At 46.2% G+C, this 72,089-nt stretch overlaps 1 long non-coding RNA gene across 1 annotated transcript; it reads left to right on the forward strand.

Annotated features, from left to right (window-relative positions):
- Positions 1-23,594: 23,594 nt before the first annotated feature.
- On the forward strand, positions 23,595-34,731 carry LOC109749335 (uncharacterized). The gene is made up of 2 exons (XR_012182302.1): positions 23,595-24,063; positions 34,391-34,731. It is a non-coding gene; the product is annotated as an uncharacterized lncRNA (long non-coding RNA).
- The last annotated feature ends 37,358 nt before the right edge of the window (positions 34,732-72,089 follow it).

Consider the following 72,089-nt stretch of genomic DNA (forward strand, 5'->3'; position numbering starts at 1 on the left):
GATTAAGGAATTTTAGGTATGTTTTTGCTATTTTTTGTACACGCCAACTAGTGTCAAAAGACGTCTTACATTATGTGACGGAGGAGTACGTACTCGTACTGTAGCAGTACTAGTACTACTTTCTCAACTAGTAGTGCGAGGGTACTACTAGTGCTATGTACTGTACTTCTAGTATAGTGCACCAGTTTTGAACTCTTGAATCTCAGGGCCAAGGAGCTATAGTTGGAAGTGGAGGGTACTACTGTTCTCTAGAACCATCGTTGTACTATCAATGCAGGGAAAGTACACCTGCGTAGTGGCCTAGTGGGTACTCTCGGTGCTCTATTCAGCCGCTCCTCTCACGTAGCTGGCCTACTCAGCCGCTCCTCTCACGCACACACTAGCAGCCTATTTATCAGCGACGGTTACTGCGGGGGCAGAACATTTGAGTTATTTGATATAGCCAGACTAGGCTTTTCGCTTCCATTTGTGGAGGTGTAATGGATCTTGTCGAACTTTGTTAGTAGTTCCTTCTTTATGAATGAGATGAAGCAAAGCTTTTGCCTCTGTTTCAAAAAAAACACGCCAAGAGGAATTTCTTTTATAGTAGAGCCGATAATGGAGTGAAGTCCATGCGTGCAAGGCCACAAGCTACAGAGTAGTAGTAGAGCACTTTACGTACAGAGCCATGTTGCACAGTTCCCAATGCCCCACCAGGCTTTTCCGGCTCCTTGGGCTTAATTGGGAGGCGCTAGTTTAAATATGCTACTAGCTGATGAGGAAGCTGCAAGCGAGGTGCGGCTAGGGCAAGCACGCGAGCCACGAGATGCTGGGAAGGAAAACCCGTTCATGTGGCTAGGCTGTCCAGTGCACCTAGATTGTGGTGCCGCACGTCCGTTTGACTTCAAAAGTCAAACTACCCGTGTAAAATATTGGCTCGCAGGGAAGTTACTATTTAAAAAAAAGGCCGTCGTGCGTTCGGCCGGGATCGAACCCACAAAACGAGGTATACACTCCCGCGACCACTAGTAGTACTCGTTGGAGTACAATGCAACCTAGGATGGCCTTTTGTCGCTAGTAGTACATTGTTCCTTACAAGAAACCCCTAATAATGCAAGAAACCACTAATAATGCCAAGAAACTACTACCACTTGCATACGTGGCAGACTTAAGATAAGACTACCTTATCAACCATTGTACATGCTCTTACCAACCAGCCCTACCAAGAAACGACTACTCTACAAAGTGCCGTTATAGGCACGTTTCAACCCATGGCCCTGTTTGGATACATTTGTTGTCAATCTAACCCTGCCATCCAAACACCACTTTGGTTAGAGTTAGTTCAGGCTTAGAATCTAACCTCTGACTTAGAGTATCCAAACAGGGCCCGTGTCGCCCATTAAGTCAATGCCTTCTATTCGACCGGGCGTTATGACTTGTGGGACCTACATGTCAGTCTGCACAAAGATCCCCGAGTGACCTCCTACCTCCGGCCCGTCCACCTAGTCATCCTCGGCCATGGGACACAGCTACCGCCGCCGGCAGAAGGCAAGGTCAAAACTGCCAGCGGTGCGGAGCCCATCTTGCGGCAGCCCGGATGCCTGCTCTGTCCGGCGCTCGCGGCCGCTAGCTAGCCAAGATAGCTCCGTCCAGCTGCTTGTCTGCAAGGTTTGCTAGCTAGATTGGCACGGTGGCGCGGCGGCTTGCTCGCGTGCACCGCGCTAAGGCCAGCCATCTGGCTCGAGCGAAGGCCAACGCGGCGGCTTGCTCGCTCATGAGTCACGCTCGGGCCAGCCTGTCAACCCGTGCGGAGGCCAGCGCGGCGTCCGGCCCGTCTGGCGGAGCGGCGGCCAACTCGCTCATCACCGGTGCCACCGACGAACACGCATCAGCACTGTTTGAAGTAATGTTCAGGAAAAATAATGATTTGAGGGGGAATAACATGATAGAAGGCCAGATGTGGGTCCCTCGTGTCAACGGTCAAACAAAATGTGTTGGTTTAAGCTGCCTCGTCAGCACGGACGTGTGGGCCAACCCTGTCATAAATGGGTTTAAACTAACCTAACCGGTAGGTAGTAGTTTTTGGGGTGGATTAAGAAATTTTGGGTATGTTTTTGCTATTTTTTATACAATAGATTCTTCCTAGGGCTGGTTGAAAGTGGTAGTTTTTTGTTAAATACTCTACATATTGTAAGTAGGAGTGAAAGTTAAGCTTTGGAACCCAATAAGCAAGGCTAGTTACATAGTGCATATGTGTACATGATTGAAAGTAAATATCAACCATGAGTGACTAATATCTTGATGGAAAACTCGAAACTATGGAATACTAGGGAAAAAATTGCATGGTTGGAAATACTAGCAATGTTCATGTGCGTTGCAACGAATCATAATTAGAATAATACTTATTCACAAACTTGATACAAAACACTCTAATTTTGATATACATATATCACTAGAGATATATTATGTTTCAATTAGAATATATTCCTTGGGCTGTTTTGGTGAGGTCAGGGAGGGATGTGGTTGGTTTTAAGATACTAATTATGGGTTTTTCTGCAAATTGGTAGACAAGTGGGATGTTTGTGAGAGAAGGCAACAACTTACCTCACAGTCGTTAGATGTAGATCTAATGGTCACAAACGACGGATGGCAGACACACCATCATCACCAACTTAGTCTTCTGTAGGAGTACTAGCAAGATCCGTGCATTGCACGGAACATCAAGATGCATTTTTTTAATAAAAACACTCGTTGTGATTGACCCATGCGGGAGTAATCCCATGTGTAAAAACTAATGATATCTCGAGAAATAGGAGATAAGGTGAAGAGAGTGGGGCGTGGTGGTGATCGGTGGTCGGCCTGAGCGGAGCCATGGGGATTGATGACGCCGGCAGCGGCCACCAGGCCAGTTTGTTCCAGAGGCTTCCTTTCTTAATTGCTCAACAATGAGGTTGTTGGAGATAAGGATGGATGAGGGAAGGCCTTGTCTGCAAATGTGGAGAGGGGTGTGGGTATCTTTTAGTTTAATTTCCATCGGTCAGATATAGATCGGACGGTCTATATTGCAAGATGGCACGCGTACCATCATCACCAACTCGGTTTTTTATAAGAGAAGAAATATAAGTACGGATATACAAACGTATTATCGATACTTGTCTTCGTAAACTAGCATCTACATTCTATTCAATGCCTCAGCATGTGAGGCCTTAGCACAATGACTTCTCGACTGTGTAAAACAAAGGTTTTCCCGTCGCCGATAAGGAGGGGGTGACGGCGACGCGCTTTTTGGCTTGCTCTAGTCCTAGTAGTCATACTAGATGGTCTAAGCACGTGTAGATTTATTCTTTTTCACGTCTCGTGTTCGCCGTACTGCCACGACTGTTGATGAATAGACGGTAAGTTATTCACGGGGAAACCCTTGTTGAGCGTGTTTGCGAGAGAGAGAGACAGTGTGCATGTGTGATATATCTAGAGACTGAGGCAATGATAACAGATTCTTTGTGTCTATGTGTGTGGAGGATAGAGAGAGACATGTACATGGGGCTTTGTGTTGACGTGGAGACACATATACATAATTAGAGAGTGAGTGTGCGAGATACACATGCGGACATGGGGAGAGATGAGGATCTAGATTAATGGGTGTTTGTGCGTGTCTGTGTGTGTTTGTGCGCGCGTTTGTGTGTGAGAGGGAGTGTGTGTATGTGGAGTAGAGAGACCACTAATGATGTAAACCTAGTATAAGGGAAGGGGGAATGGTGTGACATGTGTAGTAGCGGGATAGCATGGGTGCGGGCGGGGGAGCAGACTATTTGGAAGAGACGTCGATTGTGTGTGGGAGAGGGGTGTGAGAGCGAGAGAGAGAGAGAGAGAGAGAGAGAGAGAGAGAGAGAGAGAGAGAGAGAGAGAGAGAGAGAGAGCTAGCGACGGAGAGAGAGAGAGAGAGGAAGAGAGGGGGCGTTTGTGTCCATAAATGGTGTATAGATAGGGAGACAATCTTGATGTTGTTTGAAATTGGCCTATGTACGGAGACGCAAGGGAAGCGAGTCATCGTGTGTGTGATAGGGACTTCATGAGAGATCTAGAATAGATGGTGTAGAGAACAATGTGCGAGATCGAGAACGATGATACATTAGGGAGCTACGGAAAGAGTCACGACATATATGTATACAGGGAGGAGCTGGGGCGGGTCCGCATGTGGGAGAGATAGAAAGAGGAGAGTGGTGCACAAGGAGACAAAGTGTGCTTGTTTTGCAGTGGGGGTGGTGTGTGAGGTGAGTGTGCGAGAACCACATAACTAGGGAGATAGACGTTTGGGGCGACGTTTTGTGTGTATGGGAAATATACACTCTACATAGTGCGTGTTCTTGGGAAAGAGAGATGCCGGGAGACCTAGCTAGAGAGTGGGGGAAGAGATGTGTGCATGCCCAAGAGATAAAGTGATAGAGACCTATATTGGGGTCCGGACTTTAGAAGAGAGAGGGGTGTTAATGTGCTCATGTGTTGGTGTTTGGGGGAGAGAACGACTTCTGTGTGGGGGGCGACGAGGGGGGGGGAGTTTGCTTCAGATAAAGAGTGAGGTGTCTATATTTGAGGGACTTTAGCGTAATTGAGATATACATGGTCAATAGTGTGTGCACTCAAGGTTGATCAATTTGTTTCACAGTTTGGACTATGAGATAACGATACTTTTGAACATGCGTGATATACTTTGATGTACCAGAATTACAAACCTAAGATTGGAATTTTGGAATTCGACTCCATCATTAGCTTTTGTAATTCATTTAGACGGAGGTACATTTTTAAGCCGGGATTTCATGATTTCAAATTCATATATCAAACCTAGAGATATACACATACGGGCATGTTCAAACTTTATAATCATCCACTTTATTCATACACATACACATTTTTGCTTTTGTCATCATATTTAGGATAAACACATTTGGAATTTCATTTGAATTGGACCATATGATAGTATTTGCTTGTAGTAGCTCAATGATCCATATTTGAATTGAATGGACAATCTAAGTTTCGAGTTGGAGACATTGATTTTCAAAACTTGCACTTTTTTTGCATGCTAAACAAACAAATTCTCGGCCATGATATCATAGTCGGTCGTACAAGAGCAGAATATAATTTCAGGCGCCAAAAGCTTTCAAACTTCCCGCTCACATCGAAATATCTCGCGCCCAAAAGTTTAGCCCTGCGATATTCCTGTTTTACCCCTGCCACATGAACGAAAAAGGGCTGCTTTGGTAACTCCATTGTTTTCCCCTCTTTGCCCCCAACATTCTTCCCCAGAGCCCCTCCCCGACCCCCCTAACCACGGCAAGCCGCCGAATCTAGTCCTCCGCCGCAGCGGTGGACCTCACACCCCGACGGATCTACCTTCCGCACCTTGGAACCCCCAACTGCCAACTCACCACTTCACCGGAGCCGCTTCAGCGACTGGCTTGTACACCGCTCCAGATCTCCTTGACCGCCATCATGGTCCACCGCACCAGATCTGCTTAACCGGCGCCCTCGTCCACCACAGTGTAGGCCCTTCACTGACTCCCTCGTCCGTCCCTTCGCTGGCCCTTCATACAAGCCCTCGTCCGCCGCAACAGATCCGCCTCACCGAAAGCACTGTACAACGCGCCCGCCAAAACCTTCGTCCACTGCATCGGACCCGCTCCACGGACGCCATATTCAACTCCACCGGCCCTGCTTTATCGATGCCGCAGCCTCATCAGGTTATTTCGATCTGTACTCCTTCAGTTTTTCTCTTTATAGTGCAACTGTTCACTTACCACAGATGAGCTTTCTTGTACGTCAACAGGCGCCGCAACCGTAGCACCGGAGCCGCTTCAGCGATGGCGACAGTCGGCCCAAACTCAACCGCAACACGAGCACCATCAACGATCCTTAGCTATCAAGTATGCCAACGATACACATACGCCGCCGAGAATCAGGTACTATTATCCAACGGCTGGCGCCTACGTTCACTTTCTTAGCATAAGCACCGCACCTTTGAATTTCTTCAGGGCATCATTCGGTTTTTCATGAGACGCGTTATTCTGCTTGCACCTGTAGGGCCATACTTCTGGTAGTGAACATGTTACATGTGCTAAATTACATACCAGTGCACATATAGTTAATATGCTTTAGTTTTGTCCTAAGTATTACTGTACTTCCTAGATACCACTGCCTACTATTTTACTTCTTGCATGCTATATTTATGATAATGGTGTTGTTCTGATGCCACCTGTTGGTTCCATCAGACTGCTTCATGTTCTCTATGCTTAATTACACATCAGCAAACTAGCATGTGGTTCCGCTGGTTTTTGTTCGTTTTACCCTACATTTTCTGATGCTAGCTATTACATCACTGCTACGAGCCTCTGTTCATTAATTTTTTTTGTGTTCTTGATCTTCCCAAGTTGCATGACTAATTTGATGCTTCTATTAATTATGGAGTTGCCAACCCCATCAAGCAAAATATTTGTTCTTTTGGGGCTGGCACCTCGAACAAGCATAAAAATAGAGGGAAGCAGATATATTGTCGTGTATGCACACACCCTTCGTTCATTAGTTTAGATGAACCATTGATGATCAATTCGAACCAGTGCATGCGATTAAAATTAATTTTACCTAAATAGAGGGTGCAGAATAAACTATAACAAGTAGATTTGCAACCACGGGATGCTGACGATATCTTCAAAGAACATTGCAACAGCAGCGAGGCTTCACAGCAACATATGGTAAGCCAGTGTGTTTTAGTACATGTGAAATGTACTGCGTGTGGGCTGCTTTCTTGGCTTGTGCCCTCAACCTGTAATCCTACAGAATAACAAATAGTTCAGTTGTCTGCTTTGCTGTATTGCTTGATTCGAATGCTTGTTTGTTACTTGTTATGCTATACCTGAGTTGGCCAATATGTCAGCAGTACCTGCTGTACTATCGTAAAGAAATGCATGCCTAGTTCATTTGAGTCCTTAACTTTTCCTCTGAACTTCATCACAAGACTGTCTTCGTAGTTTATATGAGGCCACACTGTTAAGTGCTTTCTCAGATTATTTCAACTGCTTAGATGCCTTGGCAACTTAGCGGTGGTACACTCCCTTTCAACTAGGGATGTCAACTGGGTCCCGTTTAATCCCGATTAAAGTCCATTAGTGGTATGATAGTTCAAAAGAGTTTTTGTTTTTTGAGGAAAATGAACCAGGGAGCTAGCAAAAACTAACTAGATGGGACTGGCGGATGTCGTTTATTTGCCACTTACATCCCTAGTTTCATCTTACCATTTTAACTTCTTTTTGGCTGATGCTGCTTCGAACCATTTAAATATAGCTTGCCATGCTCGGCAATAATTCGTATGTCGTTTACCATGTAAGCTTACTGCCTGGATCATGCGATAACTATCTCTTACTTATGTCCAGCGGAAACCTTTTAGGATGCCGTTCACACTAGGACACAATGTACAACCCCAGAATCTATTTGTGGAAGCAGTGCGCCATCCATGTTACCAGATGGTAGCAGTTCAGAGGAAACACCGCCTGAGAGCAGTCTGAGCACAGATATTATAGTTCTTGAGGCTCTACTAGAGGCAGAAAGAGATGGTGTGGCTGCCATGAATGAGGTAATCTCGATCTTGAAGCTGGAAATTATGCAATTAGCTGCACGCATTATAAAAGCAACCCAAGAATTGGAGGAAGTAAGAATGTTGCATTTGAAGACGGAGGAGGTCCTGCTGCTTCTGCTATCTGAAGCCCAGGGTAATCCCAGTTCTTCTTTAGATAGCAGTTGAAATTGTCATTAGATTATTATACTTGCATGTTGTGTCATGTCTCTGAATGGATTATGTCGTAAGACCCCCTATGTTGTCCATGTGTTGTAATGATCAGAATTTTTTAGGCGAGGTAATCCTCAGGACTTGTATGATTGACATAAGGTGAACTATTTTTCATGTGAGCATATTGTATTGGATGAAATAACTGTTTGACTCAAAGTGTATCCAACCTACTGAATTCGAAGATCACGGCATTTCTAAATCATAATCATATATAAAGGTGGAATAAATCTTTGTTGTGGTTTTGAAGAAATAAATAACAAAACATAGAATTATCTGTGGATATTCATAATCGAATAAAAATTGGATTTGGATTTAGTTGCCAGGGCCCAGGGCAAACGTGAATGCTAATTCTCCCAAGTTTTGAACGAAGCGGCTAAACACCCACTATCATTTGTGGGCTGCCCGAAGCAAGTGTTTGCGAGATGGAAATTACTGTCTACCTTTGACACTTGACATCCTTATCGACCGGATTTACACTGCTGTCGATAGGGGTAGACTAGTAACTTCAATCAGACGTGACACGACGGCCTCTGAGCCCATTCAGACACGGTGGGCGCCAAACGTGGGCGGCAAAACACATTTGATTCAAGCTCGTCCGAAAGACATGTCTCTCTCCCTCCATTTCCCCATTCATCCACGGTGGGCGGCAAAACAAACTCTCCTCGTCCGAAATCGATGTAGGCTAATATTTTAAATAGGGGCAGATGTGTAACTTCCCTCAAATGTGACACAACCGCCCTACCTGTCAGCCCCGTTCATACACCGTGGGCGCCAACCGTGGGCGGCAAAACACCCTCTCCTTGCCCGAAATCGTTACCGGCAAATATTTGGGAGATGCGAGATTACCTTCCTATCCCCAACCGACGTGATGTCCGAAATTTTAAACGGGGGATAAGTTCGTAACTTTCCCACATTTCAGACAAGCGCGTCCCAAAGTTTGAGATCCCCCCTCCCCCTCCATTTCCCCATTCATACATCATCGGTGCCACGACAACCTCCCCACTGCGGCCAGCCTCCTCCGTCCGCCACCCCATCCTCCACCTTGCCGGAGCCGCTACCCCTACCCCGTCGTCCACTGCAAAAGATGGACGTCTCTCATCCACGACGCCGGACCAGGATCCTTTCATCATGTCGTCTCGCTTCATCGGCGCCGTCGTCCACTTTGCCGTTGCCGCTCCTACGACCGCCTCGTCCACGGCAACAGGATTTATCCCCCAACCCGGCCGTCTACCATCTAAAGTCTTCTTCCCCGCCGCTGATAGCCATCGCACCCGCAACACCCTCAACGTATCAGCAGGGGCCTACACGGCGTCGCAAGAGAGGTGGTACTCTTCCATATGTGCTTAAGTTATTGATCTCACCCGAAAAATAGATCTTAAATTGTTTACTGTACTTTTCTTGTCCGTACCAAATCGTAGTGGCTAGTTGAATGCAAACATTGGTTGTGAAGTAGCTTTGTCCGGTTTGCACCTTTAGATCCGCCATGTCACGGTCACTATACTCGTAAAGCTTATGGTTTCCCCCTTTATATTCACTACCATCATCGTAGGTGCTTCCCTGCTTCGTGTCGTGCTAGCACTGCTCCTCAAGACCTCAACTCATCAAGCGAAACAACATGCCACTCATAATTCCAAAGCTTACGTGTTGAAATACGAATCTGATATGATGCTCATATTACTAAAAAAGAGAACGTTTAATTGGTCACCTAATGTTCCTATATTCGTTTCGAAAAGCATGTGCACCACCCACTGGTCCAGCTAGTTCCACTTTCCTGATTTTACTCTTCATGCTTAGGGTTTTCCCCTTTTATCTACTCTACTATGATCTGCGTAGGTGCTTTCTTTCATACTAGCATTACTCCACCCTTCAAGCTAAACAACACAACACTCAAAATTCCAAAGCTTAGTTGTTCAAATATGATTGTGATATGATACTGATATTAGTTAACAGACACATTTAATTGGTTAGCTAAAGGTCCCACTTGAGTTTCCAAATGCATGTCGTGACATATAGAGAGACAACAGAATTGCATTTCTTTGTCACTTGTTGACTGTACTTTCTTGTTCATACCAAATCTTAGTTCTTATTTCAAAGCAAATATCGGTTGCTAACTACCCTTTGTGTGGTTTGCAGCTTCAGATCTGCCATCCCACTGCCACGGTCAACACTATACTCATCATGCTTATGGTTTCCCCATTTTATGATGACCACGATCAGCCTACGTGGTTCGTGTCGTAATAGCACTGCTCCACCCATCGAGCTAAACAAGCTTAGTTGTACAAATTCAAATCTGATATTAGTAAAACTGAGAGATGTTTAGTTGGTCAGCTAAATGTTCCTACTTTAGTTTTGAAATGCATGTGAGCCACATATGGAGAGACCGGAAGGAATAGTATTTCTCTGTGCGCTCTGGTTCATCATGGGTGGCCAACCGACATTGTATAGAAAGACTTGTAATACCTTCAATCTGCTTGCTCTTCTGCTCTTCTTTAAGATGATCCTCTTCTCTTGTGGTCGACTGGTCATGTCGAGTTATTCTACCTTAGTATATTTTGAATCTGTCAGGTCAGGTCGACTTGTTCTTCTTTACTATATGTTGAAGCTGTCATCTGCGAAGTATCATCACTTCTGGAGCTCTCATATTTTGAGTAGTAGGCCACATTATATTAATGCACACACCAAATTACAGCATGCATGGCACCTCTTAGAAGTTGCAGAGATAGCACAAAGGGGTTTACAGGGAGGAAGTATTGGATTAGAATCACTTCTGCATTACAAAGATAATCTCACTTGTTTTATGTTTTCATGCATGTCAGGTATTGAACATTATCAAAATGAATATGAGAATGGGCGCACGAGAGGAATATTGTGGAACGATCCACTGGCTGACAAACTTGTCATGCTGGAGGATGACCTACCTTATTCACCCATCAAGGTGCATGCTCTAACTTGGCAAGGTTGTATTGGTCGCACATATTTTGCATCTGACCTCTTACATTACTTCTACTTTGTTAGACCATCTGCTTAGTTTAAGCATCATATATGAGTATATGCCATACCTATCCATTTTCTGTACCTATTCCATGTGTCGTCATACTATGTTTTTCCAGTCAAATGTTGTTCTTTCGTAATAGATGTCCAAAAGGAAGAGGGTGATTGCAGATCCTCAAGGAGTACAAACTAGGTATTTGGAAAAGGTAGTGATACCTGTTAAATCAGATAGATCAGCAGCCACAGAAAACACAGGCTCAACTGTAACAGACTTTACCCCTACTCCAGTGGCCAAACCCCTATTAGAACTGCTGACAGCCCAGCGTCAGGTACTGTCTATGATATCAATTCAAAATTTGAACTCCTAAATTTCTGCATGTGCCTTACCTTCTCTCTTGTATGAAAACTAATTTCAGATGAATCTCCTTGCTCAAAGGATCATAGGATCTCACGACAATACTGGGCTCTGCATTGCTCTTGTCAGTACCTCTTGCCCTTTGTCAGCATACTTACACTCATTGCTGTTTGATTATGTAGCATCACTGTAAATGTTCGCTTCTTTATCCTTCCTTTGCTTGAAATTATAAGATCTATATTTACTCTTAGATAAATGTAGAATTAACACAATGGTTATGAAGTTTTGGATTGCTCATGTAAGTACCTGTTGTCATGTACTCCCTCTGTATCGAATTAATTGTTGATCAATTGGATGTATTTAAAACTTAATAGTGCTGGAGACATCCATTTGAGCAAAAACTAATAACGGACGGTGGTGGTATTACTGTACATGCATCGCGAGATAGTTGATTGTCTAGCATTAGTCTGCATCTTATATGCACTGCCCTCCACTTTCTCCAAATTATCATATCTACATTTACTCTTACCAAAATGTTGAATAAAGCCAATGCCACTGCACACGTTGATGTCTGCGTTCCTCTTGTCAGTACCTTTTGCCTTGTAACGCTGTACTTAATTAATTGCTATTTGATTATGTATCATCAGTCTGCACCTGAGCTTCATTATCCTGTATTTCTTCCAATATTATTTGATCTATATTTACTTTTTGCAAAATGTAGAATAATGGCAACGCTTATAAAGAATTTTCTTTGGGGAATTTATTGAATTATCTTTCCATCAACATGGAGAAGGGCTTTGTCTGGCCCGTGTTAAAATGTAATGTAAGTTCATCCTTCTCAAGCCTTCAAACTTTGTTCTAGTATAGATTTGGATAGGCATCATTTCCTCCACTGCTGTTTACATCTGATTGGATGTTTGCAACAACTACTAGTTAATTCTAGTTGTAAAAACATGTTCCTTATGCAGAACAGATCCATTTATTTGCTTATATAATTGTGAAACCTGTTACGTGTCTCCTTGTTTCTCTTTCAGAGTCGTATCTCTTATGCCAGGCAGAACTTTAGGAAAGATAGTGAGCCAAACCATCTTGAGGACAGTGAGATGACCCCAAGGTCCTGTCTTGATGAAGACAGTGAGTTGAAGCTACTCACCAGCAGGTGTGGGACAACCTCTGTGCAGTCGCTGCCTCAATCAGTTCCACTTCTTCAGTCTCAACTTAAAGCGAAAAGGCTTGCTTCATCTCAGCTCCGACTTGAAGTCAAAGATGTAATGAAGATGTCAGGGGACTGCCTTGCGCACTATGGTGCCATACAGCTAGGGATGAAGCATCTATCATTGACACAACTGAGGTCTCATCAGCTTGTTCGGCTGCTTGCGAGGGCCCGAGCTTGCCAGGTCTAGTGCCTTCTGAAGTGCTCTTGGTTTTGTATATTCTTTTGTCGGCGCGTTTATATGCACTGGTGGTGACCTTTGATGCCCAGTGTATGTAATCCGCGGTCATGTTGCGCTTTATTATCACCGGGTAGCGAACTTTGATTCCTAATATGCCGTAATTTCTTTGTTGTATAGTCTAGGTTTATTCTCTGGTCCGTATGCTGTAATTTAGGCCAGAAGGTTCAGTAGATCTCAGTGTTGTCGGTCTTCAGGCCGGCTCGTTACTCATATGGGCCAAAACGTGGGCCTATAATCAGCTTGGGCCATTAGCAGGTCTAAACCTATAGTAGTTTCCCGCCTTTAACAGGCCATGGGCTACATATTTACTGTAGTGACACTGGGCTTCCTACGGGCCATAGAAACAATGGGCCTTCTACGGGTCGTATCATCAATGGGCCTTAGACGGGCCATATGATCGATTGGCCAAACATGGGCCAAAAACAGACCGCATTATGGCCGTAAACGGGCTAGAGTTGGAGTCGTCCGTTCATGGGCCGACCATAACGGGCCGTCATTAATAGGCCGTATTTGATGACGCTATGAAAATGGTCCAACATGTTAACGGGCCACAAACGGGCCGACTGTAACCACGGGCTAAATTTGGCCCACAAGCAGAAAATGGCAGTAACGGGTCGTAAGTAACCAAATGCTGGAAATGAGCCCAAGAATAAACGGGCCCTGAGAAGGCCGAAAGATAACATGGGCTGCAAACGGCCTAATGGATTAATGGGCCATTAATGGGTATAAAGTGATACACTGTTCATTACGGGCCAGTTTCACCACGGGTCGTTAATGGGCCAAGAGTTACAAAGGGCCTCATCTGGGCCGAAAGACGTCATGGGCCATACATGGGCCGGAACTTAAAATGGGCTGGAATCATATTGGACGGCCCAAATGATGCAACTGGGCCTAATTCGGATAGGTTGTAACGGGCCCTGGGTTAGCGGGCTGTAAATGGGCTATATGCGAACAGGCCGTTAACAGGCTTTCCGTGGGCCGGCCCGCCACCTTTTGACCAAGTCAAACGGGCCGGCCTTTTCACAGGAATGGGCCTCTGTTGGGTCGTGCCACGTGTCGACGTATCATAGGCGCCTTCTGTCCAATGAGTGGATGACATCTGTCCCAACGGTGAGCCGACACGTGTTTCCTCCAGCCAATGATGATTTTACACGTGGAAAATCCCCATTGGTCGGGGCTGTTAGCGGGTTATCGGATCCAAAACCGAACCCGATAGCTTAACGGCGTTCCGTTACGGTGGATGCCACGTGTCGGTCACCCTTGACGAAAGCACTTCTGTGACGCGCGATTTATCGTCATGGAAGTGGACACTTCCATGATGATAATTTTGGTAATGTCATGGAACACTTCTACAACAGCACAGGTATGACTATCTTGATTCTGTCAAAAAATTGTCATGGATGTACATGCATGACAAAAAATGCGACCTACTGTGACAAACACGTATCATCACGGAAGTGTATTTTTTTTGTAGTGCTACGAACGATACGATCAAGCTACTAACTTGAGAGACCCCTTGATAGAACGTCAATCGATCCTATAACCCGGTCTCCAACTACCACCATGAGATCCGTAAAAAATAAAACCTATCAAGGGCAAACCTTTGCCTTGCACATAGTTCACTTGAGCTAGATGATGACGATCTTGACTTCCTCAAATTGGACCACCTTTATTGATTGCATTGGCTTGATGAAGACTAGTTGATTGTTCCCCCATACTCCACTATGGGTGAGCCACTCTTCGACACATCTTCACAAGTCCATTGTCACCAGAATGGACGGCAAGCTTCAAGAACTTGATCTCTTCGTGATGCTCCACTTGAACTTGCACACCGCAATCTTGATGACGATCACCACTTGATGTCATCCTCCATGGGATGTATGATATCTTCCTCTTGATGCAAGTCCATGGACACATACCTAACCCCACACAGAACTCTCACGTAGACCATGGGTTAGTACACAAAGCATAATGGACAATGCTTACCATACCATGAGGCACAATGATACCACTCGGTACATCTTCTATGCTTTGTGTGTTGATCAACTTGAATCACTCTTTATACTTAGTCTTGATCAACCTTGAATCTTTCCAACTTTCTTCATTAGTATGATGATGTGTTGAAGGTAAACATGAATGTTCACACAATCTCTTCTTCAAGACATGCTTTCAATAAGCTCAACTCTCACATGACCAATATTTGGATAATTCCTTGCAAAGCACTTTGGTCAACTCATAAACTCCTTCAAACCAACACATGGACTTCAAGAAGTGCCTATGGACAAATCCTTCAAATATAGCTTAAAGCAACCATTACTCCATAGAGAATGTCATCAATTACCAAAACCAAACATGGGAGCACCACATGTCCTTTCACCGTACCAATCTAGAGGAGATGAAGGAGATTATGCCTCAAGTACATTAGCTACTCGACAGAGGTTATATACGTGAATCCCTTAGTCCTTGTGTTGTTCCTATCATTTTACTGTCGAAAAGGGATGGTATGTTGCGTATGTGTGTTGATTGTAGAGGCATTAATAATATTACTATTCGTTATCGTCATCCTATTCCTAGGCTAGATGATATGCTTGATGAATTGAGTGGCTCTACAATATTCTCCAAAGTTGATTTGCGTAGTGGATACCATCAAATGCGTATGAAATTGGGAGATGAATGGAAAACAACATTTTAAACTAAGTTGGGATTATATGAGTGGTTAGTCATGCCTTTTGGGTTAACTAATGCACCAAGTACTTTCATGAGATTAATGAACGAAGTTTTACGTGCTTTCATTGGACCATTTGTGGTAGTTTATTTTGATGATATACTGATTTATAGCAGATCTTTGGAGGAACATTTGGAACATTTACGTGTTGTTTTTATTGCTCTACGTGATGCACGTTTGTTTGGTAACCTTGGGAAGTGCACCTTTTGCACTGGCCGAGTATCTTTTCTTGGCTATGTTGTTTCCCCGTAGGGAATTGAAGTTGATAAAGCGAAGATTGAAGCTATTGAGAGTTGGCCACATCCCAAAACGGTCACACAAGTGAGGAGTTTTCTTGGCCTCGCTGGTTTATATAGGCGTTTTGTGAGATATTTCAGCACCATTGTTGCACCTCTCAATGAGATTACAAAGAAGGATGTGCATTTTGTTTGGGGTACCGCATAGGAAGAAGCCTTCACGATATTGAAAGATAAGTTGACACATGCTCCATTACTCCAACTTCCAGATTTTAATAAGACTTTTGAGCTTGAATGTGATGCTAGTGGAATTGGATTAGGAGGTGTGTTATTACAAGATGGCAAACCTGTTGCATACTTTTTTTGAAAAATTGAGTGGGCCTAGTCTGCACTATTCTACTTATGATAGAGAATTATATGCTCTTGTTCAGACTTTAGAAACATGGCAACATTATTTATGGCCCAAAGAATTTGTTATACATTCTGAAGTCAAGCCAAACTGAATCATAGACATGCTAAATGGGTTGAATTCATTGAGACTTTCCCTTATGTCATTAAACATAAGAAGGGTAAAGAAAATGTTATTGCTGATGCAATGTCTCGTCGTTATACTATGCTTTCACAACTTGACTTTAAAATATTTGGTTTGAAGACCATCAAAGATCAATATGTGCATGATGCTGATTTTAGAGATGTAATGCAGAATTGTAAAGAAGGAAGAACATGGAACAAGTTCGCCGTTAATGATGGATTTGTGTTCCGTGCTAACAAGCTATGCATTCCAGCTATCTTCGTTTGTCTTTTGTTGTTGCAGGAGGCGCATGGAGGAGGATTAATGGGACACTTTGGCATGAAGAAGACGGAGGATGATGTACTTGATGCACATTTCTTTTGGCCAAAGATGAGACGGGATGTTGAGCGTTTTGTTGCTCGCTACACTACATGTCAAAAAGCTAAGTCACGACTCAATCCTCATGGTTTATATATGCCTTTGCCTATACCTAGTGTTCCTTGGGAGGATATATCTATGGACTTTGTTTTAGGTTTACCTCGAATAAAGAAGGGGAGGGATAGCATATTTGTTTTCGTGGATAGATTCTCGAAAATGGCACACTTTATACAATGTCATAAAAGCGATGCTGCTGCTAATGTTGCTGATGTGTTCTTTCGTGAAATTATTCGCTTGCATGGTGTCCCAAATACAATTATTTCAGATCATGATACTAAATTTCTTAGCCACTTTTGGAGATGTTTGTGGGGTAAGTTGGGGACTAAACTGCTTTTTAGTACTACATGTCACCCCCAAACTGATGGACAAACTGAAGTAGTCAATAGAACATTGTATACTATGCTTAGGGTTGTTTTGAAGAATAACCTTAAAATGTGGGAAGAATGCTTGCCTCATACTGGATTTTCTTATAATCGTTCACTGCATTCTACTACTAAGATGTGTCCTTTTGAGATTGTGTATGGTTTTCTACCTCGTGCACCCATTGATTTGTTGCCTCTTCCATCTTCGGAGAAGGTTAATTTGATACAAAACAACATGCTGAATTGATCTTAAAATGCATGAGTTAACTAAGGAAAACATTGAGCGTATGAATGCTAAATACAAACTTGCTGGAGATAAGGGTAGAAAATGTGTTGTCTTTGCACCTGGAGATCTTGTTTGGTTACATATGTGTAAGGATATGTTTCCTGATTTGCGCAAATCAAAGCTAATGCCACGTGATGATGGTCCTTTTAAGGTGTTAGAGAAAATAAATAATAATGCATATAAATTTGAGCTGCCTGCAGATTTTGGGGTTAGTCCCACTTTTAACATTGCAGATTTGAAGCCTTACTTGGGTGAGGAAGATGAGCTTCCGTCGAGGATGACTTCACTTCAATAAGGGGAGGGTGATGAGGACACCACTACCATAGTTACACCCACAACCCCTGCTATTACATACATGGGACCAATTACTAGAGCTTGTGCACGCCAATTAAATTACCAGGTACTTTCGTTTCTTGGTAACGATTCTAATGTTCACGAGAATATGATACTGGCTAAATTGGATACATTTGTTTTTCTTTCAAATGAAGGGTCTAGCTTGGACAAGAAGGATGAACACTGCAGTATGATCAAGCATGGAGATGATGGCATGCGCAAGGGGAACAAGAACGAAGTTTCTGGTGGAGTTTTCAGCATTTTGGAGCCACCATGATGACGTACAAGTGCATGGACGAAATATACAAGATGCCCTTTCATAAATTCGCCCATAGGTTAATATAGGTGTTATGCCACCTTATTTTTGGGCCAGGCCCATGTAATTTCGAATACTACATATAGGCTATTTTTTAGAGTCCGTATTGTAGGGGAAACGACTCAGGAGGTGTTTTAGTCCCACCTTGCCAGGGGGGACGAAATCCCCTCTCTTTCGCCCTACAAATACAGCCCTTAGGGCACCGTTTAGACTTTGGGTTTTGTTTAGATTAAAGTTCGCCATAGCTGCAACTCACGGACTTCGTTTGTGTTCAACGACCAGACCAAGACGTCACAGAACCCCACTTTCATCAATAAAGCTTTCCTCTTATATTCGCAATATACAGATTGCAATTTCAGTTTCTTGCTTGTTCTTCGTTTGCGTGCAGAAAACAGACCCTTGTGGTCAGGTTGATCGTGCTCCGGCATGGTCAATAACCTCTCGAAGTTGGTTTAGCGATTGCTAAGGCGCGACGTCCTCGCACATTCGTAGTCGGATCGTCAAAGTCTACTCCACCAAAAATGATAGCCACCATCTCATTGAAAGACAGGACACCTTCGCCTCTATCAAGGAGGAATGTGTTTGTCAAGCTAGCTAGCTAGCAGCTCATTAGCCCATGCAATCGAATGTTCTCATTGATGTTCTCCTAGAGCGCGCACTGTCCACAACTTGATGAGCTCAGCAATCTCACTGTATGCATATCTCTCATCCCAAAGATCTCCATGGAAGACTTGTGTGTTTCTTGCATTCCAAAGGGCTACGACACAAGCTTCAAAGTAGATTTGCCACAACTTTCCAGATCTAGCCACTGGCTACTCGAAGAGAAGGAAGTCTTGGGCAGTTGGAGAAGCGGTGGCTAGTTCACATAGGCTCAATTTGGTCAAAACAGCTCCAGCAAGCTTGCACCTAAGCAGAATGTGATTCATATTCTCTGTAGCTGGGCATATGTCACATCCATTGCGAGTCACAATTTTGGTCCAGTGTTTCTTCAACATGTTATCCCTCGTATTGTGTCTGTCCCTCAAAGCAAACTAGAAAAAAAATTAGAGTTTGTGTGGAATGATCCTATCCCGGATAATTGGTGCAATCATACATGTTCTTCCTCTGAATGTGACAAGCTTATAGAAGTATGCAGTAGTGAGTTGTTTGTCATCTGTGAGAGGCATTCTGGCGTCAGGTACATCTACTCGTGGATGAATAGTGGCCAGTATTTCATTAAGTGCATCCAGCTCTTGTGTCGCCCCGAGGGTTAGGTTTGGATGCAGTTGAAGATCCCAGTGGCCCTCACAGAATTAGGATTCCACCATGCAGAATTCGGACATTGAGAAAGTGATTAGCGTTGGGAAGGTAAACTTAAGGCGGCCACAGTCAAGCCAAAGGTTATACCAGAAGGAAACCGTAGATCCATCACCAAGCATGCATCTAGTAGCCTCCATAACCAGCTATAAGGAGGACTTTAAGCCACGCCAAATTGCAGTATCTCGACTATGGTCATAACAAAAGAGCTCCTTCTGGTCGTACTTCACGACAAACCATTTGTAGCACGGGACCTCGGTGTTGTTTAAGATCTTAACCATAAATCTGCCTATCATTGCCATGTTGTGTGCCTAAAGATCTCGTACTCCCAACCCCTCCAATTATTATGGGCAACGTGACCTGCTCCCATACCACAAGACACCGGCCCCCCTTATCACTATTATTTCCTTGCCACAAAAAGCCTCTCAAAATCTGTTCTAGCTTCTGGATGGACTGCTTGGGCCATAAGAAATAGCCCATGCAATAGTTGGGGATTGCTACAAGGATAATAACCTGAATAATAAACAACCCCAATTCCATGAGGAAATAAGTTGCTTGATCTTTATGTGGTCATGCGATGATCACGGATAATGGTTGTGATGACGGGAAAATGGCAGGCGTGAAAATACGCGTTCACGTCATTGATACAGAATGAATAATTTAAATGCATAAATGCATACAATAAAAATAGGATCAAACATTGCAGGTACTTTATTTCCAGAACTCTTACATTTACACAAAAGATTTGTTAATTACATCTCCGTAGAGAAAACCCCTGATTAAGAATTCCAACTATCCTATTACATAGAATTGCATCACACGAGTACTACAAAATGTAGAAATAAAAGAAGACTACAAAATGTAGAAATAAAAATCCTCCTCGCTGTCTTCAACGTCGGCGTACTCAGAAAGCCTTGAACTTCGTCTATGCTAACATATGCGTTGCATAACATTCATGATTTGACAATATTCATTCATATAGCGCGTTCATGCCTAGCGCATTAACCATCACAAATATGTAGTGGTTGTCTTTTTAGTCATATGAAGATCTATTTAATGGTTAACTAGCCGGGCTAACGTGCGTATGTGCAATATGGGGCATAACTCTTTTTATGAGTTAATTTTGACATGCATGTGATTTCTATGTGCATGCCTGAAATGGCGGAATATTTAATTTACTTTATAGCAACGTATATAGCGTTGCACCGAGCCATCATATGCGAGGGCTATATGAAATTTGGTGATGACATATTCAATTGCACTATGCCATGTTTAGTGCAATCAACATAGGCTATGACCCTAATAATCTTTTAGTTTTGTGGATGCATTCACCTATATGAGAGGAATGCATGATTTAATTTTAATCTGTATGAGGGATTCTTTTATGACATATGAGTTATGCTTAAATACTAGTTTTGCTAGTCTCAAACATATCATATATGGGCATGTGACTAAGTGAATCTAGTCAAATATTTATATAACTTCGGATTTGCGGTGCATGAGAATATTTTATGAAGTTTCACTTCACTTGTATTAGTACTAACATCATGTAGCAACATTGTGCCCATGCGTAGCATAACCAAGTGAAGTATGTTGATTTCTTGTTGCTTGTATTATCACCAACGTAGCACAAACTGTATGCTCGTAGTGTAACCAAACAGAAGTATATATATCAGTTTATATTTTGCATGGACATGATGAAGTATATGACAATTCTCAAAGTCTAGATATATGACCCTAAACTATGAAGAGCAAAAGTCATGTATAATGAGTTGTCATGGCTTTGTGTCACATGGGTTTTCACTAGTATAAAATCCGAACGTATAATGCTACTTCTTGAGACTAATGAACATATAGTCGCATGTTCCAATTTTACACTCTATACTGATGCATTTAGGGGTCTAGCCAGACTATAAATTATATGGAAGAAACATATGTGAATTTCCAACAAAATAGGACTTTATGAAACCAAATCAATATGAGCTTTATTTCTATTTCTATCCTTGATTTGTATCAACATGGGATGCAAGATCACCATGAGACGAAATCAAGATGGACATATTTTTATTCTTGAATTGTATCAACATGGGATGCAAGATCGCCATCAGACCAAAACAAGATGAGCATAATTTTTTGGTCTTGACTTGTATCAACATGGAGATGCAAGATCACCATGAGACCAAAACAAGAAGAATTTTAGTTGCATCGTGTGCACTTAGTTTGCATCATTATAGGATTGAGGAGTGATATATGACCACTAGGCATCTCATGCATTATCTTGATTTGTATCAGCATGGGATCAAGATCGCCATGAGACCGAATCAAGCACAAATCACATGGGTAGCACCGAACATATATGAGGTGTACGGTGGAAGCAAAGCATCATCCATCAAGAGGTGAGGGAAAATATAGCCATGAATCTCACCTCTCCCTGGATTCCCTCACGTACTTGTGAAGTGATGATGCAGATGAGCAGCCGCCGGTATATGTAGCTTGTGGATGTCGGACGGCCGGAGGCAAGCAGTGCAGACGACGAGCGGACGAACGGCGACTAGCCGACCGGCGACGAGTGCGTAGACGACGGCAAGTGGACGACCGGCGACGACGATGACGAGCGGACGGCCGGTGGCGAAGACGGCGAGCAGACGAACGGCCGGCGAGTGGACGGCCGGCAGCGACGGCGGCGTTGCAGCGTATGTACATGCGTGATAGATCGATGGATGGGTCTTCAGCAGCCTTGGCAACGTTGTGTGCTAGCCTTTATATAGGTGGCCAGCGCCTGAGACGAACGCACGCACGTACTGGAGGTCGTGTGCAGGAACGTGGGAGTGGTGGACGTGGTGGCTGATTGTACGCCGAGTCTCCTCGGTGGATTTCTTAATATCTATTTGATTAAAGTAGCTAAATTAGGCTATTAGTTCTCTTTGCATGGGTTAGCAGTCCGGGAGACATCCGTATGTGTTTGGGCCATGGGCTGGGTAATTAGTCCATTACTTCTTAATCTTGCCGCATAATTAATCTAGACATAACAATGCATGCACGTTGATAGTACTTGCACCATGCATGCACGTTGCCATTTGTATACGTGGGCTAGCTAGGCCAAATTAATTGTAGTGACATGGGAAATCATTTTTTCATTGATATTTATATGACGGCTTGATATTTTCTTTATACATCGTCGCGCGTTATATTATTTTACGCGAACATTACTGTGCTAATATTTTTTTTAGCGATGACAGAATAATGCTCGTAAATATGATATAAAATTTTGGCAATATTAGCGTCGTCTATGAAACTTTGAATTTGCTTAAACGTTGGAACTTCGCTGCTGATGATGGCGTATGTGTATGAAAGTCATATGTCCTCTAATTTATACGATGATATGGCTCATTTTCTTCCCTTTTATTTTCGGGTCTTTTATTTTATCATTGTATTTTTTATCCATGTATTCGGCAATTCACTTTTTTGTTTTTATCATTTTATGTAAATGATTTTATTTGAATTATGCGTCATATTTTACTTTTGGCCGAAATCGGTGTCAACAGGTTGAGCTCTTGGTGGATATGTGATGATCATGATGGTGTCATTGATAACGATATTGGTTAATCATGAGGTGATCGTGTGATGATCACAACGGTGAGATTGATACCTATGGTGGTTATGAGATAACCTCAGAGATGAGTAGGTTGGTCCATGAGACCTAAAACGCCGACTCCCATGCATGCTAGTTCTAATATCATCATGTTCATATCATGATTAACATGTACATGCCATGTTCACTCTCATGTTGTTCTAGTAGTATCATGTTCATCATTAATAATTAACATGTAATTGCCATGCTATGGTCTGTCTTGATTGCTTTTGGTTGGTGTGAGCTTGCGAGTACACTCAAAGTACTCACCTAACGTGTCATGTTGGATTGCAGGTGATGCCGTGATTGATTGTTTGTCGAGGATCCCAAGTCTGCGAGCTAGGACGTGTCCCAGCCAGAGTCTCTGCGGAGCGGAGTCCATCATCGTCGTCGCTGTTCCGCTGCTATATATTATTTCGCTGTTAGCATAGAGCTACCTTAGCTGGCGTAGCGTCGCCGTGCCGATGTAAACCTTTGTAATATCCGAACTCTTGTACCCATATTATTTGTAACAAGAGTTGTTCTGTTTTATGCCAAGCAGTGTCGTATTCCAGAAGGCTTGATCTCTGTGCTGAAATACAGGGTGTTCCGGTTCCTTGAGCCGGGTGCCACACTTCCCAAGCAAAAGCTTTTGCATCAACACCAGGCTTGATTACATCTCCCACCATACCTACAATCTTTTTCGGCCATGGATATCAGAGGTTGAAAGGTGGATTAATAATTGGCACCCAGAATTGCATCCTCCCAAACTTTCAGTCCGATGGCCATGATTGGACATCAAACAATGTCAAAACCGGACAATTCAAAAGTAACGAGCAAAGAGTCGATGGCGACGAATCCATCCGAGTTAATTTGGAGCGGCATGTGCTGGTGAAAGTACGATTATTTTGGAGTAACATTTCACAAATTTCATGTTGGGAGCGGCATCCCCTGAAATGTACCCCAATTTTCCACTTTGCATTTTTTTTTCCTGAAGAACTAATCCTGAGCGTCCATCCACGACCCAACGGCGCTACCGGCCAACGGTAGGACGCATGATACGAGTTCTTTTTTCTCCCATCCTCTTCGGCTTTCTTCCTCCTCGCTCGCCTCTTTCTTTGTCCCGGATCCTTCCTTCGTTCCGCCAATTTCAGAAAATTTTGGCAGCTTGGGCAAACAATTGCTAGTGTGCTCAACCTTGAGGATCAGTAGCGGGGACAGGAGATGATCACGCGAGCAAAGCTGGTGGAACAGCTGCGGGAGCACCAGATCCGGTCGGCGCAGTCATACTCCGCGGCCCTCGCCGTCTTCTCCCCCAACCCCCACATCGCCTCCAGGTCCGGTCCCCCTCTTCTTGATTTCTTGTTTATCCTAGCATCTGCTGCGACGCTCTTCAAAATTCACGCGGTTTGGTTTCAACTGAATGCCCCTTTTGGGTGCTCGTCGGTTGAACATGAGGATTGGTCGGATTCGCGCGGTATAGATTGCAGCTCATGCTGTGTACTTTTGCTTCCTTGATTATATGGATCTTCGCTGATTTGTATAGCTTGCCGGTGACGACAGGAAGGGATTTTAATTACCTTTATTATTTGGGAATTATGTGATATGGTTATGAGAAGATATTAATTGAGTGGGAAAAGCATAATCTTTTCTGCTAATTAGAGGTAAAATCGTTCAGTTAGAGGCATAATAGCAAACAAAAGGCAGGGAATTCGAGGTTTTGCAAGATCTGCTCTGAGTACTAGTGCTGTTGAGGAGCGTGTGCATGGACTAATGTCAAGCTGGAGGCATCATCTGAAGAGCTATTAGTTTATATAAGGCTTTACACGCATCAAGACAATTGCAAAGCTACTATGCTTAATTAACATTTGGTTAGAACTTGTGAATTGCTTGGGTTGCTTTAGAAGCGAAGCCCTCCCAAAGATGGAGTATTAACAGCAACACTGTTGAATAAGAACTTTCTGTAGGGTTTTCATTGTTTGTCGGGTTCCTGTTGCTGAGTCAATAATGCTGCAATGGACGGATAAAAGGAAGAATAAGCTGAGTGCCTTCACTATCATAACTACTCACTAGTGTCAAAAACGCTCTTATATTATGGGATGGAGGGAGTATATGAGTAAAACTTGGCACCGTCTGCAGCAGACACACCTACATTCAGGACACCTGCCCTACGTCAAGGTTTGGTCTAAAACACAGTTGTCCTCACTTGGCTGCTAATTGAACCTGGAGACTGACCTGGCCCTAAATCGAAGGTCAAGCCGAGCCCAAGTCGCTTTATTGTGGGCTAGGCCATGCTAAGTTTTCTCAAGTCTAACTTGCCACTTACCACTTAGATGCATCATGCATAGATTTCGAAACGAAAATGCTAAAAATCTGACGTTAGATTTTTATACATGGCAAATCGAACCGTTTTCATGGCAATTTATATTGGTGAGAGGATGGCAATTTTAGTTTGCAAGCATGACAATTTTCCTGGCAATAAATGAACTGAGGCGGATTTGCCATGCTCACCAACTAAACTTGCCATTCTCGATGAACACAACTTGCCATGAAAAATGTTCGATTCGCCATACCAAAAAATCTGACATTCGCTGGATATTTTGGTCCTTTCGAAATGCGCTTAGTCTGTTGGAATGCTACATTGCTTAGCACTGCTTGCCTGTGTTTTACGTGGTGTACAGAGAGTGTGTAAGAGGATATGACTGCGTCAAGTAACATACTGCAGTTCATACAGACCGCCAGAGTACACCATCTCAGGTTATGGTCTGTTGTGTTTGCTACTTAGGGCTACTGAACTGTGGAATGGCTGTAACACCACATTCTCTAAAAGTAGAAAACCCTCTGCTGCTATGACAAGATCAAAGATAAATGCACAACTAATGCTTTCTATCTCATCTGTAACACCACATTCATTAGGACTCACTTATGCCATTGTCCTCTATCTCATCTGTTTATTCCTTTATTGCTTGCTTACATTTTCTTTACTTTAGTACCTTGCTTGCATTCTCCACTTTGCTGCATATAATCTCCTTTTTTCCTGGCTGCCTTTTTGCTTTTGTAAACCTGACTTTCATATTTTGGCCCGGCAGGTCCTTTTTTGAGTATAAAGGTAGAGATCACTCTATCTCAATTTTAAAAAAAATCCATACAACCCATGTTTGAAGCATGTTTGATTGCATCACATGTTACACAGCATGGCAGCGACTTAGTGTCGACATGGCATTTCACATAGTCCCCTATGCCAGGCCTAGATGACAGCCATGTTACTTTTCCATTACTGCCTATTGATGGATGGATTAAAATTGTACACATCACATAGTGCATACTTAGTGGTCCGCCCAAAATAAGTCGTCACTTGACCTAAGCAGGAATGTGATACAGATTTAGGGACATTTAATCAAATTCTTTCCACGCAGGACATAACAGCACCTTTTGTACTGTTTGATAACCAGAATACTGGTCTTGAATTGGGGGTTTAATTTAGAGGGGTCATATAACTAATCTGGAGAAGCCATTTCTTTCCTTGCCTATTCTTTGAAAGAAATTCAAATAGTGAACTTGAAATTGGCATTAGAAGAAACTTGTGGTACTCCTATTAGAAGGAAGAGGACATTTCTATTCCTATTGCCTGTGATAATGTGTTTTGCTTGGCAGTGTGAGGCTTTGCTGGTTGCCCCCTCACTCCTGTTTCATAATCGCATATCTTTAGAAATACTAGTCTTTTCTATTTAAGAAGTTGCCATGAGTTAATGTTGTTGACAAGGGTGGGAAGTTGATAATTCGCATGACTAGCAAAGCCAGTTCTGAGCATAACGCAAGTTTGCCAGCAATCTAGCTAGACATAAACAGCCATGGCGCCATGTAAAGTCAGCTAGGTTAAACACTGCAAGAATGTGAGTCCCGTGATCAGTCTGAACCTGTGAGGAAAGTGTACTTTCTAGAATAACAGATAATTACAGCTCAAGAGAATAAGTATGTTTTGTTCTGTTAGCATGAAAGAAGCCTCTAGTAAAGGAAAAAAAAAGGTTAATGGTCTTATGTTTATTTCTTCTCAGTTCTGTTCTATTTTTCACTAAGTTTTGACATGGTCTATTTAAATGAGTAAACCACGCTGCATAAAAAGCTCAATGCAAATTTGATGACTTGCCAATTGTTCAATATGGCTTTACAAAACATGATACAAGACTATGCACATAGAGGGTAGCGACTCAGAAGTCATTACAAATCTTATGCTCGGAATATTGCTGCTTTCATGCATGTCTTTCAATAGAAAATTGCAGGATTCGACTATTTTTAACTTTACACCTCTCAGGAACAATTGGGCCAAATTAGGAACACTATTTTAGCACAAATAATTTCAAGCAGTCTGCATTTGATGACATTTGCTTATGCTTAGCATCGAAGTATAAATGTTTGTGCTTTCGGTGCAAGTAACTTCAACGTACATTTTATGAATATATGTTTCATATCTACTCGAATGGGAAGCACTAACCTTCCGGTTCCAATGGTTCACCAAAGCTAAAACTAAAACTTGAATTTGGAGCATGTCCAAACAAAATACTGTACTGATCTGCATGTAAAATTGGATTGACAAATGGTCGTTCCCACAAGCATCCCATAAAGTACATCAAGTTTGAAGTTCAAAATCTGGACAGATTCGTGACACTCCATACTTAGTTGATACTTTGCCGTGTCACCAATTTCTGGAGTGAAAACATATTTGGTACTTAGTTTTATCTAATCGATGCATATCACTCAATAAACCATTTTAAATTTCTGTCTGCAATATTTGTGGCATTTTCACACATAGATCTTTCACTGCCTATGCATTGTATTAAGGCTCATAACATTTTCAAAAGCTAGTGGGGTTGCTAATATATGTTGTGCTAGGTATAGCCATCTCATTTGGTGCACCGCATTATGAACATACTTATAGTTCCATTCCAGTTGTCATTCTGGTTCAGTGTTTGGCATGATGGAACGTTTTCGTACTGGAGTGTTCCAGCGTTCCGTTCTGGTTTTCAAAATTTTGTATGGATATACTTTTTTAATATATACACGTGAGGAACACATACCATAAAAAACTGATGAGGAACACTAGATGAGAAGAAAGAAAACACATGCCAGATCTGTTTGGCTACTTCTAGATGCTTCCACTCTAGTGTAGTATTTCTTTCCTTTTCTTTTCTATCCTACCTACTGTTTTCTAGAGTCTTCTAGTTGTGAGTAGCTATGAGTAGAATGGTGAAACTTACATAATGTTTTCTAGAGTATTCCAGCTATAAGTAGAAGTATGTGAAGGCTTCCCAAAGCCCTATAAATAGAGGTCCTCGCCTCTACTTTGGAGGCAGACTATGTACCCCTACCTATAATAGAACTTGTTGTTCTTATCTAAGATCTTGGAGTAGATCTTGTGCCCTAGGAGTTCTGGATTGAACTCTTGCTGCCCTATCAACCTACATTCGCCTCTAGAGCGATATCTAGCGCAGCACGTTGAAGCTGTTCCTTCAACACTTGTGCTGTACACATTGTAGCAGCAAGGTGGAGTTGCTCCTCCACAAACTTTGTGCTGCTTCAGGTGGTATCAGAGCCTCGTTGACCCATACTAGTTCTTGTTGTCCTCTTCGAGAGTAAGTTGCAGCAAGCAATGGAGCAATTGGAGAAGAGGATGGATGCTGCGGAACAACAAATCAAAGAGCTGCGTGAAGATCTTAATCGGAGATTTGGTCAGCTGGTTGAGATGATAAGAAAGGGTGTCCCCCCTACTACCAATGAAGGAGATTCATCTAAAGAAGAGGAAGATGTTCATCAAGGAAGAAGGAGAGGTAATCTTGGAGCAAGACCGCCACGACAACATGTTGTTCAACGTGCTTCAAGAAGGCCAATTTATGTTGAAGCTTCTGAAGGTGAAGAATATGATGATGCCCTTGAAGAAGCAGATCTCTACGCATATCGGAGAGTACCCAACCCTACATATGCAAGAGATACATACAAGGTAAAAGCTGAGATCCCAACTTTTAATGGAAATGTTGATATTGAAGGGTGCCTAGATTGGTTATATGAAGTGGAGACTTTCTTTGAGGTCATGGAGGTTCCGGAAGATCGTAGAGTTCCTTTGGTCGCATACAAGCTGAAAGGAGGAGCCGGTGCATGGTGGCATCGCGTTCAAGAGGAGCGCAGGCTCAGAGGAGAACCTCGTGTTAGAACTTGGCGACAAATGAAAGGCCTCTTGAAAGGGAGATTTTTGCCCGCTGATTATGACCAGATCCTATTTATCCAATTTCAAAATTGTGCTCAAGGAAATAGGACTGTTTCAGATTACATGGAGGAGTTTCTAAGGCTACAAGTGAGGTGCAACCTTGCTGAAACTGAAGAGCAACAAGTTGCAAGGTACATCAATGGTCTCAATGATGCTATTCAAGATCGATTGATGATGCAACAAATCTGGTCCGTTGATCAAGCACAAGCTCTAGCCTTAAAGGCAGAGAGGTTTGTGAGGATGAGAAAGACAACTAAGGCTCCATATCCTCCATATCCTCATACCGAAGGCTCATCTAGGAGCCAACCTAATAGAGTGGAAGAAAATACCACTCCACCGAAGACAAAACAGCCCATCCCGAAGCAAACTAGAGGCAAGGGTAAGGCAAATGAAGGCCCAAAGTGCTATTAATGTGGTAAAGAGGGACACATATCCAGCGGCTGCCCACTAAGGAAATTTGTTAACACGACTATCCATGATGGTGAAAGCGATGAGGAAGAATATGAATCTGAAGATGTAGACGGACAAGAGGTTTGTCAAGAAGGTGAAGAGGTGGTATGTGTGATCCAGCGTGTCCTATGTTCCACACCACAACTCGATGACACACAACGGAAGAAAATATTTGAGAGCAAATGCACGGTGAATGGCAAGGTATGCAAACTAGTGATTGATAGTTGCAGCTGCGAGAATCTTATCTCCCAGAAGTTGGTGGACCATTTAAAGCTTGAAACCCATGATCATCCAAATCCCTACACTATTGGATGGATCAAGAAAGGAGTGAATATGAGGATCACCAAACAATGCAACCTGCCACTTTCTTTGGGTAAGCATTATCGCTCAAATGTGTTGTGTGATGTGGTTGACATGGATGCCAGCCATGTTCTTCTTGGGAGGCCTTGGCAATTTGATGTGGATACTACACACAAGGGCAAGGAAAATTCTTACTCTTTCATTTGGAACAAGAGAAGGATCATTATCTTACCAAACAAACCCGAAGGTAATACCTCTAAGGAGGAGGGGAAAACTATGTTAACTATCTCCCATACCTCTCATGAGTTTATGGAAGACTTGAAGGAGGCAGATTTGTGTGCTGCACTTGTTGTAAAGGGAGAAGAGCACCTGACTGTTGAAATTCCAGCAAAGGTACGTGGTTTATTGGCAGAATTTCAGAACATACTTGGGGAGCCACATGGCTTGCCACCGATGAGAGGAATTCAACATAGAATTGACTTAATTCCGGGAGCAAGTCTTCCTAATCTTCCACACTATCGAATGAGCCCAAAGGAGCATGATATATTGAAGGAGAAAGTGGAGGAATTGTTGCAAAAGGGGCACATTCGAGAAAGTATTAGCCCATGTGCTGTACCAGCCCTACTCGCGCCAAAAAAAGATGGATCTTGGCGCATGTGTACGGACAGTAGAGCCGTTAACAAGATCACCGTAAGGTATAGGTTCCCTATTCCCCGTCTGGATGATATGTTGGATCAGCTTAGTGGAGCAAGAGTGTTCACAAAGCTAGATTTAAGAAGTGGATATCATCAAATCCGTATAAGACCCGGGGATGAATGGAAGACCGCCTTCAAGACAAAGGAAGGGTTGTTTGAATGGCTAGTCATGCCATTTGGACTCTCAAATGCACCAAGTACCTTTATGCACTTAATGAATCAAGTCCTTAGACCCTTCTTATCCCACTTTGTTGTGGTCTATTTCGATGACATCTTGATCTATAGCAAGGATGAGGATGAACACTTTGATCACATTCGGAAGGTGCTAGAAGTACTAAGGGAAAATGAGCTCTACGTCAACTTGAAGAAATGTGTTTTCCTGCAAACACAACTTCTTTTCCTAGGATTCGTCATAACATGTGACGGCATTCGTGTTGATGATTCTAAGGTTGAAGCAATTCGAGAATGGCCAACTCCTAAGACCATTTCTGAGGTAAGAAGCTTTCATGGCCTTGCAACTTTCTATAGGCGATTTGTTAAGAATTTCAGCACTATCATGGCACCAATTACCGAGTGTTTGAAGAAAGGAAAGTTCCAATGGGCAGAAGCAGCTGAAGCTAGTTTCAATGAGATTAAACAAAAGCTATCACAAGCTCCTGTCTTGGTACTACCTGATTTCAACAAGACTTTTGAGTTGGAGTGTGATGCAAGTGGAGTAGGCATTGGAGCTGTCCTATCTCAAGAAAGGAAGCCCATTGCTTTCTTTAGTGAGAAGTTAAGTGAAGCTAGACAGAAATGGAGTACCTATCAGCAAGAATTATACGCCGTTTTCAGAGCGTTGAAAACTTGGGAAGTCTATTTGCTGCCTAAAGAGTTCATTGTTTATAGCGACCATCAATCCTTGAAGCATTTTAGAAATCAAAAGCATGTTGACCGCATGCTAGCAAGATGGGCAGCATATCTTGAGAGGTTTAACTATCTCATCGTGCATAAATCTGGAATAACTAACAGAGTGGCCGATGCTTTGAGTCGTCGTGCATGCCTCTTGACTTCTTTTGAAGCTGAACTTCCGGGCATGGGTCAAATAAAGGAGTTGTATGAGGGTGACGAAGACTTTGGCCATGTTTGGGTAAAGCACGCAAGGGGCCAACCATTAGGTGATGACTATTTGATGCAAGATGGATATCTCTTCAAAAATGATCGTTTGTGCATTCCAAGAAGTTCTCTACGTGACAAGCTGGTTAGAGAGCTCCATTCAAGTGATCTTAGTGGCCATGTTGGACGGGACAAGACTATCGCTAACCTGGAAGCTCGCTACTTTTGGCCACAACTAAAGAGAGATGCTGGAAAGTTCGTTCAACGGTGCCACGTATGTCAGACCTGCAAAGGCCAAGTCCAGAACACAGGGTTATACATGCCTTTGCCTGTTCCTGTTGCTCCATGGGAGGACATTTCTATGGACTTCGTCTTGGGCTTGCCAAGAACAAGACGAGGAAGTGATGCTGTATTTGTGGTCGTGGATAGATTCTCTAAGATGGCTCATTTCATCCCATGCCGCAAGACAACGGATGCTCATCATGTGGCAAACCTATTCTTTCGAGAAGTGGTCAGACTTCATGGAGTTCCAAGGTCCATTGTCTCAGACCGTAATAGCAAGTTTCTTGCTGCATTTTGGCTCACTTTGTGGAAGCAATTCAACACTGAATTGAAATTTTCTAGCACTGCTCATCCACAAACAGATGGACAAACGGAAGTGGTGAACAAGTTTTTGGGTAATCTGATCCGTTGCATTTGTGGAGAAAGAAAGGGGCAATGGGATTTGGCTTTATCTCTTGCAGAGTTCTCCTACAATAACTCCAAGCATAGATCCACAGGAAGGAGCCCTTTTTCCATTGTCTACACTAAAGTTCCAACACATGTGGTGGACCTGGTGAAGCTGCCATCAAGGGGAAACTCAAAATCAGCATTGTCCTTTGCTGATAATTACACCGAGTTATTTGAAGAGATTCGCGGCGCTTTGGAAGCACAAAATCAGAAATATAAACAACTTGCTGATTGCAAAAAGAGGCCAAAATCATTCCAAGTCGGTGATAAGGTGATGGTATACCTCCGAAAAGAGAGGCTGCCTTTAGGTGTTAAAGGGAAACTTAGGCAGCGAAGGTATGGGCCCTTCTCTATCATGAGGAAGATAAATGATAATGCTTATGTGATAGATCTTCCAAGTGACATGGGTATCTCCAACACTTTCAATGTTGCGGACTTGACTCTCTACCATCCAGAAAAAGCGCTCTATGAAGATAACTCGAGGGCGAGTTCCAAACAACCAGGGGAGAATGATGAGGAACACTAGATGAGAAGAAAGAAAACACATGCCAGATCTGTTTGGCTACTTCTAGATGCTTCCACTCTAGTGTAGTATTTCTTTCCTTTTCTTTTCTATCCTACCTACTGTTTTCTAGAGTCTTCTAGTTGTGAGTAGCTATGAGTAGAATGGTGAAACTTACATAATGTTTTCTAGAGTATTCCAGCTATAAGTAGAAGTATGTGAAGGCTTCCCAAAGCCCTATAAATAGAGGTCCTCGCCTCTACTTTGGAGGCAGACTATGTACCCCTACCTATAATAGAACTTGTTGTTCTTATCTAAGATCTTGGAGTAGATCTTGTGCCCTAGGAGTTCTGGATTGAACTCTTGCTGCCCTATCAACCTACATTCGCCTCTAGAGCGATATCTAGCGCAGCACGTTGAAGCTGTTCCTTCAACACTTGTGCTGTACACATTGTAGCAGCAAGGTGGAGTTGCTCCTCCACAAACTTTGTGCTGCTTCAAAAACAATGAAAAAAACTATGGGCAAAAGGGATAAATGGTTGGCTGGTGCACTGCCTGTCGCATCAAACTAGTGTGCATGCCGTCTCCTTGCAAGAGCAAGAGGTCTCTATAGGCCCATATTTGCAAAGGATTACAGGCCCAATATTCCCTGCCCTTTTCTAGCAATTATTACAACGTGGAATCTCCCAGGTGATGGTAAGAATCAGTTTGGCTGTTGCCTTTATAAAGAAACATCAGCAGAGCTGTCTGTATGGACCGGTACCAGTACAGCCGGCCAGAATGGCTAGAATTTCATCTGGTACGGGATGTAGGCTTCTGCATACCGCTTTGGTCATGACGATCCGGCGATTTCAGCTGGGACTGAATGGAACTAATAAGTTTGATTATTAGGCCATGTGGTTTGCATTCAAATTAATCATGTAATGTTAGAGGAAACAAAGAATCATGTAATTATTCAGAATAAGCTTCTTTTGTTGATAATAATTGCATTTGGATTAATCGCTAAAACGGAGTAGTTCCATATCCCTTATCTCCTAGAATGAACATTGAACAGTATCATATTAAACCAAATTTGTAATGATATCTGAACTTAGCTCATGGTAGGATGAAGGAAAGAGAAGTTGAATTCAAAGTAGTGCAGTTTCATGTAACGAGCCTGGGGATATACAATTTGCAAACCCTGGCTGATTTCGAAGCACACACTAGCATGCAGAGAGTGTTTAGCTGATGCAAATGCGCTCTGTTGTATCTGCAAAATTTAAATGCTACTCCCTCGATTCACAAATACAAGATGTTTTGGACATTTCAATCTGGACTCCATATGAATTAAAATGGGTGAACAAACACACTAAAACGTGTCTGTATACATCTGATTCAGAAAAAAAAGTTGGAACATGTTATATTCGTGTGAATGGAGGGAGTAGCTATCAAGTTCGAACTAGCCTAAAGGAAGTAGTATTGTCAATGCAATGTGCTCTAGTTATTTACAGTTCTGAAATATAAGCTGATCTCATTTTGGTTATTAAAAAACGACCATTATGGTTATCCTGCTTATGCTCTAGTTAAAGACCAGCCTACTTGCTTATTGCCATTTGATTCAGTTTTACCTAATCCCGTGTTCTTTCCTCTTTCAGGCGGGACCTGAGGGTGGCTCTCCTCTATGCCTTTTTGTTCTGTTTTCTCATGGTGTCGTGCTATGCTGCACTTTACCTGAAATGGTTCAAGCTCTCGTCCCTCTTTGTAATTCTCGGAATCCTTCTCCCAGTAAGTCTCAAAATCTCTAGGCATAGAAGGCTCAAAAGGAAAAGAGAGCGAAGATTGCTGTTGCCCTTGTCCATGTGAATATCTTTCTGATACCCTGTAACATTTTAGTGAAGTGGCTCAACTACAAAGAGGAAAAATCCCGGGTTTACTCAATTCTCCGGCTCAACCTATGCCCTTGAATATGTTGTATCTATTACCTGTTTTCCCTTTTTGTCCATGCATGCACATACATTGCTCGTCTCAGCTTTCGCCTTCTTTTCAAACTTGTGTCAAGTGCAAAGTAATGCCGTCTTTAGAAACTCATGAAAGCGGATCTCTTCAGATCCTGGTGCATTTTGGTTGTGGATGCAATCATGTGAAATATCTGGTCAATTGTCGCATCAGTCGGTCCGGTGTGCCAAGCGAGCCGCTTTAGCGTTATTTAGCGTACCAAGTGTGAATATAATCTTTCATCTCAGGCTTCCAGCTTCTCTGTCGCAGTTCACCTAGATTTATTTATTTTTCCTGTGTTTCTATTGTCGGCAGATCGTCCCACTGCACAGCGTTGCCATTTCAAATTCTCGATCCTTTCACGCACACTGTTTCAAGTATGTTCTGCCTGCCGCCTGGGTTTCTTGAGCTCGCCATGCCTGGTAAATGCATCACCAGGATAACTAGTCCTAGGCGGAGCAGAAACAGTGCGGTTCAGGCGCACCGCCGCTGCTTACATATACTGTATATAGTTTAAAATCTTGAGGCGCCTGCCATCTGATCTTTTAGGTTCAGTTTATCCATGCTACGGTACAGAAGCAGTAACAATGTAATCCTTTGCACGATTCTTGATCAGACGACGGGATCTTGTGCGTTATCGCAACATCGTCTGTCATGGACAAGTCAGGCAAGGGCTTAGGGTTAGGGGTGCAAGCGGCGTCCCGCTTTTTTCTGTGAAACCTTTGAACCTCCGTTCGGAAATAACTGACGTGGTTTTAGTTAAAATTTTCGAACGGGCCGGGTAGCTCATAATTTGCTCATCACTTATCTAAAATTAACGCTATATTTGTACTGTTCTCCGGGGGATGGCGGCATGTATGCGTTATCTGCATCAGTTGCCATTCCGCCGACGCCGCGCCCCCTCCCTCCGGTCGTTGCTTCGCTTGATCTACCACGCTCCCCGCCGTCGGCCATCGCTGCCTCTCGCGTCCCGCTCTCGGCTAGTCGGGCCACTGGAATCTGGAAGTTTCTTTTCCATATGGTCAAGCGCGGCCGCGGAGCACCTGACAAATCCCGGGCGAGCCGCGGAGCCGGAGGGCGCGTGATAATCTTTCCACCCGCGTGGCCGCGTCGCCCAGCACTTGCCGGCCCACTGCTCCGTTTGATGTTCATAGTGTGGCCGCGCCTGTGCGTGGTGCTCCGGAGGTGTGCTGTGGCCGCCAAGTTGTAACCACCATCGGCCATGTTCCTAGATCTACTCAGCGCTCCTCCATTATCGCCACATTCCTGTGGTGTGCACGTTTGCACACCACAAGTGGACGGATTTGTCGTCTACCACGCCGCGGGAAGGAATCATCGTCCAGTATCTATCTCTCTCGGACCGCCGGGCTGGAGTTCATCATGGCAGCTTCAGACCAGACGGCAGAAAATATCCATGCCACTCGAAATTTCGGCACATGCTTGCACAATTTGCCACCTTTGAGTGCTTCCGTATTTTGACTGGCCTGCTGCCTGGCTGCTTCATGTGCGTGCGTGCGTGCACTCGACCGTCAAGTAGCCTATCCCTATCTACCTATCATCCAAGCAGGTGTGTTCAAGTAGCTCTGCCGCGCCGCTCGCGATTTCTGCGTTTTAGTGGGCAAATGCATGTGTCCACTCACGCGCACACACAGTGCCCAAGGTGGGCCGAAAAAGCCATTTATAGGTTATATATAGGGCCTTCCCTCCATCTTTTACCAGAAAGGCCCGCACCTCGCAGGGCCCACGTACGTCGTGGCGTTGCACGAGCGAGCGCCTCCTAGGATACCTACCATATCCAGGGACTGGCATAGACAACAATTTCACTATATCAGTGTGTCGTTGACCACTTGGCATCATCTGCGCTGCATGCCGAGTAGTACAAATCCAAGCTTTTTCCATCACTTGATAAAAGGTTGTGCCCGGCGCCAATGTGTCTTTCGCTGTCGCGAGAGCCCCTGCATTTGTGTCTTCTTCAGGTAGTCATTTTTTTTGTTTGCAAGGTGAGCTTTACGCGGCAAAATAGGGGAAAGCAAGAGCATTTCATGTCCGTGTCCCCGCGAGTGCCCAAGGGGACGATAAGCTGCGATGTTGCGGCCAACTGGGCCGTGACAAGTGGCCGCGCCGAATGATGGCATTGCCCATTTAAGCCCTGGTGATGCGATGCAGCAACCCATTTCAACACACTTCAGCATGCACTCACCCCTTTCCATCTAACCTGGTCAGTTAGTTCTTGGGGACACTAATCTGATGCTAAGCTCATCGAGTGGCCCTTTGATCTTAACACCCTCTTTGTCTGTCGAGCAGTCGACACATCCTTGTGCACTTGCGTTCGCGCTTTTGATTTTTTATATAGGCAAAAGTATATACTGTATATATAGAGAGAGTCTAATGTATGGAGGCCTTTCTTTCTTTTCGCACCCCCGCATCATCTTTTTGTTCATGCACGTTCGTGAATCATGGTGTCGAGGGACATCAAAACATCTTTCCCGAGACTTGCTGTTCTATTTTCCCTTTCCCTTTTTTAACCTGCTGATGATGGTTGGCACAGGGTCTGCCGACACGTCTTCTAGTAAAATGGGGTCAAATCAGCTCTCAGTCCAACAGTTTACAGGGTTCTCTATGCACATGACATATGGTTAATTCGTTACTATCAGGGAAAGCAGGCCAGCCAGAACAGGCTGAGCTAACTGCCCAACATACAATTGTGTCATGAAATAGTATTGATCGCACAGTGCTATGCGGTGGTTGTCTTGTTTTTTCTTTTCTTTCGACGTGCCTGCCAATCAACAAGCCGACGATGAATACTGCTGCAACTTGCAAAGGAGCTAGGGACGGCTCATGAGCAGCGGAATGGGCTGGGGTCATGCAATTGCAATATGCAAAGCCGAAGCCCATGCATGCAGGCATGCATGCAGCACGCATCCTCTTTTTCTAGTCAAAGGAAAGCTTTTCTTCGGCCATCCTATGCTTAGCACTGTGCGAGCTTTCTGGTGGCATGGCCATGCCTGTACGAGCACCGTAATCATGCTGCACGGGCCATTGCAAAAAGGAGGAAAGATATCGGCCCAAAAGAAACGGCCAAAAGTGCGGCGACGAGACGAAAGAACTGTTGCATAGTTCGAGAAATGGAACTGACTAGAACATGCACGGCAGAAATACCGAAAGTTCACAGTGTATCTTCTGGGAATTTGTAATGCTGCTTTCCCGTAAAGTTCCTACGGTGCTCAGGCCGTGAGCCTGTGACTCACCGGTGTTGTCGACGTGTTCGATGGACACCCACAATTTCGTCCTGTGTGCCGTTGGGACGTGTGAACTGTTCCTGATTCTTCTATACGTAGCATGCGTTGGTTGAATACCATTATCTCCGTATCAAAATTCTTATCTTAGATTCGTCTAGATAGACATCTCTACTTCTAATAGAGCAGTTGATAGTCTCGCTTTCAGGTTTTTTTTCTCATCTCTCATATTTTTTTTACCTCCTCTCACCTTCGCTTTTTTTTAGATTTTTTTCGTCCCCTCCCCAATTCATCGGTTTATTTTCACGTCACCCTCTCACGCAACGAAAGAAATCTGAACAGATCAGACCTTTTCATACTGGTGCAAGTTATTTAGTAATATAGAATCAATCACAAACAATCTCTAAAGATCAAATCTCTACTCCTAATGGAGCAGTTGGTAGTCTCGCTTCCAGGTTTTTTTCGTCCCACCTCCCATGTTTTTTTACCTCCTCTTACCTTCGCTGGTTTTTTTTCGTAGATTTTTTTCGTCCCCTCCCCCCACTTCATCGGTTTATTTATGCGTCGCCCTCTCACACAACGAAAGAAATCAGAACAGATCAAAACTTTCCATACTGGCGCAAGTTATTTAGTAATGTAGAATCAATCACGAACAATCTCTAAAAATCAAATCTAAATTAATTAACCTTACCTTAAATCACTCAATCACATTAATTAGAAAACAAATAATTGATTTTTAAAAAAATCGCTCAATCACATTAATCTTACCTTAACTCACGGATAGTAATCAATCTCCAAACAAAGGAAACAATACATCGAGGGAGCGGTAAATAAACTCCCTTTCTTATGACATGTATATGATCTTCCCTTCCCTCTCCGTTGTCGAGCGTTCTTGATTCTCGAGGCCGATGCTTGGGCTGCGTCACTGGGTCGCGACGGTGCCGGAGGACGAGAACGGCGAGGCCGGGTGCCGCGGCACCGCGTTGGCCGCGGCCGGTGAAGGGGGCGAAGAAGGGCGGCTTCCCTGGCCCTGGGCGTGGCCGTGGCCTTGGGAGTTGGTGCGGTGGAAGCGGCACTTGAAGGACCCGGCGTGGGTGGCCGGCGTGCAGACGCACTTGGAAGCGGGCCCGTGGCCCGCGCCGGACGGCGCCGACGCCGACCCGGGCTTTCGCGTATTTTTGGAGCTGTGGCTGGCCGATTTACATGAAATTAATTCCCTCAGTTGTGGTGGCAAATATAATACACATAATCCATATTTGTTATGCACTAGCGTGTGTGTGAAATAGATGGATTATGGTCCCGTACCCAATAAGATGGATGTGTGTGTTAGAGAGAGAGGGAGAGGGGGAGAGAGAGTGAGGTAGAGGGAGGGAAAAAGTGTGTGTGAGGATTTGATGGTAAAAAAGGCCGCCAATGTCACTTGATATGTATGAGAATATTAATATTGAACTCTTAAAGTTAACGTGGCCCGTTGTCCGTTGCAACGCACGGGGCGTTCGTAGCTCCCACTCGCCGATTGAACAGTGAACAGCGTCAAAGAACAAAACCCGTACCAGCAGTACTGCATTCCATGCATACAAAACAATTCAAATGGCAGAGAAGAGGTCGTCCCGCCTTCATTAGTCTGCAAACATTTCAGTCCTGCCAGCGACAGCCGCAGCTGAGAAAGAAAAAAAAAGTCCGAATAAATAAGCCTCGACGCGGCGGGACAAGAGACGTACGCGATCCATCCCGTTCGTACGGCCGGAACCGGAAGGACCGTCGCCGTCCACATGTTAGTGTGCTGACCGCCGTGCATGCACCGGACCCGACCCAAATATCCGATCCGTGATCGACCGAGCTACAACCACCCATCGACGATGGATCGATCGATCGTGCACGCATGCCTCTTCGGAACAGTGGGCTGCAGCTGTGCCGTCTTAATGGTCGATCGGGAGATCGATCTATGGGCACACCCACAGCGCTCGACCGCACCAAAGGTCCAAGCCTCCCAACCCCGGGGGCCCCGTCCCAATGATATGCAGGACCGGTGGCTTTCAGCCCATGAATGGTGCGTGCGTGCGCCAGCTAGGGCCGTCCCTGTCACCCCCGCGCGCCCGCGAGATATGCAATCTGGTGTGCAGTGATGTGCGCATGTGTAGCTCGCCCGCTTGCCGCGTCGTCCATCTGACAGCGGCGGGGGGCGGAGGATGGGGCCGTACGGCATCGCTGGACCGCGGAGGCTCGCCCGTCGGGGTCGCCGCGGCTGTTCCTCCGTTGGCCCGGCGCGTGCGCGGGGGACCGGCTAGGTTGGTTCGGGCGAGCGCGGGCACGGGCGCGTACGCGTACGCGTCCGTCCGATCGGTCGGCACGGCACGGGACGGCGCTCGGCTCCTCTGGCCGGGGTCACGTACGTCAGCGAATGCGTGCGCGCCCGACGCCGACGGCCCGCGCGAGGGCGACGCCGGTGATGTGCATGTGGTGCGCCATACGACCGACGCATAGGCATAGCGGCAGCGCCAAGAGAAGGCCGCTGTTTTCCGTGGCCTGGCCACCACCTTGCGCTTAATTTGCAGCTTGGCTGGCTAATCCATCCAACGGTCGGTGGTTAGGTTCCATCCAGCCTTGTTCGGCTGTTGGAATCAACTGATGCTTGATGGATCCTGTTTAGCTGGCTGGCTAGCGAGCTACTCCCTCTCCCTCTGAGACGGCTGACTTTTCTAGTTGGTGCTAACTAATTACGTTTACCAACATGGCTTCTGTTCATATACTAAGGAATTACGCATATTTTAATCACATTTATATCAACCTTAATTTCTGGCAGCACGATTTCGTAAAGTTCAGACCAGACGAGAAGAATAGAAACCAGACCAGACGACGCATGTCATCATGAATATGGGCGTCTGCGATGCATGTCATGGAGCTTTCTCGTATCCGTCACGCCTGTGCCGACTGAGCAATGCCAACGGGACCGTTGACCCGAGGAGCAACTGCTGTACTAGCTGTGGACCTTTTTGAGAAATACTAGCTGTGGACCTTGTGGAACGTACTGCAGGCACGCTCTCAACTGTTCAGACGAGTACTCTATTCTACCCTTGCGGCGGCGGCTGCATGCGCTGCGCGCAGAGCTGTAGATCAGCATGCAACAGGCTAAGCACGTGAAGAGTCGACCGGTCCTGGCTGCGGCGGCACGAAAGAGTTGTGTATCGGTCGCTGACCCCGACGACTAATCATGCGTGCACTGTATGTATTCGTGTCTACAAAACCTGCGGCGAGATATGCAAATAGTACTTGCTAGGGATGTCAGTTCGCATGCGCCGGCCGCATCCAAATTCTAATTCCCACCCCTTTGCCGTAAACGGGGCTAGGAGTACTTGAAAGCACTGGAGCAGTACATGCAAGACTTAAAAAGTAGAAATGAGGCACGAGACAGAGCCAAGCTAGTAAGGGTGTGTCTGGTAGCTTGCATCATTCTGTTTTACGTATTTGCATATGTAACTGAGTTGAGCTTGGCTGAGTGAATACATATTAAAAATCATGTGTTTGCGTATAGTTTGTTTGTGTTGAGTATATTAGCAATTTTTTGATTAATTTAATCCATGAATAAATCACAAGCATGACATTGAAAGAATTAATCACATGCTGACAGAATTGATAACATACTAATTATGATTCAGATAAGCACATATTACACATGTAGAGAAACATCTACACACATAGCTAGTACCCCTAATACATAAATAAACAGGAGCGGGATAAACGAGTTATACCCTCCAGTAGGCCAGGATGAAGCCGCGGCGGCGGCGACGACGGTGTCCTCGGCAGCTTTCTTCTCGGCTTTAAGTTTCTTCACAGCGAGTCGGCCGGCTTCGGATTGCTAACTTATGGTGGTGACCAACGTCCCAGTAAGTACCATTGTAAGTACAATTTTCAGTCGGAGTCTTGGAGTTTTTGAGTTTTCTTGTATCCTCGGAATGGGTGGTTGTGCTTCCGTCAGTGGGTTTGCACGGGGCACACGCACTGGGTGTTTTTGTTCCAGTGGGGGCACGTCGAGTGCAAGCACTGGGTGTAGTCTCCAAGACCGTAGTCAACTGGAAGCAGTCGGCGGGAGTCTTATGAAGGAAATATGCCCTAGAGGCAATAATAAAGTTGTTATTTATATTTCCTTATATCATGATAAATGTTTATTATTCATGCTAGAATTGTATTAGCCGGAAACTTAGTACATGTGTGAATACATAGACAAAACAGAGTGTCTCTAGAATGCCTCTACTTGACTAGCTCGTTAATCAAAGATGGTTAAGTTTCCTGACCATAGACATGTGTTGTCATTTGATGAACATGATCACATCATTAGGAGAATGATGTGATGGACAAGACCCATCCGTTAGCTTAGCATGTTGATCGTTCAGTTTTTATTGCTATTGCTTTATTCATGACTTATACATATTTCTTTGACTATGAGATTATGCAACTCCCGAATACCGGAGGAACACCTTGTGTGCTATCAAACGTCACAACGTAACTCTGGGTGATTATAAAGATGCTCTACAGGTGTCTCCGAAGGTGTTTGTTGGGTTGGCATAGATCGAGATTAGGATTTGTCACTCCGAGTGTCGGAGAGGTATCTCTAGGCCCTCTCGGTAATGCACATCACTATAAGCCTTGCAAGCAATGTGACTAATGAGTTAGTTGCAGGATGATACATTATGGAACGAGTAAAGAGACTTGCCGGTAACGAGATTGAACTAGGTATGATGATACCGACGATCGAATCTCGGGCAAGTAACATACTGATGACAAAGGGAATGACGTATGTTGTTATGCTGTTTAACCGATAAAGATCTTCATAGAATATGTAGGAGCCAATATGAGCATCCAGGTTTCGCTATTGGTTATTGACCGGAGATGTGTCTCGGTCATGTCTACATAGTTCTCGAACCCGTAGGGTCCGCACACTTAACGTTCGATGACGATTTGTATATGAGTTATGTGTTTTGGTGACCGAAGTTTGTTCGGAGTCACGGATGACATCACGGACATGACGAGGAGTCTCGAAATGGTCGAGAGGTAAAGATTGGTATATTGGAAGGTCATATACGGACACCGGAATGGTTCCGAAGAAGATCGGGGATTTTTCGGAGTACCGGGAGGTTACGGGAACCCCCCGGAAAAGTTATTGGGCCTATTGGGCCATAGTGGAGGAGAGGAGGCAGGCCACGGGAGGTGGCGCGCGCCCCCCTTGCCCCAATCAGAATTGGACAAGGGGAGGGGGCGCGGTCCCCCTCTTTCTTTCTCCCCCTCTCCCCCTTCCCCTTTCCCTCTTCGTTGGAAGGAAGGAGGGGGGCCGAATCCTACTTGGACTAGGAGTCCAAGTAGGACCCCCCCCTTGGCGTGCCCTCCTTGGCCTCCGGCCTCCTCCTCCCCCTCCTTTATATACGTGGCCAGGGGGCACCCCAAAGCACAACAATTGTTTCTTAGCCGTGTGCGGTGCCCCCTCCACAGTTTACCACCTCGGTCATATTGTCGTAGTGCTTAGGCGAAGCCCTGCACGGATCACATCACCAACACCGTCGCCATGCCGTCATGATGACAGAACTCTCCCTCGCCCCTCTACTGGATCAAGAGCTTGAGGGACGCCATTGTGCATGTGCTGAACAGGGAGGTGCCGTACGTTCGGTGCTTGGATCGGTTGGATCGTGAAGACGTTCGACTATATCAACCGCGTTAACATAACGCTTCCGCTTTCGGTCTACGAGGGTACGTGGACACACTCTCCCGTATCGTTGCTTTGCATCTCCTAGATAGATCTTGCGTGATCATAGGATTTTTTTTGAAATACTATGTTCTCCAACAGTGGCATCCAAGCCAGGTCTATGCGTAGATGATATGCACGAGTAGAACAGAGTGTGGGCGATAATAGTCATACTGCTTACCACCAACGTCTTACTTTGATTCGGCGGTATTGTTGGATGAAGCAGCCCGGACTGTCGGTGTCAAAACCAGCGGATCTAGGTAGGGGGTCCCGAACTGTGCGTCTAAGATCGATGGTAACAGGAGACAGGGGACACGATGTTTACCCAGGTTCGGGCCCTCTCTATGGAGGTATACCCTACTTTCTGCTTGATTGATCTTGATGAATATGAGTATTACAAGAGTTCATCTACCATGAGATCGTAATGGCCAAACCCTAGAAGTCTAGCCTGTATGACTGCGGTAATGAGTATATCCTTTTCGGACTAAACCCTCAGGTTTATATAGACACCGGGGGGATCTAGGGTTACATAGAGTCGGTTACATAGGAAGGAATCTTCATAGTTGATCGCCAAGCTTGCCTTCCACGCCAAGGAGAGTCTCATCCGGACACGGGTACAGTCTTCGGCCTTCGCGTCTTCACAGCCCATCAGTCCGGCCCATAGATTACAGGCCGGACGCCCGAGGACCCCTTAGTCCAGGACTCCCTTAGTAGCCCTTGAACCTGGCTTCAATGACGAGGAATCCGGCGCGCAGATTGTCTTCAGCATTGCAAGGCGGGTTCCCTTCTTTCCGAACTCCAAGATATTCTCCGGACGCGATGATAGTTTCCGGACCTATCACACGCACCATACACAACCGCAGAGAGAATATAATTTTACACGAGTCCAATCCGCTGACAACTTTTTTATAGCATGACATCACGTCTGACCGGTCATAATTCCGAACCATTTTGTGTCCGCCGCTCCACGTTTCGAGACGCGGTTGCCATTGGCACGTCTTGTCAAAGCAGTGATCGCGCCCCCTTATGGCGGGATTCTCATCAATACGAGTATGGGTAACCCAACCGTGTCGTTTACACAGCCCTTGGGAATAGGCGAGTTCTAAGGCGAGCGGGGAGGCGTTCAATATTCACTGCCTTTATAAGGGGATAAGGACTCCCCCTTCCTCTCCCACGCCTTCTCTTTCTCCGCCCTTCCAATCTCGAGCTCCAGCGCGCAAGTTCTCATCTCCTTTCCACTCGAGCTAGCACTCAACCATGTCCGGATTCGGAGGTCAGGGCAAGTGGATGGTCTCCTCCGTCAAGGAGGAGGACATTACTGAGCTTCAGGCGGCCGGATACTTGGCGAAGGAAATCGCCCACCGTCTGCCGGCCGAGGGACAAGTCGTCCCCATGCCGAAGCCCAATGAGAGGGTGGTATTCATCCCTCATTTCTTCCGCGGGCTAGGGTTTCCACTCCACCCTTTCGTCCGCGGGCTAATGTATTATTACGGGATAGATTTCCATGATCTGTCCCCGAACTCCTTCCTCAACATCTCGGCGTTTATCGTCGTGTGTGAGGCCTTCCTCCGCATCCAACCCCACTTCGGGATGTGGCTTAAAGTCTTTAATGTGAAGCTGAAGGTGGTGGATGGCCAGCACGCGGAGTGCGGAGGAGCCATGGTGAGTAAGCTGTCCAATGTCTCCTGGCCGAAAGGCACTTTTGTGGATACAGTAAAGGAGTGGCAGAAACCGTGGTTCTACATCACAGAACCCCGCGGCACCACCTGTGCCACAACTGCCGAATTCCGCTCTGGTGCTCCCATGCGACTCACCTCCTGGGTCGAGAAGAGTCCGAACTGGTGTTCGCCCGATGAGCTGATAGCGCTGCAGACGCGCGTTCAAAGCATGATAGCCAAGAACGCCAAGCTTGTCGATGTAATCCAGGTGATGCTAGTTCGCCGGATCCCCCCGTGCCAGCGCAGAAGTTGCCCTCTGTGGGAGTTTAATCCGAAGAAGCACCAAACCCTGGTGAGGCTCTTCGAAACTACTCATGAAGGTGCCTGGAAGTTGCTCTTTAAGGGCAACGAGAAACCGCCGGCCACAGATTCAGACCGTGGGCACGACATTAAACACCTCACCAGCAAGGTATGTTATTTTAATGTATCCCCTACTTGTTTGTTTCGAGGATGATGTCTGAGCTTTTATCATTGCTTTTTCAGGACTGGATGGAGAGGGCGAAGCGGATCCAGTGTCCGGCTCCGCTGCCTGAAGAACCGGTCATCCCGCGTCTAGCGAAGATGCTGGTGCCGGCACCCTATAAGGCGCCGGAGAAGAAGGCCAAGAAGAAGGCCAAGGGGGCCAAAAGTGGCCCCCGTCACAAGGGCGCTTCGGACGTGATGTCCGAAGACGAAGAAGCCCACCTCCGTCCCTGAGGACGACGACGAGGAAGAGGAGGAGGAGGAGGAGGAGAAGAAACCTCCCCCTGAGGAGGGAAAGAAGAAGAGGGCGGCTTCCACGAATCTGGAGGCGGGAACGCCCAAGAAGGGGAAGGGCGCCCTTGCGGTCAACACCGCGTGGGACGTTGACAACAGTCCGGAGCGACGCCCCCGCACTAAACCTCGGGCCGCATCGTAAGTACTATGACTCATGTATACCCGTATATCCGGCCTCTCCTTATTATCGTTTTGACGTGGTTAATTGTGCTATTGCAGTCCGGCCCGCGACAGCATCCAGCGATCCTCATCTGGAGGTTCATTGGATCCGGCGGAAATGGCCAGCATGTCATCGCCGACCGCTCATTCCCCTGAGGCCAAGGACGACACCGAAGTGTGGTCCCGGAGGACCGCTCCGAGCCGGGGAGGGGCCCAGGACGCTATCCAGGAGGCGCCACAAGGCGAGACCTCCGCTGCCGGACACATGGGGGAGTAGATCCCCATGGAGACTGGCGAGGAGGGACGTATTCAGTTCGGCCCTCAGCCGAATACGATTTCGGGGACCCATACGGCCCCGGAATCCGGCGAGCACCTTCCTTCGAAGGAGGGAGGTGCACCAATTCCACCGATGGCCCCTGTCCAACCAGGGGCACCGGATAACCTGATGGATGCGCTACGAGGCACCTCCATTGTGGACGAGCACTGTGTCCTTATGGGTACGGTGATCGAGAAGGTTCAGTCCGTCAAGAGCGGACTAAACGAGGCCTGCAACAATCTGTTGACAGGTTTTGGGGTAAGTCACGTAGAAAGAGAACACCCCGTGCTGACAGTAGCCCCTGAGACACTGTCCGGTGTTCGGAAAGAAAGGCCGGACAGAGGATCAATCCTTTGTAGGAGACTAACTTGATATGTATGAATAAGCAGGCGTCGCTGTTGGCCGCGACCTCGCATGCTGCCGAAGTCTTTGAACTGAAGCAGAGGCTGGAGCGGGCCGAGAACGAGCTCGGCGAGGTGAAGATTCAGCTCCAGGAGAAGCAAGGTGAATAACGACTTGCTGTGTATTCGGAAAGAATAAGTGGTGAGTATTGACCGGAGTGTCATAATATGTGTAGGGGCGGCGACCGAGGTCGAGGCCCTAAAAAAGGCCCTGGCCAAAGCCGAGGGGAAGGCTGTCCAACAGCAAGCCGCCCGTAAGAAGCTCAAGGCCCGGGTTAACGAGGTCCAGCAGGAGCTCCAGGACGCGGTGAAGAAGTGCGAAGCCTTGGAGCGCGAGGCATCGGTTCAAGAGACCGAACTTACCAAGGCTCGCCAGAGCGCGGAGGCCGCACGGAATGAGGCCCGGGACGCTCTCCAGGAGATCCAGGAGGCCAAGAAGATCGCAGCGGGTAAGGCTTTTTAACATGCAAAGCAAGTATGCAGAGAGGAATTACCTTTTACTAACCCGGATTCGGAGTTGCCCAGGGGCTTTTGCGGATCTACCATGCAGCGTGTCCGATGCTGCGGAGTTCTTCTGAGCCAAAGAAGGGAATTCCACGGAGAAGTTGTTCTGGTCACAGTATGCTGCGCCAGAACATCCGGTGCCCTTTGCCGATCAACTGAAACAGCTGGTCGAGCTGAACAGGGTGGCCGAACTGGCCAAGAAGGATTTAATAATCCGGTTGTGGCCAGCCGAATCTATACCCAGCGGTTATTTTGGCCTTGTGAAGCGAGTGGTGGAGGCCTGTCCGCGGCTAGACATCGTCAAGCGATCAGTCTGCATCGAAGGTGCACGCATGGCCTTCGCCCGTTGCAAGATGTGGTGGGGAAAGATGGACGCCGTCGAGGTGGTCAGGGGGCTGCCAGAGGTCAAGGAGCACTGCACACCCGAGCGATATTTTGCGGATGTCCTAGAGGGGTCTCGACTTGCAGCAGCGCAGTGCGGGCAGGACATTATTTTTGAATGAATACATTCGTGTTGTCTTTGCCTTGTATGATGAAAACAAAGCCGGTTTGTAATATAATGTTTGTTATGTTTTAATTGTTTTCTCCTGTGCGGCTGTGTTGTATGGAATCTAAGGGTTGGCTAGTCGTCGGCTTCTGCCCTCACGTAGGTAGTACGGAGGTGTTCGGGATGGAATCTAAACAATCTTGATCCAATTATATGGTCCTTGAAGGAGTTGTTTAGCGCAACGAATCAGGCAATCAGACTATGCGGCTTAAACGCCCTCACTTAGCCATAGGAGTTTTATAATAAAACATGGGCGCAGCCCCTGGTATACGAACCAGAGTGCTGTCAGCGTCTGATCGGGAAGTACCGATCCTTCGCGTAATGCGGAAAAAAATCTCCAATGATTTGTAACCTCCGAACAGCTGACCAGCTCTCGCCGCATCATGACAATCAGTTTTCGGCTTTCTCTACTGAGGTGCTCATCCGGTTTAGACCAGGGCACAATCGCAGTAGTTCTCCCTTTACTACCATAGCCGATGTAGCGAAACGTAGGGTAGCAAGCACAGGAGCCGGGCAACCCAACTATTGACCAAAGACATGATTCGGAGCCAATGCATATAATGCTAAATTCGGGGTGCCGAACTTATCTATAAGAAGTGTTCGGACTTTGTTGCCGTATTATGGGGCGATGGGGAGCCCCTGGCAAATATGAAACGTACCAAAGTGTACGGGTGCTAGAAGATAAGTAATTAATGGTAAAGGAAAACAGAAAGAGAGCAGAGGTAGTATCTGGGGCCCTTGAACTTGGGTCGTGAACTGTTTCCATTATAGTTGGGTTAATGCGTCAAAGCGCATTTATACAAATAGTGCGATAAACAACCGGCTATTTAACATGCCATAACCAAAGGAGAGCTGCATTTGGGTCCTGAAAATAGGTAGAGTAATCGTTGGATTGTCCTCTAGAGCTTCCCCTGTATGCCTGTGCTCCAATCTGGTGTACTTGTCCTTTGACAGGACCAGTAATCAGGCCATCGAAGGAGGCCTGTATAAAAGAGACCTGAAAAAAGGGAAAAGGAAATAGTAAAGATACAAGTGAGTCCGGGATCGGTGTAGCCGAACTGTGGACCACAAGCTAGCTGTGCCTCCATCGATGCCCATGGGATTTTGAGTGCATAATTATGTACGCGTGGTACGAATGCCGCTACCTCATCGGGACTGGGACGGAGGCCGAATTGCTAATCGAGCTCTTGACGAACCGAGCTGTCCTGTTGCAGTGTGGTCCGGACCCTCTTAGTGATGTCCAGGGGCTCGGCAGTCGGATTATAGTTCTGCTTGAGAAGGCCGCTCTGTACCTCTGCTGCTAGGGCGACTGTGTGCTCCTCTGTACGGAGGGAGCGTTCCGTGTTTCCATTGACTGTTATGACGCCACATGGACCGGGCATCTTGAGCTTGAGATAAGCATAGTGTGGCACCGCGTTGAATCTGGCAAACGCGGTTCGTCCAAGCAGTGCGTGGTAGCCGCTGCGGAAGGGGACGATATCGAAGATTAGCTCTTCACTTTGGAAGTTGTCCGGGGAACCGAAGACCACCTCCAGCGTGATTGAGCCCGTACAACGGGCCTCTACGCCTGGTATGACTCCTTTAAAGGTAGTCTTTGTGGGCTTGATTTGTGAGGGATTAATGCCCATTTTGCACACTGTATCCTGATAGAGCAAGTTGAGGCTGCTACCACCGTCCATTAGGACTCCTGTTAGGTGAAATCCGTCGATGATTGGGTCGAGGACCAGTGCGGCTGAACCGCCATGGCGGATACTAGTTGGATGATCTCGACGATCGAAGGTGATCGGGAATGACGACCACGGATTGAATTTTGGGGCGACTGGCTCTACCGCATAGATGCCCCTGAGTGCGCGCTTGCGCTCCCTTTTGGGGATGTGTGTAGCATATATCATGTTCACCGTTTTGAATTGAGGGGGAAATTTCTTCTGCTCCCCAGTGTTCGGCTGCCGGGGCTCTTCGTCATCGTCCTCACTTTGTGATCCCTTTTCCTTGTTCTCGGCGTTTAGCTTGCCGGCCTGTTTGAAAACCCAACAATCTCTGTTGGTATGATTGTCTTGTTTGTTTGGGGTGCCATGTATCTGGCACGGACGATCGAGAATGCGGTCCAAGCTGGATTGTCCCTCACTGTTCCTTTTATATGGCTTCTTCCGCTGGCCAGACTTGGAGCCGCTGAATCCGGCGTTAACTGTAGTGTCATCGGTGTTATCACCATTGCTTCGGCGTTTGTGTCTATTGCGCCGGAGCTTGCCGGTGTTGTTTTTGGCCTCGGAGGGGCCTGCCTCGTTGGCTGTGTTTTTACTATGAGCCAGCCAACTATCCTCACCCTCGCAAAAGCGGGTCATGAGTGTCATGAGGGATGCCATAGACTTTGGTTTTTCTTGCCGAGGTGGCGGGCGAGCCATTCGTCACGGATGCTGTGTTTGAAGGCCGCTAGGGCTTCGGCATCCGGACAATCAACGATCTGGTTCTTTTTGGTTAGGAACCTAGTCTAGAATTTTCTGGTTGATTCTCCCGGTTGTTGAACTATGTGACTTAAGTCATCGGCGTCTGGTGGCCGGACATATGTACCTTGGAAGTTGTCAAGGAATGCTTCTTCCAAGTCCTCCCAGCTGCCGATAGAATTTTCAGGCAGGCTGTTTAACCAGTGCCGAGCTGGCCCTTTCAGCTTTAGTGGGAGGTATTTGATGGCGTGGAGGTCGTCTCCACGGGCCATATGGATGTAGAGAATAAAATCCTCAATCCATACCGCGGGATCAGTTGTTCCGTCGTATGATTCGATGTTGACGGGTTTGAATCCTTCAAGGAATTCGCGATCCATTACTTCATCAGTGAAGCAAAGATGGTGTGCGACACCTCTATATCGGACCGCGTCGCGACGTAACTCTGATGGAGTCCGCCTGCGGTTGTCGGCCCGGGCGTGACTAGGTTTGCCACGTCCGAATAGGTAGCCATCGTCGCGCGTCGAAGAACGTCCTCGCGATCCGTAGATCGATCTTGTGTGTCCTGCTCTACTGTCTAGGTCCTGCCGAAGGTCGTATGTATAATCCCGAGCTGTTTTGTCTCTATTTTTTCGTGGCCGTGGGGCGGGCTGTTGTTCGGCCTGAGTTGCCGCTTTATCCCAACCGCGGGGTGGTCGATCCGCCGCGCTGTCCCGACCGTGTGGTGGTCGGTCCTCATTGCGTGAGGGAGGTATGGGCTCCGGCGCCTCCTCATCGAACTGAGGTAGCAATCTGCGCTTCGGGTAACTCTTGGCTGGACGCTTGAGGCCGTATTCTTCGGCTGCCAGGACATCAGTCCATCTGTCAATGAGTAGGTCTTGATCAGCTTGAAGCTGCTGCTGCTTCTTCTTCAGGCTTCTTGCAGTAGCTATCAGCTGGTGCTTGAAGCGCTCCTGCTCGAGGGGTGCCTCAGGCACGATGAAATCCTTGTTGCCGAGGCTCTCCTCGTCTTCGGAGGGTGGATGATAGCTATCGTCCTCCGAGTTGTTGGGCATGGCCTGTTCATCAGGGTTAACTTGCCCGTTTTCTTGTTCCTCCTATTCGGATGTTGCTCCAACAAGGTCTTCATTGTTTTCGGCGTCGTCCGGAGTACTATTTTCTCCGGTGCCAGTGTTGCTGTCTTTTGAGCGACGTGACTTAGAACGGCGTTTAGGGCGCCGGCGCTTGGACTGTGTCTTGGGAGGTTTATTCGCAACTAGATCTTCTTTGTCATCGTCGCTAGCTTTTTTAGGTGTGTCAACCATGTACACATCGTACGAAGAGGTGGCCGTCCAACGTCCAGTGAATGGCGGGTCTTGGCCTTGCTCCTTCTCGGCATCGTCATCCATACCGTCGATGTCTTCGGAGCCATAATCAAGCATGTCGGTTAAGTCCTTGATAGTGGCTATAAAGTGGGTGGCGGGTGGGAAGCGAAATTCTCCATCATCAGCCTCTAGTTCGAACCGGACATAGTTTGGCTGTGAGTCCCCCGCCAATGACAAGTTCTTTAATGAATTTAGCACATCGCCCAAGGGCGAGTGTTGGAAGATGTCTGCGGCGCTGAACTCGAAGATCGATAACCGATCCAGCTCGGTGTCCGCAGGCGTCCGTGGTTCGGAACTTATAGCCGGAAATGAGTCCGGAATTCCGTTGACGCAGATATTGCAAGGTGTTGAGTCTGTGTGCGTCTCCAACACCGCAGATTCTGTGGCCTCGGATGGCGCAATCTGTTTTGGTTCTAAGGCCGTTGCAGCAACAGGAACCATCTCCTGGATGTGATCCGATGACAGATTTAAGTCATGTTCATCGGAGCGAGGGGGAGCGATCGCCGCGGTCTCAAATCCATCGGAGATCAGGTCTCCACGGATGTCCGCGACGTAGTTCAAGCTTCCGAATCTGACCTGGTGGCCAGGGGCGTAGCTATCGATCTGCTCCAGATGGCCATACGAGTTGGCCCGCAGTACGAAGCCGCCGAACACGAAGATCTATCCGGGAAGGAAGGTTTCCCCTTGGACAGCGTCGCTATGGACGACAGAAGGAGCCATCAGACCTATTGATGACGGCACACTGGAACTCTCAATGAAAGCACCAATGTCGGTGTCAAAACCGGCGGATCTCGGGTAGGGGGTCCCGAACTGTGCGTCTAAGGTCGATGGGAACAGGAGACAGGGGACACGATGTTTACCCAGGTTCGGGCCCTCTCTATGGAGGTAATACCCTACTTCCTGCTTGATTGATCTTGATGAATATGAGTATTACAAGAGTTGATCTACCACGAGATCGTAATGGCCAAACCCTAGAAGTCTAGCCTGTATGACTATGGTAATGAGTATATCCTTTCCGGACTAAACCCTCCGGTTTATATAGACACCCGGGGGATCTAGGGTTACATAGAGTCGGTTACATAGGAAGGAATCTTCATAGTTGATCGCCAAGCTTGCCTTCCACGCCAAGGAGAGTCTCATCCGGACACGGGTACAGTCTTCGGCCTTCGTGTCTTCACAGCCCATCAGTCCGGCCCATAGATAACAGGCCGGACGCCCGAGGACCCCTTAGTCCAGGACTCCCTCACGGACCAACATTACATGACCACGTTCATGAGACCGGTTCTACCGACGTGCTTTGCACACATGTGGCTGGCGGGTGTCTGTTTCTCCAACTTTAGTTGAATCGAGTTTTCTACGGCCGATCCTTGTTGAAGGTTAAAACAGCACACTTCACGAAAAATAGTTGTGGTTTTGATGCGTAGGTAAGAACGGTTCTTGCTAGAAGCCCGTAGCAGCCACGTAAAACTTGCAACAACAAAGTAGAGGACGTCTAACTTGTTTTTGCAGGGCATGTTGTGATGTGATATGGTCAAGACATGATGTGATATAATTTATTGTATGAAATGATCATGTTTTGTAAAAGTTATCGGCAACTGGCAGGAGCCTTATGGTTGTCGCTTTATTGTATGAAATGCAATCGCCATGTAACGGCTTCACTTTATCACTAAGCGGTAGCGATAGTCATAGAAGCAATAGTTGGCGAGACGACAACGATGCTACGATGGAGATCAAGGTGTCAAGCCGGTGACGATGGAGATCACGACAGTGCTTTGGAGGTGGAGATCTGTAGGATCGAAAGTATGTCTAGGGGGGGGGGGGTGATTAGACTACTTGACCAAATAAAAATCTAGCCTTTTCCCAATTTTAAGTCTTGGCAGATTTTAGCAACTTAGCACAAGTCAAGCAATCAACCTACACATGCAAGTCTAAGAGTATAGCAGTGGAATGTAAAAACATTGCATATGAAGGTAAATGGAGGAGTTTGGAGGGAGCAAACGCAATGTAGACACGGAGATTTTTTTCCCGTGGTTCCGATAGGTGGTGCTATCGTACATCCACGTTGATGGAGACTTCAACCCATGAAGGGTAACGGTTGCGCGAGTCCACGGAGGGCTCCACCCACGAAGGGTCCACGAAGACAACCTTGTCTATCCCACCATGGCCATCGCCCATGAAGGACTTGCCTCACTAGGGTAGATCTTCACGAAGTAGGCGATCTCCTTGCCCGTACAAACTCCTTGGTTCAACTCCACAATCTTGGCGGAGGCTCCCAAGTGACACCTAACCAATCTAGGAGACACCACTCTCCAAAAGGTAATAGATGGTGTGTTGATGATGAACTCCTTGCTCTTGTGCTTCAAATGATAGTCTCCCCAACACTCAACTCTCTCACACAGATTTGGATTTGGTGGAAAGAAGATTTGAGTGGAAAGCAACTTGGGGAAGGCTAGAGATCAAGATTCATATGGTTGGAATGGAATATCTTGGTCTCAACACATGAGTAGGTGGTTCTCTCTCAGAAAATGTATGCTGGAAGTGTAGGCATGTTCTGATGGCTCTCTCCACGAATGAAGGAAGGGTGGAGGGGTATATATAGCCTACACACAAAATCTAACCGTTACACACAATTCACCAAACTTGGTAGGGCCGAATCAGAAAACTCGGTCAGACCGATTTAGTTCAAAATGTGAATGTTAGGCTTTTCGGTGGGACCGGCATGTCAACTCGGTAGGACCGATTTCATTAGGGTTAGGGCATAACGTAATCTCGGTGAGACCGATTACACAAACTCGGTGGGACCGATTTTGGTGGGACCGAATCGTTCATTTCGGTGAGACCGAAACGTTACGAAAGGGAAACAGAGAGTTTGCATTGCGAACTCGGTGGGACCGATCGCTCATCTCGGTTGGACCGAAACATTACAAAGGGAAACAGAGAGTTTGCAATCCCATCTCGGTGAGACCGAAATACCTATCGGTGAGATCGAAGTGACTAGGGTTTGTGGCAGTGGCTATGTCAAGTGTACTCGATTGCGACGGATAGAATATTTTGGTGGGGCCGAGTTTGACTTTTTGGTTTGGGACATACACTACTGGAATCAGCTAATTTGCCATCTGCCAGCTCTTTGCCGTCTGCTAGCTGACGGCAAAGCAGCTCTTTGCCATCAGCTACGCATAAGCAGACGGCAAAGAAAAGGCTGACGGCAAAGAAGCTCTTTGCCATCTGCCAGCTCTTTGCCGTTTGCCAGCTGACGGCAAAGAATCTTTGCCGTCCGCTGGCGGACGGCAAAGAGTGTGGTGGCCCCCACCCCCCGCTCATTTGAAAAAATGTTAACGGCCCACCTCTTTGCCGTCCGCTAGCAGACGACAAAGAGGCAAAAAGGCGGACGGCAAAGGCTGGCGGACGGCAAAGAGGGCACTTGACTAACGGCAAGTGCCCCCCCGCCCGTTACTCACTTCGTCCTCGCGCGCCCTTCTCCTCCGACCCCGCCGCCGCCGCCCGCCGCCCCGTCGCCCCCGCCGCCCCGGCTCCCCGCCGCCCCGGCTCCCCGCCGCCCCACCGCCCCGTCGCCCCCCCGCCCCGGCCCCCCGCCGCCCCGCGCCCCACCGCCGCCCCGGCCCACCGCCGCCCCGGCCCCCCGCCACCCCGCGCCCCCCGCCGCCTCCTCCACCGCCCCGCCCCGGCCCCCCCGCCGCCCCGCCTCCTCCACCGCCCCGCCCCGGCCCCCCGCCGGCCGGGCCCCCCGCCGCCTCGGCCCCCCGCCGGCCGGGCCCCCGCCGCCCCGCCTCCTCCACCGCCCCGCCCCGGCCCCCCGTCGCCGGCCCCTCCCGACCCGTCGGCGCCCCCCACAGTGAGCCCCTCCCATTTTTTTTCTTCTGTTTTTTTGTTTTTTTTTCTGTTTAGATAAGGTTTTTTAGTTTATGTTTTTCAGTTTAGAATTAATTAGTTTAGGTTATTTAGTTTAATTAGTTTAAATAGTTTAGTTTTAATTAGTTTAGGTTTTTAGTTTAGGTTTAGGTTAAGTAGAAGGGGGAAGAAGAAGAAGAAGAAGAAGAAGAAGAAGAGGAAGAGGAGGAGGAGGAGGAGGAGAAAGAAGAAGAAGAAGAAGAAGAAGAGGAGGAGGAGGAGGAGGAGGAGGAGAAAGAAGAAGAAGAAGAAGAAGAATAGGAGGAGGAGGAGGAGGAGGAGAAAGAAGAAGAAGAAGAAGAAGAAAAGAAGAAGAAGAAGAAGAAGAGGAGAAGGAGGAGGAGGAGGAGGAGAAAGAAGAAGAAGAAGAAGAAGAAGAAGAAGAAGAAGAAGAGGAGGAGGAGGAGGAGAAAGAAGAAGAAGAAGACGGGGGATGAGAAGAAGTAGAAGAATGAGAAGAAGTAGAAGTAGTAGAAGAATGAGAAGACCCCCTGACCCCCTGACCCCCCAACCCCGACACCACACCCCGACACCCGACCCCGACTCCACCCCGACACCCGACCCCCTAACCCCCTGACCCCGACACGACACCCCGACCCCCAAACCCCCTGACCCCGACACGACAGCCCGACCCCCCGACCCCGAAACAGCACCCCGACGCCGACACGGCACCCCGACACCGACACGACACCCCGACACCGACACGACACCCCGACCCCCGACACGACACCCCCGACACCCCGACACCCCGACCCCGACCCCGACCCCGAGACCCCGACCCCGACCCCGACCCCGACCCCGACCCCGACCCCGACCCCGACCCCGACACCCCGACCCCGAGCCTGACCCGACACCCCGACCCCGACACGGCACCCCGACCCCGACCCGACACCCCGACCCCGAGACCCCGACCCCGACACGGCACCCCGAGACCGACACGACACCCCGACCCCCGACACCTCCCGAAAAGGTGTTCTTTGGCCTTCCAGAAGCCGACGGGGTCATATATTTGTGAATTATTAGTTAGGTCATATATCTTTCGATTTTGTTATGAAAAACATCATATATAATTGTGTTGATCGGGTAGTTTTAAATGTGCAGTTGTTTCATCGCTGCGAGGTTTGGTGTTCGACGACCTCGCCGTGCGTTTGACGAGCTCTGCCCCTTCGTTCGTGGGTGAGCACAAATGACATGTCCTCCTCCCCCATTAATTATTTGATCTATTCCGATGAAACTTGATAGCTAGATATATATGTGTCTTGAATCATCAGTATGCGTAACCAATATGTGTCTCCCATTCGAAAGCGTCATAGTTATAAATATGCATGCATTTGCATATTTATAACCTTGATTCTTTCGAATTGTCCAACGCTATCCATGGACAGCCCGAGTATGTTTAGATTGGGTTCGTTTTCCCATATGCTTTGCTCCGGATCCGACGCATAAATTTCGTCAGTGCCTCCCCTGTTGTTCTCCGGGTACACATCCTCTCTGTTTATTGCAGAGACGTGTATCAGGAGAACAGCGGGGAGGTGCTGCCGAAATTTTGCGTAGGATCCGGGGCATAGCATGGGAAAATGAACCCAATCTAAACATACTCGGGTGGGATTAGGACCTATCATTACCTATTAGAGTGTAGGTTGCATGGACGTAATAAAATTTACAAAGTAGATCAATTGATGAATACATACATGGTGAATTATATATATATATTTGTTGTGTGTCTAGTAGCTCTGAAAGTCAAGATGAGTGATCGTGCGTGGATGTACACCGGTCACACTGGTCAGAACAAATGGAGCACTGAATGGTTCACAAAAACCAAGGGGTTTGTGCAAGCCGCATTTGCAAATGGCCAGAGGAAAACCTGGTGCCCCTGTTTACGGTGCGGCAATTGGGAAAAGAGGACAGAGGCTGAAATGGGCAAACACCTGCAGAAGAGTGGTTTTACGCCCGATTATACGGTGCGGACATTTCATGGTGAGTCTGCCCAACATGACCGAGCTGAGGTGGATCGTCGTCGCACTGACGAGCATGGTACCGGGATGGAAAACATGGTGCAAGACTTTGATGATGCTCGGGATTCGGACGAGGAGATGGAGGAATCTGCAAAGGCCTTCAATGAAATGTTGGAGTCTTCAAAACGTCCGCTCCATGAGCACACTGAGCTTTGTCAGTTGGATGCCATCTCACAAGTAATGGCTCTGAAGGCTTAGTTCAACTTGGGCAGAGAATGCTACGATGCAATGATGACAGTATTTGGACGCTTTCTACCCAAAGGCCATGTAATGCCTGCAAACCTGTACCAGTCGGACAAAATCCTCCGTGCACTGAAGATGCCCTATGATAAGATACATGCCTGTGAGAAAGGATGTGTCTTGTTTAGGCTTGACTATGCGGACTTGAACTATTGTCCCATTTGCAAGTCTTCCAGGTATGTTGTGGTAGACAACGGTATGGGTGAGAAGACACAGACCAAAATCCCCGTTAGTGTTCTTCGGTATATGCCAATCGTACCAAGACTTCAACGTCTTTTCATGGTCGAAGAGACGGCCAGACAGATGACATGGCACAAAACGGGCAAAAGAACCGAACTAGATGCAGATGGGAATCTGATGATTGTACACACATCGGATGGTGTTGCGTGGAAAAAATTTGATGAATTACATGGTGACAAAGCGGCAGATTCGAGGCATCCTCGAGTCGGCATCAGCACGGATGGGTTCAGTGTGTTTGGTATGATGGCAACCCAATACAGTTGTTGGCCCGTATTTGTCTTTCCACTCAATCTCCCCCCGGACAGATTATGCAAAGAAAGAACATTTTCCTGATGTTGATAATTCCAGGGCCCAACTATCCGGGGAAAAATATGAATGTGTACATGCAACCGCTTAAGGACGAATTGCAAGAAGCCTGGGATAATGGGTTCAAGACATACGATGCCTATAGCAAACGGAACTTCATAATGCGTGTCTGGTACATGTACTCGACGCATGACTTGCCGGCGTATGCGCTATTCGTTGGCTGGTGTGTGCATGGAAGGTTCCCGTGCCCCACATGCAAGGGAGCTCTTGAGTTTCGTTGGCTTCAGGCCGGTCGCAAGTTTTCTTGCTTCGACATGCATAGACAGTTCCTGAATCCTCGCCATAAGTTCAGGAAAGACAAGAAGAACTTCATCAGAGGTAGAGTTGTCAAAAACTCTGCACCACATGCATTGACAGGCCAACAGACCCTGGATCAGTTAAATGCTCTCGAGCCAGATCCAGAGCGTCCAGGGTACTTCAAGGGGTATAATTCTAAGCACGCCTGGACTCACAAAACATGCTTATGGGATCTGCCTTACTTCAAAGACCTCCTTTGCCCACACAACATCGACGTGATGCACACTGAGAAGAATATCGCCGAGGCACTTTTTGGTACATTGTTCGGCATAGATGGGAAGTCAAAGGATAATACTACGGCTAGAGTCGATCTGGAGGCGCTATGTGATAGGCCGTTACAAAACATGAAAGAACCGAAAGGAAAGCAGAACTGGACGAAGCCAAAGGCATGGTTCAATCTTGGAAGGCCAGCTATGAGGGAAATTATCTTGTGGGTGAAAATGCATTTGATGTTCCCCGATGGGTATGCAGCGAATCTACAGAGGGGAGCCAGTCTTGATAAATTGAAGATATTTGGTCTCAAGAGTCATGATTGGCACATATGGATTGAGCGGGTAATGCCGGTGATGTTGCGTGGCTTCATCCCTGAGGATGAATGGCTAGTACTGGCAGAACTCAGCTATTTCTTCCGTGTTCTTTGTGCGAAAGAACTATCGCCTGGCGTGCTAGAAGAAATGGAAGAGTTGGCGCCGGAGTTGATCTGCAAGTTAGAGAAGATCTTTCCACCGGGCTTCTTTAATCCAATGCAACATTTGATTTTGCATCTCCCGACCGAGGCAAGATTGGGGGGGCTCGTGCAAAATCGTTGGTGCTACCCAACTGAGAGGATGCAGAAGACGCTTCGACAAAAATGTAAAAATAAACGTAGAATTGAAGCATCGATGGCTGAGGCATTCATCACTGAGGAGGCGGCAAACTTCGTGACAGCACACTACGAAGCCAAAATCGTCATTTGCATAATCCGAAGCCTCGGTACAATGCTGACGACCCTAAAAAGGGTGGATCCAACCTCAGCCTTTTCAAAGGGAATCTCGCACCAGCCAGTGTTTCAAATCCAGTATCTTTGGATAACGAACAATGGCGGACCATTTCGTTGTATATCTTCAACAACCTGATAGAAGTGCGGCCGTACATCGAGTAAGTTCTCGGTACATAGTTTCACAACTTCTATTTCCTTTGAACTGCTCTTATTCCTGGATATTTCATACAGTCGATACGTCGCCTTATTCTCGTATGGAGCGGTGATCCAAAAGGATTCTGTCGAAGAGTATGAGCTTCTCGCAAAGCAAGGAGGCGGCTATCCCGGTTTCATCTCTTGGTTCAAACAAACGGTAATTTCTATTAGACTTGTAGGCTAATTTGTAGGCGGCTATCCCGGTTTCATTCACTAATTTGTGCGTAATGCAACAATCCTTTCATATTAAACATGTAGGCTAATTCAGAGTCTATGGACGCCGAATTGAGACAAGTGGCTAATGGTTTTGACTATAAGGTCCGTTCATTTGACAAATACGACATCAACGGGTATCGCTTTCGTACCTATGGCAAAGAGCTATCTATGGCCGACCGAAAGTCTACAAATTGTTGTGTATCTGCTATCGGCGAAGGAGGTACCGAGTATTATGGGAGAGTTGAAGCAATTTATGAACTTCTATTCTATGGTGAAAACCCACCGAATGTCGTAGTCTTCAAATGTTATTGGTTTCAGCCGAAGGAGACTAGAAGGACTCATGAACATATAGGGCTAGTTGAAATCAACCAAAGCACCCATTTAGATGTTCCTGATGTCTATATTACGGCTCAACAGGCGACCCAAGTATTCTATCTACCGTGGGCCTGCCAAACTAATCCAAATCTAAAAGGTTGGGATGTCGTTTATGAAGTGCCGCCACGTGCTAGACTATCTCCCCCAAAGGAAGAGGATTATGAACCTCACATTAACCCAGACACATATGAAGGAGAATTCTTCCAAGAGACACGTCTTTCCAAAAAGCGTTTCAAGAACCGCTATACTTCACCCCAAAACATTGAAGTAGACAGCGACAGTGAATCCGACATCACCCCAGAGGAGGAACAAGAAGAGCCGGAACAAGAAGAGGTTACTGCTGCGGATGACCTGTCATTGCTTGACCGATTACGTCAAGGTGGCCTTGCACATGTTGATGCCACTGAACCCTATGAGCCCGTCATTGATTATAGTGATGATGATGATTATGCATTTATTGATGATACTGATCGAGATTATTAGTAGTGTCAGGTATTAATTTTTTTAATGTTGTACTTGATGATGATACACTTAAGTGATACACATATTATTATTCATGTCGGTCTTTTTTTTATGTTGTACTAATTTCGTTTACTGTTTGTCATGGCAGGTGTTGAAAGATGGTGGGCGCTGGTCGGGAGCGCGCCAAGGCCCCTTCTTCGTCGGCGCGTGGTCTGAGGTCTTCGATTCCAGACGTACCTCTCCGCCGAGCGTTGCTGGACAGTATGTCCACACCGCCGGGCCCTTCTTCGTCGACCGCGGTGCCCAGCAGGGGACGAGGTAGGAAGAGAGGAGGTGGGGCACGTGGTCGCGGGAGAGGAGGTAGGGTGACTGCTAGGGAACCTTCCTCGCCGCCACCCCCAGCTGTTTCACCCGAGCACGTGACTGCTAGGGTGGACTCGTCCGAGGAGGAGGCTACACGGACTCCGGTCCACGAGCCTCCGGTCCACGGGTCTTGGGCCCACGAGCCTCGGGTCGACTGGCCTTCGGCCCACGAGAGTTCGGCCCACGAGACCCCGGAGGAGCACACGTCCGGATGGGGTACCTGGCCGGATCAGCCCGAGGAGCCGAGTGGCCATGCTGATGATGGCGGGGAGCCGACTGATCTTGAGGAGGAGGGTGGCACCGTCTACCAGCGTGGTGCTACACGGCTCCCGTCCGTGCCGGCGACCCGCGAGCAGAGGTGGTTGATCTTCCCTGATGGGGAGAGGTACGTAAGTGCATTTAATATTTTTGTACCTTCTGCATTCACGTTTCTTGAAATAACTAATGCGTTGGCCTTGTCATGCTGCAGGGGTTGGGACCACCATCATAGTGTCCGCCGGCCCAACTCCGTCCTTGGAGTTCTTTGCCGGCAAAACTTCCCGGGGTTTGTCACGTTGCCTGGTGAGGGTCGGCTTCCAGAGCTTGGGTTGAGCTGGGAGCACTACGTGGCTGCCCCGGCCCCGCCGGATGTCATTATCGACGGTGTCGTGTGCGACACGAGGGCTGACATGGTGATCAGGACGTTCTGGGTAATTTCTCCTTTACACATTTCAAAATCATCAACTAGCTAGTTATTAATTGTACTAATCAATATTGTCTCATTTGATTGCAGACATTCTACAGGTGTGAGGAGGGATACGAGGAGGACAGCGCAAATGTTATCCAGAACGTCTGCAAGCGCCTACTCCAGAACTTACGGCACGAGGCTCGGGTGCAGGCTGTTCGAGACTACTACACCTTGCGTGGTATCAAGAAGACCAAGCCGGCGTGCCGCGATAAGTTCCTGAGTAAGGAGCAGTACATGAAGGTAATTCTTAAGGCCTTCTACTTAAGTTCCTTCATTTAGTAATTCTTAGCCGTAGCGCTCAAGTTTCTATTTGCTAACTTATAGGCACCTCCGAGATGGTGTGCGGATCGGATGGATTGTTGGGAGGTGTTGGTCGATGAGTGGTGCTCACAAGAATGGCTAGCCCTCCACAACCAGGCCAAGGACAAACGTGCCCAAATGGAAGGTGTGCCACACCATCAAGGCAGCTCCAACTTATATCAGTTCGGGCGCAACTGGGTATGTGGTTTGCTTCATGATTCATGCAATTCATTCATCATGCTAGCTTGAGCCCTTTAATTACTAATTTTCATTGTTTCTCTCTTTCAGGCACGCCACAATAAGGCGGATAAGGTGCCAGAGGTGTACGACCTGTATGCCATGGCCCACACTGGCTCTTTCAAGAAAGTCAAGGCTTTCTCTCAGTCTGACCTCGATGATGCAAACAACTTCACCAACATCTCCTCCCACAACAAGCTCGTGAGATATAGAGATGAGGGGTAGGCGAGGAAAGGGGAGGACTTTAACCCGAGCCAGGGTCCCATTGATCCAGAGCTGGTGATGATATCTGGTGGCGGGAGGTCCCATGGCTCCATAGCCATTGGAGATGGACTTATCCGTTGTCCTAGCACTCTCCCGGAGATCAAGGCGCGCCAGTCGAGCTCCGCTCCTGAGATAAGGCCTCGTGAACGGCCAGTGCAACTCGCCATCAAGGTTAGTGATACGTACTCAGTTATCTTTCTCCATTACATTGTGTGCGCTTCCATCAATGATTACAAATGGTCATGTGAGTGGTGTTGCAGGCTGCTATACAGACTGAGAGAGATAGAACGGAGAAACTTCTGGCGGAGGCGGTGGAGAGGCAGCGGGAGATGGAGGAGAGGACGAGAAAGATGATGGAGGAGGAGAGGGCACGGAATGACATGCAGGCAAGGGCCATGTACGAGCTCCTTGTGGTAAGTTTCTTCTGCAGATTACTTGCTAGTCTTAACATTTGAGTCTCATTACTAACTAGTATGACTCTGTTCTGAAAACCAAATGTGCAGTCTGTGTGCGAGAAGTCCGGTCAGCCCGCTCCGCCGATGCCAGTGATTGCTCCTGGGAGCACGGTGAGTTTAGTTTGAATGGACATTACTTGGTAGTCTTAACATTTGTGTGTCGTAATGCTAACGAGACATTGGAAATGATCTTTGGTGCAGCTTAACTCCAGAAACGCATCGCACGATCCTTCTCCAGGTAGCGGCACTAGCCACCCCGCTCCTACACCTCCCTGATCACGGTAAGTTTCTCTAGTGTTTTGCTTAACAAATGCATAAAGACCTAGACTTAGCTTTATTTCCTCCAATATGCTTACCATAATGACCTAGAGTTAGCTTATTTTCCTCCAAAATGACCCATTTTACCTAGGTTAGCTTATAAATGATGCAGTTCATCCAAGTTAGCTCAAAAATGACCCATTTTACCTAGATTAGCTCCTAAATGATCCATTTTACCTACGTTAGCTTTAAAATGGCCCATTCCACCTAGGTTAACTCCAAAATGACCCATCTTACCTAGGTTATCTCATAAACGATCCATTTCAACTAATTTAGCTCATAAACGATCCATTTGACCTAAGTGAGCTAAAAAACGATCCATTTCACCTAAATTAGCTCTTAAATGATCCATTTCACCTAAGTTAGCTCAAAAAGATCCATTTCAACTAAATTAGCTCTAAAATGACCCATTTTACGTAGATGAGCTCCTAAATGATCCATTTTACCTACGTTAGCTTTAAAATGACCCATTTCACCTATGTTAGCTCCAAAATGACCCATTTCACCTAGATTAGCTCCAAAATGACCCATTTCACCTAGGTTAGCTCCAAAATGACCCATTTCACCTTACTTAGCTAAAAAACGATGCCCTTCACCTTATTTAGCTCATAAACGACCCATTTCAACTAAGTTAGCTCATAAATGATCCATTTCAACTAAGTTAGATCATAAACAACCCATTTCAACTTAGTTAGCTCATATATGATCCATTTCACCTAAGTTAGCTCATAAATGACATATACTTCTTGTTCTAGTCTTCTTCTTGTTCTAGTCACCTATTTCTAACTTTCTTATTTACCATTTTGCAGATTTCATTCACTTCATGGAAGCTAGCTTGCTATGATGGAGTGCTTGCTTTTCCTTTCATGAAACTTTGCATTGTATCTAGCTTGTTATGATGGATGGAACTATGTGATATGGATCATTGCATCTAACTTGCTATGTTGATGAAACTTTGCATTGTAATATATATATGGATGGAACTATGTGTATGGATGGAACTTGCTTATGTATGAACAATGTGTATGGATGAAACTGATGTGATATGTGATATGAAACTTATGTGCTGGATATGTGCTGGATATGTGATATGAAACTTATATATTTTCTGTGCAAATTGTGGGATTTAATAAAAAACAGAAAAAACAGACAATATGCAGGCTCTTTGCCGTCTGCCACCGACGGCAAAGAGCTCTTTGCCGTCTGCCGCGGACGGCAAAGAAGCCATGTGGCAGCCAACTGTGCTTCCTGGGAGCTGACCCATTTGGTCAGTTTGCCTACAGTGGCAGACGGCAAAGACTTTGCCGTCCGTGGCAGACGGCAAAGAACCTGCACTTTGCCATCAGTGGCAGACGGCAAAGAACCTGCCATCTAGTGACATGTAGATGACATCATAAGGCGGACGGCAAAGACCAGAGAAATTTTGCCGTCTGCGGCGGACGGCAAAGGTCTGCCGTTAGCCACTTAACGGACTGACAGCGCAATTATTGCCGTCCGCCCTCTTTGCCGTCCGCCGCAAACGGCAAAGATCCTTTGCCATCCGCCTCCAGGAAGCAGACGGCAAAGCAGCTGTTTACCGTAGCCTTCTTTGCCGGAGCCTTTTGCCGTCCGCGGCTGACGGCAAAGGTCTTTGCCGTCCGCCTTTCGAGCCTTTGCCGTCCGCCGTGGCAGACGGCAAAGTAGCTGTTTCCTGTAGTGATATGTGGATATGAGAAATTGGTTGAGGGTTTTGGAGCATATCACTAAGCATTTTGAGCAAGAAAGCCATTAAGCAACACCTCATCCCCTTTTAATAGTATTGGCTTTTCCTATGGACTCAATGTGATCTTGGATCACTAAAAGGAAAATGTAGAGTCTTGAGCTTGAGCCAATATCCGTCCTTAGCATTTTGAGGGGTCCACATTCCTATTCCATGCCATGCCAATCATTGAGCTTTCCTGAAATATTTATCTTGAAATAGCATTAGCTCAATGAGCTATATGTTGTTAATAATTACCAAAACCACCTAGGGGTAGTTGCACTTTCAGTCTCCCCCTTTTTGCTAATTGATGACAACATATAGATCAAAGCTTCGACAAATGATAATAAGATTGAAATACATCGTCGCTTTGAGAAGTATGTGATAAGCAAGAGCTCCCCCTAAATTTGTGCACTATTTAAGATTTGCTTTTGAATGCAAATGCACAATCGATTAGGATCATGGGTCACTCTTCCATGTCACATACATCTTGGTGGAGCGCTTAAAATGATATGAATTGAAACATGCACTCATCACCAAGCAAAGTGAATGATCATATATGGAAAATAAGAGATAATATCATCCAAGCAAGCATTAAAGTAGCATATGATCAAACACATGATCATACAAGTATCTCACATAGACATAGAGTATCAACCAAGCACACAAAAGTTCAACCAAAAGCAAGAGAGACAAAGAAGCAAAACACTCTCTCTCGAAGCCTATGATCTATACATTTCTCCCCCTTTGGCAACAAGTTACCAAAAAGTTCGAAAATGCATAGTGCTACACGTCTCTCAGGCTTGGTCTTTGGGAGGTGGTGTAGAGAGAACTCCAAGAACGAAGGCATCAGTTGATGTAGCTGGAGCTGGTGGAGTGGCTGCTGGAGGTGGAACTGAAGCTGGTGCTGCTGGTGCAGATGAAGTAGCTCTCGTATCTGGCACAGGCACTGCAGCTGACCTCTGACTCCTTGGCACTCACTGAAAAGCATCCGTAGTACCTTGTCCTCTCTTCTCCTCTGCTTCCTCCTGGAGCTGCTCAACTGCTGTCGGAATCTCAGTGACCTTCAGATCAAGATCATAAAACTTTGTTTCTATAATCCTCTCCAAGCTCTCTTGATCCTGAGTCAGGGTGGCCAAGCCCTTCTCAATCCTCAATGTAGCTTGAATTAGATAACCCAATTGATCTTGTTTTCTCTTCAGGAACACTGCAGATGCCTCCTCAATGCTTGGCATCTTTGCAGCTTTCTCTGCCTTTGCCTTAGCTCTCTTCTCTTGTGCTTGTGCTGATGAAGGTTCATTCTCATTCATTAAAACTTCATTATCTTCAAAATCTGGGTACAAGGGTAAGTGCTCCTTATCCAACAAGTAAGTACCTGTGCCCATCTTTGAGTTGATGAGCACCTGAATGTGTGGAGCGTACCCACAAGATCTCTTCTGATCAGCACCTGTCCTCTTGATTGTTTCCACAATTAGACTCATGACCTTGAATTTTTGAGGAACATCAAAGATTTGCAGCAAGTTGATGGAATGTCCCCTTATCATCTTGTGATCTCCAGATTTGGGTAACAATGTATGCCTCAGGATGGTGTTGATAGTAGGCAGACCAGACAACAAATAATGCACAGATCCAAGCTTGTGTGTCTCCAAAGCTTTATTAGGGATCTCTTTGTACATATTTGCCATAGAGTTGTGGTCTTTCTTCTTCTTGGCATACACATCCAAATCATGCTCATGCTCTTCTGGGGCTTTGATCAACTTGGCCCATTCTTCAACAGTTGATTAGTACCTTGTACCTTCAGACATCCACACTATCCTCCCATCTGGATAGAAATGAGCAGTAGAGTAAAACTACATGATTAGCTCATCATTCCATTTTGTGAGCTTCTGTCCAACAAACTTGTCAACACCACATGCTTTGCAGCTTTCATGTACACCTGGGAAGTGATCTTCATTCTCATCAATGAATTCCCAATCAACCCACTTCATATCATAGACAATTGGCTTCTTGTCAAGCAGAATAGTCTCATAGAAGTCTTCTTGTTCTTTGGTGTGTAACCTATAGTCCACTGCAGCCCTCCTCCTCACAGCTGAGGGATCAGACTGTCTCCACAATCTCAGTCCTGCATCTTTCCTGATGTGCATGTTCTCTGCCACTGGATGAGTATCATTGTGGTCTGGAATCTTGGGTTTCAGTTTTCTTAGCACTAGGGCTTCATCATAATCTTCTTCAACTTCAGGCACTGGGGCCTTGTTCTTCTCTTCTGCAGGAATGTTTCTGGTGCTTCTCTTTGTCTTAGTGGGCTTCTGAGCTTGAGCTGTTGCTTTGGGAGCAGTTTTGGGCTTTGATGGAGCAGCCCCTAACTTGATTGCATCTCCCATAAGCTTCTGAGACTTGGGAGCTGGAGCAGCATCTCCAAGCAGTTGTTGTCCTTGCTTTCTTCCTTTTCTTCTGCCCTTCTCCAGCTGCCTCATCATCACTATGTTGTTCAATGGTGAACTTCATAGTTTCATTTGTAGGAACTTTCCTAGGCTTGGACATTGGAATCCTTCTGGCAGGTGCCTTCTTGTTCAACCCTGGCTTAGTTGCAGCAGCTGTGCCATACTCTTTCTTCAGCACCTTCTTCTTAGAGCTCACTTCTTCTTCAGTAGCCACATAATCCTCATCCTCAGAATCTAAGGTTTTCTTCTTCCTTGATCTGGTGGCTGCTTTGGGCAAGTTACTTGGTGTGCTCCTGCTGCCCTCATCATAACTGCTTAAGGGACTAGTGCCCTCCCTCAATTGCACTTGCTCTTCAGATCTGTTTTGGCTATCACTTTGGTCAGACATCTTGGCAATCACACTGACAGCAAACCCTGTGAATAGATATAGATGAGGTAGAATGGATGAGCTTCACAAAGTGCAGAGTTTTTGCAAAACAGATGAGTCAAAAACTTAGATTTAGTTCTCCACAGAAAGCATTTCGGAGCTACCGATTTGTTAAACTCGGTGATACCGAAGCAACTTTTGGAACCTAAACTAGTGAACTCGGTCAGACCGAGTCATAGTTCGGTGGCACCGAGATTGCTAGGGTTTCACAGAGAGCCGAACTTGGTCACACCGATTTGCAATTTTCGGTCAGACCGAAAAGCGCATGTGCAATGGCCTAAGCCAAATCGGTGAGACCGATTTCTACAACTCGGTCGGTCCGAGATGAGTTCGGCGGAGACGTAACCCTAAATTTTCGAATCAAACCTAACCTAAAGGATGTTTTGTCTAGATAGATTGTTTTCATACGTGGCAATGATCATGGCAAAGCAATGTGCTAGGAATCGGAGTAAGGAAATATCACAAAGTATCGAACTCATACCCTAGTTCGGCGGGAGTTTGCTACGGCGGCAACGGCGGAGCAGATTTCCGTTGACGGCGACGGAAACCAGCTGCGGGAGGTTGTTGGCGGCGAGGAGACGATCCGGAGACCCGAGGAGGCAGAGCAGGATACGCGCGGGCTGAGGGCTTTTGAAGAATTTTTCGAAATCTCACCCGTGGATATATATATCCCGAACCTATCGGTGTGACCGAGTGGAACAACTCGGTGGCACCGAGATGCAGAATCGCAGGCGGTTACTGCAACTCGGTGTGACCGAAAAGTTCAAATCGGTTGCACCGAGATGGAAAACCTAGATCAACTTAGTGAACTCGTTGTGACCGAAGTGGATGACTCGGTCATACCGAAATGCACAAAGAGGTTTTGGAAGTTTAAGTCTATGACGAATCGGGGCCTCCGAGTGCTCCTCACACAGAGTGGTTCGAATCTGACTTGATCAAACTTTGTGATGTAGCATGAATAGAGTTTGAGACGAGAAAAGCATAGATAGCTAGAGGGTGTTCTTAGGCATTCTTGTCCATCCATTTGGTAAAAGAGAAAAAGCCAAACAATCAAAGCAACAAATGGATGTCCCCGAACGAGTAAAATATGCAATCAACATGATCACACAATAAAATGGCAAATGAAATATGTGACATAGCATGCACAAACACTCTAGCATCTATCAAGCAACTGGCGATGACTAGGTCATCTATATATGAGTATATTGACTTAGGAGTCAAATGAGAACATTTGATCATAGGTCATACTCATCGTTTAAGCACAAGTGGGGTTACCACTTTTACATAAAGTATTGTTTTGTGCACACTATTAGAGTTTCTTTAGCTCAATTTGTTGGAGTAAAGCTCCCCCTAGATGTGATATCCCCCCTAAGAGGGATGAACTAACCTTGGGTTTTATCGATGATGACTTCATGTAGATGTTGAAGATGTGGATGCTCAATGTTGATGTAGATCATTTGGAGCAATCCATTGGAGTGAGTTGCACTTTCAATACCTACACGGGTTAGTCCCACAAGGAACAAACAAGGATATCCATAGACATAGAGTGAAGTTCACACAAGGTGATGTCCATGAAAGCATTTGGTTACCTTGTCCCTTGTCTTACCAACAAGAGGGTTTGTGACTCTTTGAACTAGTGCAAGATGTGGAAGTTGTTTGCACTTGTCCTTGCCAAGATGTTATGAGAGAATATGTTGGCGGAGTCACCCTCAAGAACTCTCTAGTTCCTTTTCTTCGGGATCCACATCATCTTGATGGGAATCCTTGGAGTTGTAGTCGTACTTGATGAAGTAGAACTTGATGTAGTCTTGGGAACCCACTTGACCAAGTCCTTAGGAGCTTCTTCAAATGCATGAATCTCCTCTTGAAGCTTGTCCTTGCCTTTTTGCTTGTGGTCTTGTGGTGGAAGATCATCATCAGCTTGTGTCCCTTGGAAGGAAGTAGGATCATACTTCTCTTGTTGAAGAACAAACTTCATCTTGGGGTATTGATCTTCTTCCCACTCAACTCCATTGGCATTGAACTTTCGTTCAAAACCAACACCTTGATTCTTCCGGTGTCTTCCTTGCTTGTGTAGAATTTCCTCAAATTGCTTACTCCCGACAAGGCTCTTGTAAACACCTTTCTCTATAATTCCCTTCAATAAGCTATTTTCTTGCTCAAGTGTAACTTGGCTAAGAGAATCATTAGTGAAATCAAGAGAACTACTAGAAGCAACAATATTGGATTTAACATGATTGTTGTTACTACTAGAAAAAGAATCTTTCTTACTCTTGTTGCTAGATTGAACTTGTGGCATGTACATAGACAAGAGTAAATGCTTGGCAATGTAAGAAGAACTTTTCTTGCGAAGACCATCATTGATTGCTTTTAAGAACTCATGCTCTTGCTCAAGGTTGAGCTTTTCAAAGCGCAACTTTTCATGAGTCTTTAAAAGTTCTCGATGATCTTCCAAGGTAGTTTCATGATCTAACTTAAGAGTGTTTAGTTCTTTAGTTAGACGCTCAATCTCCTTCTTATCATCATCATTAATAGCAAGTTCATCATAGTTTTCATCACTAGAGTTGTCAACAAGTAAATCATCATCACCTAGCAAATCATCTTCATCACTATTGAAATCAACATACTCTGGGTGTGATACCTTTGGTCCGTTAGCCATGAAGCATCTTCCAATTCCTTCATTTGGTGAGTCAAATATATAGTAGGAGTTGGTTGACACAAGTGCTAGACCGGCGACACCTTCATCTTGAGTATATTCGGAGTCGAAGTGATAACTTCTCTCGGAGTGATTGTAGGAGTCAGTGCCGGATACCCATTCACCAACATGAGCTTGATGTCTTCGTTTTGTGTAGCTCCTTGATGACTTGTCCTTCCTTTCGGAATCCTTGCTTCTCCGTGATGTTCTTCTTTCATAACGGTCATCTCTACTCCTTCTCTCTCTAGATGGTGGTTCTTCTCTTCTACTTCTTCTCTTGGGTGAATCTTCTCTTCTTTTTTAGGGGGCCGTACACTCATTGAAGTAGTGTACGGGTCTCCACTCGCAGATCTTTTGTCATTGTAGGACCTTGACTTGGAACTTCTTTCGTTGCTTCTACTCTTGTAGAACTTGTTGAAATTTTTCACCATTAGGCTCAATTCCTCATTGAAGGTTTGTTTCTCACTTGAAGATGTGGGAGCATCACATAAGGCTTTGTATGCACCACTTGACTTGTTGTGAAGCTCTTCCTTATCCTTGACTGACATCTCATGAGCAACAATTCTTCCAATGACTTCCGTAGGCTTGAGATCTTTGTAATTGGGCATCAGTTGGATCAATGTGCACACGGTATCATATTTTCCATCCAAGGCTCTTAGGATTTTCTTGATGATGAATTTATCGGTCATCTCTTCACTTCCTAAGCCGGCAATCTCATTTGTGATGAGAGCAAGCCTAGAGTATATTTCAGCGACACCTTCACCACCCTTCATTTTGAACTTGTCAAGTTGACTTTGAAGCACATCCAGTTTTGATTCCTTGACGGAGTTGGTACCTTCGTGCGTATCAATCGAAGTATCCCAAATTTCCTTTGCATTCTCAAGATGGCTGATTTCATTGAATTCTTCGGGGCACAATTCGTTGAAG

Source organism: Aegilops tauschii, chromosome 4 (assembly GCF_002575655.3).
Source record: "Aegilops tauschii subsp. strangulata cultivar AL8/78 chromosome 4, Aet v6.0, whole genome shotgun sequence".
Taxonomy (NCBI): Eukaryota; Viridiplantae; Streptophyta; class Magnoliopsida; order Poales; family Poaceae; genus Aegilops; species Aegilops tauschii.